General features: G+C 41.2%; 1 protein-coding gene across 3 annotated transcripts; it reads left to right on the top strand.

Moving 5' to 3' along the window:
* The first annotated feature begins 1297 nt into the window (after window positions 1-1297).
* Window positions 1298-46754, top strand: LOC139911436 (zinc finger MYM-type protein 4). Of its 3 annotated transcripts, none has more exons than XM_078289469.1 (29): window positions 1298-1322; window positions 7116-7719; window positions 8006-8058; window positions 8189-8338; window positions 8955-9018; window positions 9212-9414; window positions 9588-9712; window positions 10844-11066; window positions 11499-11711; window positions 12570-12720; window positions 13170-13285; window positions 14440-14802; window positions 15015-15165; window positions 15932-16107; window positions 16702-16879; window positions 17242-17355; window positions 17949-17992; window positions 18313-18451; window positions 26176-26321; window positions 26988-27102; window positions 27683-27988; window positions 40528-40604; window positions 40786-40915; window positions 41022-41164; window positions 41379-41493; window positions 42840-43097; window positions 43221-43332; window positions 43577-43645; window positions 43781-46754. In XM_078289469.1, exons 2-29 carry the CDS (start codon window positions 7155-7157, stop codon window positions 43938-43940), a joined length of 4659 nt encoding a protein of 1552 aa, XP_078145595.1. In that variant the 5' UTR covers window positions 1298-1322; window positions 7116-7154; the 3' UTR covers window positions 43941-46754. The 3 variants fall into 3 exon arrangements, with proteins under 3 accessions (XP_078145595.1, XP_078145594.1, XP_078145596.1); XM_078289468.1 differs by lacking the exon at window positions 1298-1322 and adding an exon at window positions 4140-4250; XM_078289470.1 differs by lacking the exon at window positions 1298-1322 and adding an exon at window positions 4202-4250 and having other exon boundaries at window positions 7100-7719.
* Window positions 46755-60948: the final 14194 nt, after the last annotated feature.

Here is a 60948-nt window from a genome sequence, read left to right as displayed (position 1 = left end):
TTTAGGTTCTTGGGCTGAAGAACACACTTGTGCCAATCATTGTCTTCTTCCACGGTCGACCAACGGTACATTCTCATGCAAAGGTAAGCGGAGCCACAGTTTCTCCACTTAATGTTATTCATTGCAATGAAGAGGTTGCAGACATTAACGGAGAGAGCAGTGGATTCCTGCTGCCGATCGCAACAAAATCGTCATGATAGAAGATACTGAGCAGACCTGTTGTCTGTAGTCTGTCACGGCCACATTGCTGCGACAGTAGATGTACATGTTGATGTTGGGGGGTTCTCAGTGGTGTCAAAGAAATGAGGGTGTCATTAATGGAGATACATCTGTATTGCAGGATCATAATTACGCTGCTTCATCAAATCAAGATTCCAGCTGTGTTGATCACAGTGACGGAGTTGACGAGTCTTTAAGAACACCGGAGCAGGACGCACGTGCAGTACAGGAGAAGCTGGTAAGATGTGGAAGGAAGTCGAGGATGCATCCAGTACAGTACTTATCATTCAAATATACGCTGAGGGTGTAAAATATTAAGGAAATCCCCCATTCTATGACTTACACAGAACCAGTTGAAGCTATCTTATTGATGGTTGCAGTATGTCCATTTCATAATAAAGACGTCCCTCTAATATCTTCAAAACCACTTTACATGTGGAGCATATTCCTCATTGGTGAAAACCCACTGAATTATTAAAAATGAAGAGTAATGTTGGTTAGTCAACAGACAGTTGACTGCTAATTAGCTAATGTTAGCTAGCTGGTGAAAAGTTTCAAGAGAAGTGAATGCATTGAGCTTGTTAAAAATGATGCTACCCTCACTTTCTCCTTTCTTTCGCACCTACTGTGCGATTTTGAAAAATGCACGTGGCATGAGGAGCATGTATGATGACGTGCAAAATCTTGTAAACCACCAAAATGATACCATTCAGTCCAACTTTTCAGCCACTAGTTGGTGACACTAAAGAGCTTGTTGATACAGAGCGTGGAATGGATGCGTATCGGCTGTGTCTAGCCTATTTTCTCTGCATGGATTTCATAGAAAGACACCTGAAAATATACTGTAGATGGTGAGATTGGCATCATATCACCACAGAAGCACACACATATTTGATTTGATGTATTTATTTAGCATATATTAAGAAACAGCATTCAACAGTATTAAGATTAAAAGAACAAGGAAACATGCACATTTTGTATTGCAGGATCATAATTACTCTGCTTCATCAAATCAAGATTCCAGCTGTGTTGATCACAGTGACGGAGTTGACGAGTCTTTAAGAACACCGGAGCAGGAAGCACGTGCAGTACAGGAGAAGCTGGTAAGATGTGGAAGGAAGTCGAGGATGCATGATGAGGTTACCTTTATCGTTGCATGGTGATTTAGTTCATGCCTGCATTGATTTGAAAAGTCTACATGTCTTCTGGTATGTCGGCTGCCAAACAGCACTGCATTTACATGCTAGTTGGTCGGGAAATCAAACATAGAAGACACGATCAGCAAACATGGGTATTGTGAAAAGGATGATGTCGATTTGGCTTATTCTTGCTTTATGATTTTGTTTGGGTGGTTCAATTAAGTTACTGCATTTTCAAAAGTCCATCCTGTTTACAGACAGTTTCACACTAACTCTTGTCAATTAATCACAACTGGACTTGGTCTTGATTCGCTCCCCGCACTAAGCAATTTCTAAACCCTTCCATTCAGCAGGTTTAGCTCATTTGAATTGTTGGAGCTGGTATTGTTGGCCAATCACAGTAGCAGCATTGTTATGCCTGTGAAGACCCAGTCTTCAGATTGATTAAATAAATACCCTTTTAACTAAACTACAATCATTCGCAAAACATCATGAAGATCATTGTTCTTTTAGGTTCTTGGGCTGAAGAACACACTTGTGCCAATCATTGTCTTCTTCCACGGTCGACCAACGGTACATTTTCATGCAAAGGTAAGCGGAGCCACAGTTTCTCCACTTAATGTTATTCATTGCAATGAAGAGGTTGTAGACATTAACGGAGAGAGCAGTGGATTCCTGCTGCCAATCGCAACAATATCGTCATGATAGAAGATACTGAGCAGACCTGTTGTCTGTAGTCTATCACGGCCACATTGCTGCGACAGTAGATGTACATGTTGATGTTGGGGGGTTCTCAGTGGTGTCAAAGAAATGAGGGTGTCATTGATGGAGATACATCTGTATTGCAGGATCATAATTACGCTGCTTCATCAAATCAAGATTCCAGCTGTGTTGATCACAGTGACGGAGTTGACGAGTCTTTAAGAACACCGGAGCAGGACGCACGTGCAGTACAGGAGAAGCTGGTAAGATGTGGAAGGAAGTCGAGGATGCATCCAGTACAGTACTTATCATTCAAATATACGCTGAGGGTGTAAAATATTAAGGAAATCCCCCATTCTATGACTTACACAGAACCAGTTGAAGCTATCTTATTGATGGTTGCAGTATGTCCATTTCATAATAAAGACGTCCCTCTAATATCTTCAAAACCACATGTGGAGCATATTCCTCATTGGTGAAAACCCACTGAATTATTAAAAATGAAGAGTAATGTGGCCACTTCAGTTGTTTCTGAGAAGCCTCACATGGAGCTGCACTAGCTAACTTGCTGTGTCTTATGTGGACATACAAACTTGACCGGTGTTTCAGCTGAAATGAGGGTTTGCTTTGATTTGATTTACACATATATTAAAAAACAGAGTTTAAAAGTGAAGAGTTTCAGAGTGAAGAGATATGTTAGGAGAAAGGCCAAAAACCCTCCAGGGGATTGAGCACTGGTAGGCTCCAAGGCATCATACAGTCATGATAACTACTATACTACAACATATTCAGAGGATACAGAAATATACACATCCTCGAGTAGATAAAAACATATGTAAATACCACATACATTTGACATTGTACAGTACAACTATGTGCAGACACCACCAAGCCATATATACACACACCGACACATACACAGAATACAAGGGCAGTTGTGCACACACACATACCACATACACGCACACTATTGCACACCCACACCAGATGTAATACATAACACAGATACATAACTAGTCCAGATAGTAAGTGGAATCTCGATCACACAGGCAGATTTCGATGTAGCAGCACCCATAGTAGTAATACATCATACAACATGATGTCATTACATTATTCAGGATTGTCACATATAACTCAAGCTGCAATCATACTCGTTCACATACAGCTCTAGAAACCCATGTAGTTGCACACAAGTTTCACTTAAGGCTACAGAATATACTATACATATACTTACACTCAAACTCATACATCCTTAAGTTCATACTTGCACACATGCATGCAAAAAAGGGACAGAGGTATTTTTGGCAGCCCTGTATATGGCGTCTTGCTTATATGCAGTGATGTAGTAGTAAATAACAAGGTTGATAAACCATTACCTTCAGTCGGTGATCATCATAAGATAAACATCCACCAATATAAACAAATCAATCACATTGTCAGGAAAGCATTTATGCTTTTTCCCTTTAAAGATCCTATCCTGATATAACTTACATCACTTTGTTGCTAGTTGTTATTATTTATGCTGTGAATGTATATTATTTTATGAGTGATGTCAGCCTAAAAACGTGGGTATACCACAAATAAAAAGGAGGGTAAACTTAGTTTAGGTGGGTTTACACCCCTAGCTATATTGTTATTCACATTATGTGAAAAGGACATTATGCAAAAAACAACTATTCTATTTTAATGTACTCCAGATTTCTCCTTACTAACATTCATCATTTCCAATGTATGTAAATTGTATTGGTCAGAAAACGTTGAAAGAATTAGTAAGGATTTTACTTTGAAGGCTATGAACGGAAGTCCTGTGTTTAATTCTGCGGTCTGAACCCTGGTCGGACGGAAAAGCGAGAGTTCGGTGTGCATGCATGCATAGACCAAACCACACTAGAGCCATAAAAACAACAAAAAACAATGCACGTCGTTTACCTTCACTTGTGAACGCATTGCTCTGCATTCATAACAAGATTTCCACACTTCCATTCAAGCGGATTAACGAATTTGTCCCTGCATTAGTAGTAGAAGTAGGCTTATAGTTCTTTATTTTTGCAAGGTTAGCTAGTCAACGTTAGCCAGTTAGCTAACTTACATCCACAACCCATAAAGGTGGGTGGGTGTTCCGAAGCGCGGCGTTTGGAACATAATTAAAACATGGCGGAGTCGGAGGAATTTCGACTTAAGCGATCAAAGGTAACACAACTACTGGTGGGTAGATGTTAAAACTATAAACCGGATCGGCACGACAAGTTTATAAGCTGATAACTATCTAAATAATGTCGTTTTTTCTTGTGGTTTGCCGGCTGAGATGTGCACATTCGAGCTAGCTAGCTCACAACCACATAGCTAGCTACCATTTAGCACTGATACATGCTGTTCTCGTATGGCGAAAACAATACGCCAAATTCCATTCAAAAAACTGTCCGTTTAATGTGGTTTTGCTAATCGGCAAACGTACAGTTGCAGAATATGTCTCAAGACCACTTACAGGTAATAAGGAGTCACTCTTCAATTGAGCACACACACAATACATCAAGGAGCACGTATTTTAACAAAATTGGAACTTTTAGAATTGTTTTCCCTGTTATTCCCACAAAGCCCTTCCACCAAAACACATCGTGAAGGGCGGTTTCAATCAATGCGAGGCCGTTCTAAAAGCTGAGATTTTGTTGAAGTAAAGTGCTGCTTGGTGAATCACTTGTATGCCGTACTTACGGCAATATGAAATATATCAAGTTATCGTCTACAATGTATGTAAGTCAGTTTACCGATAAGCAAGAACACGTTCAATTGCCAGATTTCGAATGGGGTTTGGTTGTACGGTCTCTCCAGAACGGACAGCATTGAGGCTTGGTGCCATTGGGATTTATGATTGCAAGATGGTGATAACCTAAAGGCTCGGGATTAGGTACCAGAAAAAAACATCGACATAAAGAGATCATCTTCCAGTGTGGATGTGATGAGAGGATTGAGATATGCTAAGTGTGTGTTAGCACAAACAATATCTCCCATATCTCCTTTGTTGAACGAATTTCCCACTGACTGGACCAGGGGGTGACCCAGGTTGCTATATGATAGGTTTCGGCAGTACTGTGGTGGTACTTGAGGTGAGTACACCGTTACCCCCACCATCCAATTGAATTCATTGCGAAGTAGGCTGATACATTCAGCTATACCCAGTGAGAAATCAACAAACATTCAACATCATTGGATTTAGATGCTCAGACAAAGCCAATGGATTGGCCAAGCTTGATGGGTGTAAAGTTGAGTTCCAAGGAGCTCTGTGTCAGCTGACCAGATAATGGCTTTTGTAGTCTTTGTTGCCTGATGTTGCCTGCTCTTTGTGTATTGTGACAGTTATTCAAGCAGAGGATGTGCTGCACTCTACTGTAGCCTAAAGGCATTTTATTTGCTATAAAGTCAAAGTCAGTTTGCAAGTAAGCACTAAGGTTTTAGGCAAGATGATTGAGACACATCTGTCTTGTTGCTTTCGCACAAGGGCACAACAGATCATTTGGTCAACTGATAACATATTGGCTTTGTACCAATATGGCACTGATCAAACTCCTTAAATACTTATTTAATACTAAAATGGAGTTCTAAATCCTTGTGGCATTTTCAAGATTGCCAATGCACAAATTGTACAGCAGAGAGCACTATTATCTCAAACATGACATGGAGGTGAATGTATTCAGCTTCACTTGAAATATGAGCAAGCATCCTCCGTGCTGGTGTAGAGCGAGTTGCAAGCAAGTGTGTACAGCTTGTCACCATTACAATTAAGCATAGCTTAATGGCATACTTTCCCCATGTAGTTGGAAGTAAGACTAGTGAAACTTATTAACATGCCAGCACATTGGCCTATCCACCAACAAGATAACACTAGTGGCCATTCAGTAGCAGAAGCACTTGGTGGCAAAGACAGGGCAGACAGGTTACAAATGTAATTGCTAAATCTTGAAAATTCACCACCAGAAAGACTTTGTGTATTTTTACAAATAAAAAATAGAATTGTTCTAGCTGCGGTAGTTTATCGTTCTGGAATAATATCTATGGTCATTTTTGGGTGTTTTCACTGTTCTCAACTAATGCAGATGGCACAGAGCAGTGTTTTAAAGGTGGTTGTTTATTTTAAACTTTTTATTCTTTTTGGTTCAGCCATATTCTTCAGATGGATGTGAACACATTAGTGATGTAACCTGAGGTCACTGGGTGTCACGGGTCTTTAAGCATCAGACACCCTGGTTGGCCAGGTCCAGGTTTGTTTCCAAGTAGCATGTGTGTACCATGAGTAGTCATCTTGAGGCCCTCTTTGCAGCCTCTGTGATGTTTTTGATAGCCCTTCCTCTTGTGCAAGCCTGTGACTCTTCATCTGATACGGCTCCAAATAACCATAAAGCTGCCAGTATGTCCTGTAACCACAGTCATCGTATCATTTCACATCCGTGTCAAAACATCATAAGATATCTTGATGTCTGAAAACTTTTGGAACTCACTGAAGATATTGGTAGAATTGTTATGAGAAGTATCAGTTGGTTCTTTACTAAACACATCCCTACTTGATGTGCCCAGTGGAGGATGAAAAACAAACAAGCACAGATTTTGCAGTCACATGGCGCATGTATGGCTTTGCACACTGCAACTTCAGCTTCAAAACACATTGTAAAAGTGCCAACATCAAGTCATGTCACAGGGTTGCCAGTTGTGACCAAAAAGTACCTTTTTATAGATATATATTTCCAAGAATATACATCCAAAAAAATGTAGGACATTTTTATGTTGACATAATAGTAGTCAAAGATACAGTAGTTCTTTCTGAATATGAGAAAAGAATTGTGGAAGCCATGTGAAAAATGTAAAATTGTAGAGTCATAGTTAAGTTTAAGTATTCACAGTAAAACTTTTGTTCCCTTTAAATAGATACTGCTCAGACACCAGGCCTGATTTGTGGAAAATCATTTTCTCAAAGGCTGTAAGCACGGATGAAGTGTAATGGCGCACGGGTTTACAGGATTGCTGACCTGAATTTGCCTTTTAATCAGTCCTTTGTGTCTCCAGCAGCACGAAGAGCGCCTGTCCAGGGTGTTTGATGAGGTGATGGGGCTGGGAGAGTTCGCCGACTCCTCCAGGGGCTCCGCCACCTCCTCCAGGAGCAGCGTCCAGGAGGAGACAAAGGGAGCAGAGGAAAACTCTGGGCAGGAGGAACAGCAGCCGGCGGGCGAGGAGGATAGCAACGGCAGCAGACGAGAAGAAGAAAGGATGGACGAGGGGGCGGGAGAGTCGTCCTTTCCTCGCCTCGCCTCCCCTTCCCCCGATCGACATTCCCCCTTTACCATGGGCACCAGCGGTGGGGGAGGAGGAGGGAGCGGAGGGGCGGCGTTCGACGACGCACTAGACGGCCTGCCTTTGTACGGGGCAGAAGAAGAGGACGAAGACTGGCACTTCGCCCTGCCGATGGGCACCCTGGAAGATGTCGACGTGGACAAGGCCAACAGGAAAAGAAGCCGGCCGAATGACGGGAACACAGAAACTCGGGACGACCCCTTTGCTGGCGAGCCGAGAGAGGAGGAGGAGCGAGACAAAGAGGGAGAGAGAGAAGGGAGCAGTGGGTCTGCAAACACCTCCCACTCCTCCCAGGACCACTCGCCTGAGAACAGCCAAGGTAAGGCTGCACACACATGAGAATTTATATAGAATTATTTTAACAAGAGCAGGTATACAACCACAGGTTGGCTTGATTTCAGTACCTGTTCCTGAAGCAGGTTGGTACACATACTGTGTATGGGAACTGAACAGGTTTCTTTCGTCACAACATGCATCCTAGGACTGGTTTCCCTGTGGAAAAGGATGAAAAGCAGTGTGAAATGCTGTGGAAAATATTTGTTTCAAATGTACCGTAAGATTGTTATTTATAATTGAACACCATTTCTTTTCTCCTCGTCTGTCAGATGGAGGCGTCCTGAACCAGACAGGGGAGACAGAAGACAGTCAGCAGGGAGAGGTGGGGATCTGCTTTGGAAATTAGATGTTAAATGAATGCAAGTTGTGGTTGGATAACTGCATGTTAAGGCATTTTTAAGTCTCTTGCGTCTCATGCCATTCATTAATCAATAATACTTCTATTATTTTAGAGGTCAGAGGCAGCTCCGGTGGAGGACAGCAATCCCCCCATCTCTCCAAGCATCAACATTAAAGACGAGCCTATTGACGAGGGCTATGATGCTGCACTGCTGCCTCAGAGCTCCATCAGGCAGATCAAAGAGGAACTTGAGCATCAGGAGGTAGGCATACCAACACACACATACACACAGTGGAGAATACTGTCTGACAAAAGATGTCAAGACAAACTACAAACAAGAACACAAACAGCTCAGATGTATCAAATTGTCATGACCTACACTCCTGTATCATGAAGAAAATAAGTTTAGAGAGGGAAAAAGGCAGATAAGTTTGACGTGGCACCTGTTACATACAAATTTGCAGTCTGCAATCCTGGTTTACAGTATTGCCTAAATTCTCATCAATTATATGGCAGCAGTCATTGCTGTTTATTATCATTCATTACTGTTATTTTAATGCAGTTTTTGTTCCCCGCCTGCCCTCTAGTGGATTATCAGTCGTACTGCCTAAAGCCCATACACGAGTAGGGAGTTTGTTTATTACTTTAACTCGATCCATCATAAAGTAATCATTAAAGAAACACCAAGAGAAGACAACGATATGGTGAAATGCCTTAGGTCACTGTGCTTTTGGCAGTTTTTTGCAGGTGCAGACAAAATGTCAGCAACTAATGGTTTCTTTAAAACACTAACACACACACAATAATGTTTTAGGCTAATCGTACATGTAGCTTAGCAAACATACATGGAGTTTTTATTGTGTGTGTCCTTGTTCCAGGAGGAGCTGAGGATCAGCTCTGTCTACTCTGTCGGAGGAGGGAACACCTTTTCGTCCCCTACCGGTGAGTTGATACATTTTTCTGTTCATTCATTATAACATGTTTTGCTCTCATCACTTCACATCACAGCAGTCGGTTTTGCAGTGGCCATATTGTGTACCTGACAAAGCACACTTTTCATAAATGTCAAATACTACGGTGATCCAAAAATAGACTATCTTGCACTCATAAGCTCTTCTCATCTTGCCCACTGAAGTGCCACCTCCAGGCCCGGTGCCCCAGCCAGCGGCCATCTTCATCCCAGGTAGAAGTGCTGTCCTGCAGGCTGCCGCTCTGGCTCCCCTTGCTCTCAGACCTCCAGCTCCAATCCCAGGTTCAATTCCAACTCTGACTCCATTGCCACCACCCCCGCCTCAGCCCGCCATCCCCGGCAGTGTCCGCTGCAGTGGCTGCTCTAAGGTACCGTTGTAATTCAGCGCTTCTTGCAGTGCAAAGGTTTTGATATTTTTTATGCAAGACACTGACAGTTTGTTGTATGTATTTTACATGCATAAATTAGCCTTTTTCAGTTAATTAAATTAATTCAACCAGTCAATTAAACATGCAATCCATGACTCTGGAAATGGATCTAGGTTCTGCTGAAAGGCCAGACGGCGTTCCAGAGAAAAGGTTCCACACAGCTCTTCTGTTCCACAGTCTGTCTGACCGGCCACCTGCCTCCAGCCTGCAAGGCTCGATCCTGCTTCCAGTGCAACAAGTATGTCTCCGTGGCCCTCTGTCCACCTGGCATTAACATGCATCTTACCTACATTTACACCTGACATAAAACTGTATTTCTGGCATACACATAGGGCTGAACGATTTTGAAAAAATATCTAATTGCGATTATTTTGACTGTTATTGCAATTGCAGGACATCTCTGCAGCACGACAATATTTAATTTAAAATGGTATTTTGACACACATTTCGCCTTTAACAAATATTGCGCCTCCTGCGATTTGAAAATTGCAGTAGGCCATATTGCGATTTCGATAAAATTTTGATTAATTGTTCAGCCCTACATACACATTAAGATCAGATATGTTTCCCTCGCCACAACACAGATTGGAGCGCACGTCACTTAAAATTGATAGTAAATGCCCCATCTTGCTTGTTTCCCAACAAGCAAGTTGTCAGCCGTGAGTGAGTTACTTCACAGGTCCATGAGTTGCTTTGCATCTAAAAAGTAGCTCATTTAAAATGTACTCAGAGTAAAAGTTCAAACTAGATTCTTTTAATTGGAAAAATTAGAAATTGCACAATAAAGTGCACTAAGTAAAGCTAGATTACTCTTCTCTTCTTTGCTGACTGACCATTTACTGCAAATGGCTCCACAATTGGCCAATTTAAGAGTTTCCAGTTTCAGATGCTTATGGAGAGCCCACAAAATGTGCACTCTGTAATGGGCGTGATTTAAAATGTAGCGAAGTATAATACTTCAGCAAAAACCTACTATTCAAAAAATACTTCCACCCTTCGCTAACAGCAAACTAGCAGGCTTGTTGAAGAGTATCTTGAGAGCGACAGAATGAGAGTCTGTGGAGCCAAGGCATAAGGAGCCTGCATTCAGTTCAATTCTCTGTTGAAAAACTGCTGGTTTTGTCACATTTGACAGGCAGGTTGGAGCTTGAATTTGTTATTGATTGATTCATTTGACGTTTGATTGAAATTCAAATATTGAATATTTTGAGATTGTTAATGCACATACATCCACAAACAATGTTTTCAAAATTTAAATTCTCCCTGTAGCAAATGTATTTGTAATAGAGATTACGGCCCCCTCCCCCCCTGCCCGTTTTGTGTTTTTACAACTGTGTTGTATTTGCTCTTTCTGTCATTCTCTGTGCAGGGAGATTGCGAACCCTAAGGATATGATCATGATTCCAATAGACGCCGCCAACTACATGCACTTCTGTGGCCAGTTCTGTCTGTCCATGTTCAGACACAAAAAGAAACAAACGGAGAAGCAGCCTGAAAAACGGCCGGAGAAACGGGCCGAGAAACGCCCGGAGAAGAAGCCGGACAAACCCCCCGAAAAACCCTACTGCATTGTCTGCAGAATCAGCAGCAAGGTAAGAAACAGAACAGTTTTTGGGTCAGTTTCTGCTAAACCAATTCAGTAGTCTTCTGTCAGAATGCAAAGGGTATTCTCTGTCAATTCTCTGTAAATTTCAGTTATATCATGTGATGTACAGTATATGAATTTATCAATGCGTGTGAATCGAATGGTATTGTGATGTCCTTGCCAAAGCCATGATTTCCCCCCTCTCTCTACTTGCTGTCTAAAGAAATTCCCTCTCCCTTTAGGTCTTACTCTATTTCTTTTCCTAGTACTCAGTCTTGCTTGACAGGAATATTTCCAAAACACTTTGGTTGCTTGTAATTTTTGATGATCTAGGAATTGAAGCTTATTCTACTGTAGCACTAATTGTAAGTTGCTCCGGATAAGCATCTCTGCTGCACGCCTAAAATTGTAAAAATTTAAATATTTCCCTCTCCATCAGATTGAGCACGAGGTCACCCATCAGGGTCGTCTGCACAGACTCTGTAGTGATGGCTGTTTCCTGACATGGCGCAAGACGCGGCAGCTAGCCATGAACTGCTGTGAAGGCTGCGGCCTTTACTGTAATAGCAACTCAGGCTCCTGCCAGACGCTCACCATTGACAGGTCCCAGCTCAACTTCTGTAGTCCTACCTGCATCAGCACTTACAAACAGGTAGGTGTGTGTGTGTGTGTGTGTGTGTGTGTAAGTGATGTATGTTTTGTTTTTTTATAACAGATAAAAGTTTGCACTCAGGCCTTCAGAGCGTCTCCTCCAGGAAATTATCCCTCTAAAACATGTCGCCTTACAAACTTTATTGTCACATCCATGTGGGTGTCTTTTTAGCCCAGACCGCAGTTAATTTCAAGCTAGGTTTTCTACTGAAAAGTTGTATTTTAAAAACAATGAAAATGCACTCTGTAATACAGAATGATTGGCGGAAATGTAAACTACCCGTGGACATTAGTAAATGGGCTATAACTCTAAATGACACCGTCCTGACATTGTCCTTTTTAAGTTTTGATTTGTCACTGCTACTGTCTCTGTGGGCAGAGAAATGTCCATACCTAACATCAGAATTTTATTTGGGCAAATCTACCATTGATATTTGCGGTAATTAATGCAGTAAAATGCGTCATGAAATGTTCCCACAAGAATAGAAAATCCAGATGAAGCGTCATCAACAAAATAATCGATTTTGTGGCCCTTGTTGGAAAAAGTTTTTATTTTTATGTTGGGATTAAATGGAGGTTAGGGTTTTACAGAAGCCTTTTGGATTCATCGTATACATAAAGTCCTCTCAGTCCATCCAAAGAACACTTAGCACGCTGAGCATTTTGGTTGTTGAGATATTGGAGGCGGTTCATGACAAATCAGACGGGCTTTATAAAAACTGACCAATTTAGTGGTTGTGGTTGAAAACTGTGGTCACTGTTGTGAGGCAGCAATCCCAAAGTGGAAAGGTGGTACATTTTCAAAGCATAAACATCTATTCTGTTTATATTCTAATTTATTGCTTGTGTTCTCTTCCAGTCCTGCAGAAAGATGATTGAGTGTGTCAACTGTCATAAGACGGTTACAGTGTCCGGCACTATCATGGAGCGAGACCAAAAGGGCAAAGTTCAGCTCTACTGTTCACTTGTCTGCATCGAACAGAGCCGACCACTCAGACACATGCTCACTGGTAGGGCACGCTCTAGAAACTCATAAACACACAATTGCATACTCACGCATTTGCACATCTACCACTTACTTGTGTTATGCTCTAGTGTTTTCCTTATATTTCTTCAGCAGGGGCGTCCTATCACAGCAAGAAAATTGCCCTAACTGCTGAAAAATGAATACAAAAAAATACACACTTTCCCTCCTCAAACAAAAAAAAAACCATGTTCAAGGTGTTCAGAAAAAAATAGCTGTGTGATTTCCTGATTAGTGAAAGTGTGCGTGATGGCCAAACTGTGTCGTGAAATCAGACCTAATTTGTGTTACACATATGAATGAGACCAAAATCGATTAAGTTTAACTGCACATGCATGCAACACACAGATACACACACACACACAGAAACATAAACATACACCTCACCTTCTCAGGTTTTTGTTTAACCCTTCTCTCCTGCACTCCTCTCCTCAGGTACTCCATTCCCCTGCTGCTTGTGCAAAGTTGCCGCCGTTCCTCAGTACCATCTGGCCATGGTGGACGGCACCATTCGTAACTTCTGCTCCTATGACTGTGTCTCCATATACAGGGTAAAGGAACCAACAGGATGGGAAAATACTGTGAATTCAGGATGTATGGTCTGAAATATAAATTACTCTTTTCTGTCAAAATGGAGTAGGAAATAAAGAAATTTATGTGAAAGTATAAAATTGGAATAACAGAAAAATCGAATTTACAAAAGTACTCGTCCTCCTCACTCACGTGGGTTATATTGTGTCACCCGCAAAAACATTTCATAGATTAGCATACTGTATATTATTCATTCTTCATTTTTAGGTAATAAGCCATTTTGAATATTTTACATTCAAAATTGCATATAGCAGGTCCCTTTTAATATATCTTGGTGATATTTTGGGGAGTAGGGGCGATTCTGCTGCATAATGGAATACAGCATGGAATGCCTGTGTCAGTTGTGGAATAATGCATTTAATTCCAGTTACTGTGGTTTCAAAGAAAAAATCAACGGTCTTCCTTCCATATCTGTGTGAAAGTACAGAGGGTGCACAAAGAAATTGGACAGAAAAAACGACTGAAAACTCAATTGTACAAAAAGTCAAGGGATTGAATACCTGCTGTAGATTAATCAGAACAGAGGCTACAGGACGCAGGCAGTTATGGCCATTATAATGATGTGCAATTTAAAAAAAATTGGAAACAGCTTCCTGAACAGTACATTCCAGGTAGTAGAGTTCCCACTGGTCATGTAATTCCTGGAATATCATGGAATTTTGAGAGGTGTATTCCAGACAGGGAAAGGTAGGGAATTTGATGAATATTCAGTGGAAGTCAGGAAATATCAGGGAATCTTACAAATAGGTCACTATACAGGGATGCACACAAATGTATTTTTCATCTTGTGTCACACATTCATTGTATTAGATGATAGTTTTCAGTATTTTCTTTGCAGACAACTGTAGTGGAAACCAGACTGTTAATCCCTTTTAGGTTTCTTTTTTGAGCTGAAAGCCTATGTTAAACCTGGAAGGAATAACCTTTTCAGGTCATGGAAGTGCGCTGACTTAGTTATGGAAAAGTCATGGAATTTTACATCAGGGCCATGATGGCAATTCTGACAGTTGTACCACATTACCTTTTCTGCACTCGGAGCATGGAGCATCCGTTTGTCTCGACCTTGCCGTCTCTTGCATTAACCATGCTGTAACTTTCCCTGTGTGTCTTCCAGAAAGCGGCACAGACCACTCTACCAGACCTGACCAATGGAACCTCCGCTCTCAGGGAGCCCTCCCTCCGAGACGCCCCCAGACCAGGGCCCTCCGCCGGGGCCAGCTCAGTCCCTCCCGTCCCTCAGGAGTTCTCGTCTCCTGTCCCCTACCACGGCCACCACCCCAGTCACAGCTCAGTGCCCCCCCTGCTGCCTCACTACCCCACCCTGTCCTCTCCTTCAGTCCCAGGCCAAGCCCAGGCCAAAGCCCCTCCTGGGCAACAGCCGAAGCCAGGTGAGGGCGCGCCCGGTGACCCCTCCAAACTGACCTGCCATCAGTGCAGCACACAGTTCAGCACCAAGCCGCTGCTATTCAGCTACCAGGTAAGGAGCAGAGGTCATACACACACACACACAGAGTAAATGCAGCTATTTCTGTGCTACTGTACTTTTGTTTATTCAATGTTAATTCCCTAACTGTAACCCTCCCGCTACCCGCCTAACCCTACTGCAACCCTAAACTAACCCCAAACTTAACTGCTAACCCTAATGATGATAACAATGATCATAATACCAATGATAACTTTCCCCTCCAGGGTCGTATCTCTATGTTCTGCGGCAAGGCGTGCTGTGAGCAGTATAAAACCCAGAGAAATATCCTGGCGCTGTGTGAGTACTGTAAAGTGGAGAAAGTGCTCTGTGACGTAATCCGCTACAATCAACAGGACCTGTTCTTTTGCAGCGAGAGTGAGTAACACCACACTGAACCGAGCTTTTGCACATTATTTTCCTCAGGTATCCCGATAACTCATCCGACAAGACTCACCGTACCTTGATTTTGCTTGTTATTATATCCAAATGAAAGAGAAAAGTCTGATAATTTCATGTCTCAAGCCAATAAAACCTAGAATTTTTTAAAAGGTGTGTAGACTTTAGATATCCACTGTACGTGTTAACCAATGAGCCACCAGCCTGGTACCTTTCTCCAGCCTTGTGTCCCCTTTAGACTTGTGAGAGAAACAAGTGTGTGATTGAAAAGTTGCTGGTTTGAACCCCTAGATCTGTAAGAAAATTTGGGGATTGAGTAAAATTTGGAAACTGGGGATTTGCTTATGTTGCTCTGTAACAATCAGCTCATCTATGGCTATGGGCAAGTAGTTATAATGGTCAAAGTAGGGACGCTTCGGCCTATAAATCCATCAGCACTAGCAGCTGTGGGAGGACTAGCCCAGTCATAACATGGCAGAATTCCACAGGTCATTGGAATAGGGCAGATTTTCAGCACATTTCGTTCTGCTTCTATTCCAACCTTTTAAAAAATGGTTCATTCACATTTTGACAGATGATTTCATGTAGTCTGCAAGCCAGTCTTTTCAGTTGTCCATAATTAAAATTGTAATGACTTTAAACCCCCAAAGTTAATATTTCATAGCGTGGGCTGAATTGTACACTTATCCGATCTTAAACTAAGTACTAATTCTTCCCTCGCCCATCCTGTCCGTCTCTTTCCTAGGCTGTAAGCTACTCTTCAAACACGACCTGACGTCTCGTAACAAGGATCAGCCATGGCGTCACTGTAGCTACTGCTTTGGCATCGGGCAGAAGATGCTGCACAGCCACTACGGTGGCAAGATGGAGGAGTTCTGCACACCCCACTGCATGTCCCAGTACACTGTACTCTACTATGGGGTAGGTAGATACACAACCCAGTACACTTTACTCTACTGTGGGGTAGGTAGATACACAACCCAGTACACTTTACTCTACTGTGGGGTAGGTAGATACACAACCCAGTACACTTTACTATGGAGTGGGTAGACAGACAGCAAAACAAAACGTGTGCTCCTTTGAGTCGTGGTGCGTCTGTGCCGACACAAAGTCAATTGAGAGACAGTTTGAAATGTAGCCTCAATAATAAGTTGGAAGTGTAATAGTCAGCTAATGTTGCAATGCAATTAACCTACACTAGATTGAGAGACTGCAGTACCTGTATATGAGTTGTTTTCGGCTGGCTAAATGAAACATTAATAACTAGTCGTCAATAGCTACCACCCCCTCCCCCCGATCCTACCAATGCATATATGTACAAGCCTGACTGGCTGTTCCACTCGATGCACTGTTCTTTCCGTTGGACACCACACAAGCATCACATACACATACATAAAACTTACATGCGCACACACACTACACATTTATGTTCAACATGGCTGGTTTATCCTCCCTCCCTTTGTGTCTCACTTGTTTATCCCTCCTCTCTCTCCCCTCCTCTCCTCTCCTGTACAGATGGCTCGGTGTGACAGTTGTAGGAAGCAGGGCTACATGGCTGAGAAGCTGCAGTGTTTGGGTTCGATCCGTAACTTCTGCACCCTGCCCTGCCTGCTGCAGTACTGCTACCTGCATTTTCAAACCAGCCAACGGATCAGCAGCAACGGTACTGGACCCGCACCGCTAACACCTTATGGTAAATGCATAGTATAGTATTGTCACATCATCACTGTGATTTTCAATCATATGTATTTCTGCAACTGGAAAAACATCATCCCTGCCAGCCTGGCAATGGACCGACTGCTCCTCCAATCTTCACATCCGTGGATGAATCAGTGGAGATTTATAATAAATTACTGAGCAGAGTCCTTGACGTCTGTCCCTTTTATTAATGTTTTTATCATCAAGAGCTCAGCCAGTCAGTTTGAGAGTGAGAGGTTTTTAATCCATTTAAATGAACATAAATAAGTCAGCCGTGGGCCAGTCTTGGTGCCACAGGTGGAACTCTACTTAAAATCTGGATTGGGTGGTTAAACGGTAATTTTCTCTCCCCCCCAGCTCCGACCCAGCCCCACCACTCCTCAAAGATGAACCCTGTCATCGCTGATGTTGTGTCATTGGCCAGCGGCTCTGCCACTCAGCCCCATGTTACTGCAGACACTGCTCTCACTGGTCAGGTCAAACTCTGAGCCTAGGATGGGTTTTTTGGAAGTTCTGTGTTACTGTATATGGATAATACAGCGTTTCTCGCAGCAAATGTGTTAGTCAAGGTGGCACCAGCTGACTAACCTAAAAAAATAACGCACACATTTTTTTGCCTTTATTGGGTAGTTGAAAGTGGAGAGAGACAGGAAAGACTGGGAGAGAGGGGGATGACATGCGACAATGGTCCTGGGTCAGACTTGAACCCAGGACATCACGGTTACATGGTATGCGCCTCAGACCACTGAGCCACCCGGACGCCCCATAATTAAATATTCTAGGAGGGACCGTAGGACCTTTGCAGCGTGGGTCTAGTTGCCTGCATCACAGTAACTGACCCATGAAATCCTATTAAAATGCTGTTTGGTGAGGGCCGTTTACCCTGTCGCAGACTGAAAACTACTAGCCATAGGCTGAAGTTCCATCTCTGTATATAAATTTCCATCCCTGTATTTTCTCTGTATTATCTATATATAGATAAACCAACCAATATATAAATATTATATGTATTTGTCAGTGGGGTTGAATGCAGTGCTGTAATATTTTTGTCCCTCTTTTTGTAGGTGCGCTTCCAACCTCCAACACCCATGGCAAGAACCTCGACAATGTAAGTGCTGTGTGTGTTTGTGTGTGTGTGAACTGAGATTTGTGTTTATTGAAGTATGATGCAGTAACAGCCTTGTTATTCAAACTCTGGGTCGGGACTCAACATCTTTCACAGGACTATTGATGGTGGGTCCCCACATGACAGGAGTAGTAATTGACCATTATTCTTTAGTGAGCCTGGATCCCAGGATGAGTGACTAAATATCTGATTAGCAATGTGTGTATGTTTCTCCAGACTTTGGAAGAAGATCCTATGAATTCTATTTTAGTATACGTTTTCTTCATTGTAGTACAATACATCATGTTTGTGTGTATGTCCAGGCCAGTACCCAGACTGACGCCATGCGTGCGCCTGTGTCCCGTCGACGTCAAATGAAGAACAAGTCAATTCTGTGTCGCCCCTTCACTGTGGACCAGGAAAGCCTGTGCCAGCTGCCCATACAGGCCGTTGAATCAGCAGGTAACAGCAAAAAATATTTGAACAAGCTCAGGCACTTTAGCCATGTTAGAAGTCCTCTATCCGGCATCTATCTTACATAGCACTACATCAGCCACCGTGAATAGGCATATTGTAACAAAAAATGTCTTTCAAACCACTGTTAGCCTAACTTGCCCTTTTTGCAAGCTGAAAAAAAAAGTCAAATTAAAGCAGCTCTTGAAACAGTGGTCTTTTTCGTGTGAAATATATCCAGGAAAAACTTTATTTGTACAGCTACAGTCTCTCTAAGCTCTTCACATCACCCACATTAAGAAACAATAAATGAAAAACAAAAAACATGGGACTTCCACATTGGCGACATTTATAATTGTTCATTTATAGCATTTATAACTGTTGACAAATCAACTGCATTCACTTTACTTACGCTCACACAGTACATGTTTCTGTCTTTGAGGTTTAAAATATATGTGGTCAGTATATTTTAAGATATTGATGTTTTTTTTGTACTAAATTTAGTTGATAAATGGTCCAAATCACAAACCACAGAACTCTGGAAAGGAAAGGATGATTGTATAGCTGCCATAAAACCTTGGACTGTGTTATCGTGGAAATAAGAATTGGTTTGGTGTATGAGAATCAGAAGGTTGATGTGTTTCCACAGCAAACGCAACATTTCACTGAATGCACCTAACGTTGCCAACTTTCTGATTCCCACTGTCCACACTGGTGTTAAACCGATATATTAGGCTGATATCGACCTTGTTTTAAAGTCAATGTCATCCACTGCTAATATGATGGAGACTCCTCCCTGATCAACCCACAACCAGAGTAATACCAGTTTTGTATTTTACTCAACAGCTTCAGGGTGTCAGTTTTTAAAACCAGCAATGAAACCTGCCTCACCCTGTCTTAAGAAACTGTTAACCTGCCTACAACAATTCTATTAGTATGAGTTTCAATGGCAAGTTTTAGTGTCATATAATGGTCTAAATGCCGTTTCGGACACTTTTGCACTGTGAAAAGGATACATTTCTGTGGGAAAAAACAAATTATTGTAATTTAATAAAACAACAAAAAATCATGACAGTGGTCAAGATTAAAGGTATTGAATTTTGGCACAAAATATCTGACATTGGCCACATAAATGCAAAAAGTTATTGGTATGAGGTTCAAAAATCCATATCTATCTTACCCTAGTCCATGCATCAAGCAACGCTCATTCCCACAACAACATTGTCAGAAATACTATGACAGCCATTTTAGTTACACTGAAGGAGCTAGCCAGTCTCTTCCAGGCAGTGCCCAACCTATCCATTGTAGATCTTTGTCACAACCCTCCCCAACATTTCTCCCTCCATTCATTCATTCGTTGATTCGTTACTCATGACCAGCTGTTTCAACGATTGCCCCAGCTCAGCTAGCTAGCCCCTCGCAGCCTGACCAGCCATCTACTGAAGCTTGCACTTCTGCATCGCCATCACCAAAACCTCAGGGAGACACCCAACCATGTGATGGCGTACCGTCACGCCTAACCGGACGCCATTTCCTGGGCAAGAGGGAGATGGGCAACTCTGACTGCAAGGTCTGCTCGCAATATAAGAGGAAGAGAGTAGAGGAAACGGAGGAGGAGGAGAGGAAGAGGAGGAAGATGGAGGAGGAGGAGGTTGGGGAGAATGAGGAGCAAGAGAAGAAAACGAAAGAGGAGGAGATGATGGGGGTGAACTCAGATGATGAGGAAGATGGGGAGAAGAAAGAGGGGGAGAACTCTGTAACCAAGAAGGATTGTGAGCAGGAGATTGAGACGGCGAGGAGGCAGACGTTTTATTACTGTAAGACGTGTCCAGGAGAACCCAGCCTCTGTCCCGTACCCTGCTTTGAGCTTTACCACACCAGACTGATCTACAGGTCGGCTCCTGAACTGGAAACGCAAGGTGAGCTTTCTAAATAATACTATATAATAGTAATAATTCCATTTATGCTCTAAACTTAGAATAGCAAGATGAAAAACTAAATACCACTGTTCTTAGCACAGCAGTATGTCTGCAGTTTTCTTTGTGTGTACAGTGTGTGCATGAGCATGATTGTGTCTACCACAATATTAATTGCAATCAGAATCTAACTCTGCCATCTACATGATTTATGGAAATTTCTGTGCATTTTCACTTGAATGTGACTCTTGAAGAGGGTCGAGTGTATCACCCGAGTGTTTCTCTCCACAGCCTCCTGATTTCCTGACATGAGAAGTAAACTTCTACCATCACCCTGGAGACAGATAAAGACATCAGGGTTAACTGGTTGTGTGTCCACAACCACACCCCTTTATTGACCTCAACTGCCTTTTTTGTGGTTGTTTACTAAGTTGACTAAGTATAACCCAAACCCCATTCTTGACAAGGGCAGAATTATTAGATCTGCAGAATTGACCAGAATTGGTGGTCGCTTTTTTCCTGTTAGTTACATGAAAATGTGTTTGAAAATTACAATTACAAAAAAATACATGCACATTTTTAATTATACATCTGCAAAACAAACAGGAAACTAGTGTTAACAGTATTTCTGATCCATTCTGCAGATCATATTTTTATGGCTGTCCCTACATCATGTTCCCATGATGGGCATTTATGGGATTATGGATTTATTTTGTGTTTATGTATTACAATAGCTCAATACCCACAACAAGGACTGAAAGACAGAAGGGGCGGACTGATGGACAGAGTGGTCAACTGATAGGATGACAGTCCTAGTCACAGTTGCGAGACGCTTCCTCAGAGGCTGTCTTTGACCTGCACAGAAAGTACTGTAACAGACAATAAGAAAATAAATTGGACCTCATTGATCAATATCTACATGTTGATATACTTGAAGACACTTGGCTAAAGCTGATTCAAAACAGCACATGTTGGTCAAATGTAATTTTCCATTTAATGGTTTTTAGTCAAATATTGTTAGCATTTGTGTATGCTGTCTACATTAATTGACAAATGAGGTTCATTGAATTTATACCACTTCCTTGAACTATTGTTCAGGACCTGGAATGGGTTGCCACCTTATTTCTGGTGGAGCAGATTGAAGAGAGACGAAATATATTGATTTGTAGGACACTTCATCCCCAAATTATAAAGATTACCAGATGGCACTAAATTCATGGTGAGAAATATCCACAACATGAGCTTCAGAGAATGTAAACACTACTACTACTTCTGCTGTTACTTCCTTTTTAACAAAGCACACCACTGCCGTCTTGTGTTTCGGTGGTATACGCGCACAATCACCGGCGCAGAATCATAAATGCTCACACCACCGTAGGCACCTACACCGTTGCTACGGCAGCAATATGATGCAGAAATAAAATTTTCCCGTAACTCACTATTCATCTATTTCACTAGCAATAACAATCCAGATCATCCAATATGCAACTTGATTTTTTCTTTGTATCAAGGTCACTTGTGCCTTGCTGCTTGCCTGGATGCAGCCCACTGAATCATTTTTGCTCTCACCGATATTGGCTTGTAAACCATGCATTTTGAAATTCACATAACTCATTGGTCTGTTTGGGCTTCTGATGAGGAGGCGAACATTGTGATTAGACCCGTTTCCCACTAGTCTATTTCACCCGATACCTATGTGAGTAAAACGTGTCTTTTCTACTGTTACTGGTCAGGAATGGCTGACTGGGTTGATAAATTTCACAAAAAGCAGCTCCAAATACAAACAGGGAAGACCCATGAATTGCTAAATTCAAAATGTGGTTAAAAATCAAATGCAAGTTCATGGGGCTGGATCCCACAATCTTGCTGCTGAATTTGTTTTTATTTGAATGAAGGGCTTAAGTAAAAGTACTGAGTTAGCATTAAATTGTTTCATCGTTTCATTGGAATTCTTTATCAAAACAATGGCCCCATTTATACTGTTACAGATAAAAGATGCAACTTAAATATGTTTAGATAGGGCACCATGCTACATTTAATTCTTTAGTTCAAGATTCTACGTATTCAGACAGGAATTAAAAGTGAGAAGACAATGAAAAGGTAAATGAAAGTGTTTGGGAAGGCAGTTTATGACTGCAGTCATAGTAGCTCCAGTAAGGACAGAGAGCAATATTAATGACTGGGTAACATGAGTGAATTAGTTTCAGATGGGACTGAAGCTATTGAAGTGTCAGGTTGACTGAGGTCTGCAACAAAGTCTCTGAGTGGACGAAAATAATTTTATGGTAAATTGAAAATATGAATTTAAACTGGCTTTGCTTAATTTGATAGAGAATAGGGTGTCACTGATAGGTCTCCAATGCCGAGATGACATAAAGGCGAAAATAGCAAGGTTGGAGTAGTTGCCTTGGAGCAAGGTATAAACCAAAAAAAAACATTCAATAAAATGGAAGTCGGTGTCTTGGGGATGGATGTGAGCTCTCCTGCTCATGTAGATGTTGACAATTTTCCCTTAGAAAAGCATCCAGAGCCAATGGAGGGTTTTGTAAATGTCTGAATAGGTGGAGGTCCTTGGGTTGGTGCGCAAGATCATCCTAGAAGGATGTATTCTCCAAGCAATGGCAGGACAGGGTCAGTTTGCTTTTCAGCTGAAGCACTGAGGTAGTGGTGAGAAACAGTGGGATGACTGACGCAGAATTCGTATAGGGGGAAATTTAATTGGTGAAAGTGAGAGTTGCTATGCTGTGGTAGAGCAAAGGGAGCTGGAATCCCAACAGTAGCAGTAACAGCCAGAGGAAGGGAAAGCCTGGCCTGTTTGCAGGGAATGAGAGCTGTTTGTGGCAGAAGAAGGGGCTGCGACCTGATGAGAGAGAGCTTAGCTGGTTGTAGTCCTCATCCAAGGGAAGAAGTTCTAACAGGGGATCTGCTGAAGCATGCAACTGAGGCCCAAGTGCCCAGTGCAGGAGTTGAGCAAACTGAGATGTAGAGGTGTGCAACTGATAAACTGAACAGAGAGGGCAACATTTAAGAATCAACTAATTTCCAACTAATTATTCTTGGCTTGGTGCCCTATCTAGAAAAACCCTGAGAGATCTTGGAGATGGATCTACCGGGTCTAAATGAGACCATAGTTTGCAATGATTTCCAGTGCTTGAAAATGTGAGCCATAAAACCAAGGCGTTCATCTAAGGCTCTGAGCTAACCCACTGCAGTCATTCATCAGTCATTTGGAGTTAATTTACTTGGACTGTTAACATTTAATTTAATGTTAGTTTATCTTAATATTAATGTTTCATGTTAGAAACAGTTTAAGCTGAGTTTATTTACTGATGGCGATAACCTGTACCTCACTGCTCATGCAGTCATTTTATGAAACAGCTGGTTTCAATTCACTCAATTCCTGAAGTGGATTTTTTTTTTCATTTTTATCTACTGAAAAAAATGGCATGAGGTTGTCATGTCCACCTTACAAACAAATGCCTCAATCTTCCTACATTATCGAGTCTAAGTTGGTTTGCAACTCAAGTTCTCAAGTGTACTTTGTTTTACGACCAAATTTGTAACACTGTTGTAAACAATGTAGTTTTTTGTATTACCTATCTGCAGTAACATTATGGTTGTTGTCTTTATTTGTTTTTTCTACATTTTCTCTGTTTCTGTTATGTTATATGATGAAATTGATATGGATGAATGGTTAAATTGATATGGGTCAGGTTGATGTTTGGTTTCTTTATGAGGATTTGTGTTTGTTTTTGTTTTTTCCAAAGAATATTGTCCCCACCTTATGAAAAGATATGTTCTGGTAAATGCAAAAAGGTGTAAATAAATTTAATTTGTGAATCATTGTCTTGATGGTTGAATGTTTTTATTTAAACATACATTCACATGACTAACTTAATATAACTCAACATAATGTGCATGGGAATAGTGTCATAGTGAATGTGTTTACATGTATCCAGCACTGGAGATGATGGCGCTGAAACCGGTTTCAGCAAAATTTCAGATCAGCTGTTATATATCTTTCATATCCCATGGAAGAATGCTTCTGTATTGGTCTTTATAATTGAATACATTAATAAATGTAATGCCATAGAAAAAGAACATAGATTGCAAAAAGCAACAGTAATCAGGACAAGGTGTTTACATGTCTCAGTATCTTGATTGGTATTGGGTAATATAAAAATTGGTTTCTCATAATTTGAATAAGAGCTTATCCAGGTAATTGTTGATATATATGAGGACAAAGCCTGTGTCCTCAAAAAGCTGACTACTAGACCTTGGCAGCGCAGTTGGCACTTAGAACCGACCACTGTTTTTAATCCAGTGCTCAGTGGGCTGGAAAAGCTTTCACTGGCCACATACTTCCCTTTCCCAGCGACTTGACATCTAGTCCGCAATTTACACAAAGTCAAACAAATCATGTGATTAGAAAATATCATGAGGGTAGCTGTCCTCTGAATGTAAATTTATTAATGGAAGAGGAATATGAGAAACAAACATTCAAGTTCATAATGACTAATGACGCACCTCCTTTCATGCATGCACACATTTTCTGGTAGGTGAAGCTTAGACCCGCTCATATCAATCCCCACAAAACTACTAAAGGATGACAAACTGTCATTTAAATGTTGCAGTATAGTCAAAGTTGCAGTTGTTTACTACTGTAGAAGATTCTTCCATGACATGTATCCATTGCAAATATCAGAAATTTGTGGATTTCTTTGATCTGCACTAATTGTCTTACCTAATTTCAGTATCACAATAAAGATGAGGGAGAACAAGTCTTTCAAATAATCTCTTCAGTGTTAATATTTTGAACCATCACAGACACTGAATACACTGAATTTTGTGGTCCACATAGACATTAGAATCGTTTCCTTGCCCTCCAAAGTATACTTTCATTTGAATTGCCCTTGTGCACCAATTGTGGCCTGTGGGATAGTTACATCCACATTGCCTATGAATCTACATATGTCTCTCAATAAGTTCAAATGTAGACTTATGACTTCTTTGATGAACCAAACTGCTTGAAGTCTTCCCTCAGTAACGCAACACACTCACTCCCTCCTGCTCTCTCTCACTTTGAAAGCCCACTCCTTGTAACTCTCTTCCATACTCTCATTTTCCCTTTGATTTTATTCTCTGCATTAGGTCTATTTCATTTCCCTAACTTGTCATTAATGCACTTTTTATTTTACCATTTCCTCCTTGCCGAGATTGTTGTCATTTAGTTTCTTTCATCCAGTCCAGTTGTTTTTGTCATCTTGATTTTTGTTTTTTGTTTCAACATCATATGCAAATCAACATCATGTGCAATTAAACTAAACATATGTTTACATTCTTCATCTCAAAAGTGGAATACTCCGGCATCCCAAATAATATGATAGTAGATGCTTTTCTTTTAGTTTGCCACTAGTTTTGGGAATCAGTAGATTTATATACACTCTTCACTCAAAAGAGTGGGATTGTTGGTTATGTTAAAGGTGAATATCAAAATTACTGGTATAAATATGGCTGATTATTTGAAAAAAAAACAATTTTTTGGATATAAAGAAATAGTTACATGGATTGTGGTAATTTGAGAAAGGTACTATTGCATCTTTTATAGCATTTCTTTCTGAAATTAAATTATTTCTTCTAATGATCTCTTAAATCCAGAGTTAATTTAAAAACATTTTCTCTATCTTCTCTTCCTCCTGCCTCTTTTTGTCTCCTTGTGTTTCTCCCTCCCTATTCCTCTTCTTGCACTCTGCCTCTCTCTCCATTTCTCGCTTAATCTCCCCTCCTTTCTCCTCTTCTCTTGTTCTTCTCCTCCAGGTCTGCCTCGGATCTCGTTCACCTCCTCGGAAGGAGAGGAGAAGGTGAAGGTGGTGATTGTGCCATTCCCAGTACCAGTCTTCATTCCGGTGCCCATGAACATGTACTCCCAGCACACGCCTGTTCCAGTGGCTATGCCCGTGCCGGTACGTCCCATTAGATCAAATCACCTTATATAGCACTGCATGAATTTTTGATGATTAGATTAAACTTAAATTGGGTTCATTGCAGCAGCACATAACAAGATATAGCAAAGAACAAAGTTGATAGATATATATATATAAGCAAAAAGCAGACACTGGTAACAAACAGACAGGGTATTGCACCTGTGGTGGTGGTAAGAACTCTGGGTTTACTTGGGTGCGTCGGTTGAGGAATTCAGCATACAGGAATCAAAAGTGGAGCAACTCATACACCATCTACCTTGGGCAAAAAAGCCTCAATGAATGAGTACGTATGCTGAGATATAGGCAAAATTATTCTTTTCGTGCCAAAAACAAAAAAGTGCTTGGGTGCATAAACTTGAGACATTTTCAGGAGGCAAAACACTCAGCGGCTGCACTTACCTCAGGCACTGAATAAGTAAATCTCACTCACATCTGGCCGGTTGAGTTTCCCCAGTCTTTTGAAACAGAGTTGTACAAAACAGAAAATGAATGCAGATATGTACAATATGAAAATATATGAAGAATATCAAGATGTATACAATATACAGCATTCCATGACAACCCTCTTTTTGCCACATTTGCCTGATGGTGCATTGCTCAGGATAAAATGAAATCCCACCAATTCTTTCTTATATTCTTCTGCAGGTTCCAGTACCTATGGTGATACCGCCACCGAAGGAAGTGAAAGATGCCGCTGTCCAATCAGAGCCCTTGGCTGAGGAGGAAGAAGTAGAGAAGGATAAGCCGGTTTCCCATGCAGGTGAGGCCTTGAAAAAGTCGTAGACTTAGGTCAAGGTCAAGAAAGAAAAAAAAATTACAAGAGCAGGAAGTATTGAGTCAGATTTGTCTAAAAAAAACACTGGTTGTCGAATCTGCATTCATAAATCACTTCGAAATGTATATGTGAAATTGTTTGACATTTATTCAACTTGGTTGGCATTTGTTTGTGGACAGGAAAATACATCTGTCATCATCCTTGTTTATTTATGAGTTGTGATATACATTTGTAAAACTTGTTTTGTACATTTATTTATTTTTTAGACAAATCTGACCCCATAATGAAGGGTTTCAGACACATCAAACACAACCCTGGAATGTTCTACCTAGCCTTTAAAAGTGCATATTTCAGGGATTCTGTCTACTCTGAGGGTGGCTCTGGTTCTGTATCTGCGCCCAAATTTCACCTCATCCAAGGCATTTGAACCTAATACACTTGCTCAAGCAATTTTCCTCTATCTGGGTTTTTATCCTGTTGGAATGTATTGAAACTTTGGCGTCACTAGTTGCTATACAGAATGCTATAACAGTATTTTCATTCATTTTATGTGTGTTTCTTCCAGACCAGGGCAGTTCTTACAGTGGAGATGTGGAGTCAGAAGCGCTCACCCCTATAAGCTGGGAGTATGAGGAGACTCACAGAGAAGGTTGCACAGGTCAAGCCGACCTGCCAGTTACTGTAGAGGGGAGCATGGAGTCAACTGAACCTTTAACAACGGCCCGGACAGAGGGGAGCACGGAGTCAACTGAACCCCAAATTAGCGCCCAGAAAGAGGGGAACATGGGTACAAGCGACCTACCTAGCACCAGTGCGGAGGATCAACTTCCCTGCTCTCCCATGATGGACTTGGAGACTGACTTCCCGCCAGGTGAGAAACAAAAAATGTATAACCTATACTGCATAAAAGCCCTGGAACCTCAAAATTTGATCAATTTGAATAGTAATGATTGTCTATTTGAAAATAAATTCTAGTCCTATAATTCTAGTTAAAGGTTCTGTTTGTAGCATTTTAAACATCAAGATATCATTGTCAGATTAATTGTGATACCTTGGTATAATTATCATCAACCAGTGGTGGGCAACCATGTGCCATGGAGGGCCAAGAGTATGTAAATTTTCATTCCAATATAAGACTACACCATATAAAACTATACCACAAATGAGACCGTGGTCGAAGTGATTGGTAGCCTCTATCTTCTGCCAGTGGTATTGTTAGTGCCATTGTTGCTCAAAAATTAAGAGCACACTTTACATAAACCTCACTGCTTCCTGTCGCAAAGAGGATGTTGCTACCTTGGCTTCGCTGTCTTTGTTCAAAGGTTTTCTTTTTTGGCTTTACTGAAGAGGGTAAACATGTTGGTCATTTTACCATCTGCCTTTCACTCATTCCACTATCTGGCATTGTGAGAAACCCCGTGGCAAACACAATGTAAAATGCAGTGTAGAAGCCATTAGAGGCTGCCAATCTTCTTGGTGATAGTCTCATTTGTTTATGGTAATGATACTAATTTCTCAAAAATGATGTGGTAATCATTAATTGATGTTAAAGTATTGGCTTACAAGCATGGATGTAGTGGAGGGTAAGCCCACCTGATCTCAGTTTACCCGCCTTTTCATTTGCGGAATAGTTAACCCTTTTTTCCCATGGCGCAGCCGGGGACATTACGCTAAGCTAGTAGCTCGTTGCAATATGGCTAGTAATGCCATTGCTGACAGACCAGAAATAGAAGATCCTCCAATAACCAACAGGTCTGGTGTTTGGAGCCACTTTAGTTTCCCCGTGAGTTATGAGGGCGATGGCAAGAGAGTGGTGGATAGAAAAGCAAGGATATGTCGTATCTGCTACACGAGAGTAGGTTACAGTAGTGGGAATACCTCAAATATGACGATTCATTTACGCTGACATCACCCCACTGTGTCAATAGGTGGAACTAGATGAAAACAAGAAGCAACACACATGCTGCAAACTCTCCCCGCAGCATTTAGGCAGTCATTCCCAGCTGATTCAAACGGGGCAAAAGAAATCACTGTGGCGATTGGTACGTTTATAGCCGCGAATATGAGACCCTAACTACAATAAAAAAATGTATTTTTTTATAAGGCGTTGTTTTTGTTTCATTTGCTGCAAAGAAGCCACCCCAGAAGATGGGTCAGGCATAGCTCCATCATTGTGTTCAAAGTAGAAAAAGATCATACTTTGTTAGTTTTAATACAATAAAATTAAGGCAAATTCTCTGGCATTTCTACTTTTGCTCTATCAAAAACGTACCAAACCGTGACACCACTGTGTTGTATCGAACCGAACCGTGAATTTTGTGAACCGTTACACCCCTAGTGTTTAAGATAACTAACATTAGCTTGCTAGCTTGCTGCATCCAAGTAGCTAGATAGCTAGTACTGAACTTACCCCTGTAACTAGCTTGCTAGCATTAGCTAGCTAGTTACAGAGTTAAACAGAGACATTACATTACATTACTACATTACATTACAGAATGCCAAAGAGAGAAAGAATTAAAAAGAAAGAAGATAAATTGGCAAAATGCAGCCAGAGACAGTTTCTCACTGAGTAGTTGGCTCCAAAGGTGCAAGGCAGGAGATGAAGAAGATAAAGGTATGGTTGCAATTCAGGTCAAAAACCTGTGATGACAAAACCCTGTAATAAATGAACTACTGTAACATACTGTATGTACAGTGTTCATAGAGATCTATTACAATTGCTATCTTGTAATACATTTTGTTTTTGTAATTCAAATTTTTGTTTTTAACTTATTTGGTACATGACAGGTCAACATTTCTAATTGTGACGCATTAATTTATCAGCATACACTTATGCCCTCCCCCCCATCCCCCCAACCCAGGTGGATTAGGGTTGTTGCAGGCGGAAGAGGTGCCCCTTTTTCATTTTTTGCCCCTGCCCCTTAGAGAGTCTGCATGCCACTGCGTTACAGCTTGCATTAAGTTAACTTTCCTAGCTATGATAGCAAGAGCTTGCTAGATCATTTATTATTTCCCCACTGCAACTGACATCATCACTTCATATTATGCGAGACAACATTAATAAATCACATTGGATTTTCCCATAACATTAGCTAGCGTTATCGCCTGAGTTGATTTCATCAGGGTTTTAATAGCCTCTTACTGTTAGCTAGCTACCTACAGTATATGACATGTTACAGTACTAGCTAGCTAGCTACTTGGCTGAAGAAAGCTAGCAAGCTATGATGTTAGTTAACTAAAATGTGTTTGACTGACGTACAATTATTTTAGATAAGATTACTATCGTTATTATTATCTTTATTATCATTATCATATTTACTGATGTTTGTTTGTTCGCTCTCCAAATTTGCTCACTCGCCAAAGACACAACAACGTTGTTTGTTGTGGGGCGCCTAGGCTAGTGTGGGTGGGCAGTGTGATTGGTTTCGAAAGCCCCTCCCATAGTGAATGGTTGACAGTTCAGGCATGCCCATGACAAAAAAAAAAAGAAATAGCATATGGAATGAGATTTCGTATTCAATTTGGTTGTGTTAAAGTGTGACGATGAGGAATGAAATTACAAACATGAACATTGACATTTCTTTTTCTCATTTTCAATTTCATTTTAAATATGACTGGGTTACACCAGGGAGGACATAAAAAAGAAATGTCAAATGGACTTTTAATTTTAATATTGGCCGGAATTATATGTTCTCTAACACAGAAATGAAAATGAAAATTCAATTATTTAATTTTCATTAAAATTTTGACCAGAATGATGCGCGCATATATGGCACACGAAATTGCAAATGTGATATTGCAATTTCATTTTCAAATGTTCTATTTCAATTTAATTATGACTGCTTTTGACTTTCGGGATTTCACATCCTATTTACAAACGGCTGTGAAATCATGATATTTACAACTTTGATATCTGGATTACTTTCCAGGAGTGATAGAAATTCAGTAAACGCACGCCCAGTATGTCATGTTTCCCTGTTGGAGCCCACAGATCCCATTCCCATTGTCTGTTTGCATAATTTGAAGATTTCACTGCTAATTCATATGACCGCCACCGCGAGATTGTGTCAGTAACGGGGATTCCTGATCTCATGGCCAGGGGCGGGTCTAGGTGGTGGCCTGAAATCTGATTGGGCACCCCAAAATGCTGAGTTATGATTGCCTGATGGCCATGTTAGAGGCGGGACCATCAACCCAGTGCATTTTTATTTTTTCAAAGCTACACACCTGTGTTCCAAGAAACACGCCAAGGGGAGCAAAGAGAAAACCAAATTACAGATCTTTTAATGTGAGAAAAAAAAAAAAACTATGTCTGACCAAATTGAATGGCAAAGATAAATGCAGCACGCACCTGAAGATAGAAACAAAGAGGTAATGTTAGTAGCCTACATTTTTTATATGCATACAGTAGACAGTGATGCCTGATAATTCTGATTGTTCTCAACCTGGGCCTTGTACAGAAGAGGATTAGGGCCACGTGAAAAATGTATTTGTGTTCTGAGATTAATCTCAGAATTCTGAGAATAAAGTCAGAATTCTGAGATTAAAGTCAGACTTCTGAGAAAAAATTCTGAGATTAATCTCAGAACTCAAATTTTTCATGTGGTCCTAATCCTCTTCCGTAGACTTGTGTTCAAAATTTCATCACTTCACTGTAGAGCTTTCATACCTCCAGATAGCCGGGACCGCTGCTGTCTAATTGGTAGGCTATAAACACACAAGGCAAACACAGTATCCAACAGTTGAATCCAAAAAGAGATGTGTGCCTGTGCCCCACCTCAGCCACCCCAGTCAAAATGGCATGGACACGCCACTGCTCATGGCTATTTGTAAATAAATGTTACTAGCACGTAACACATGCCCACTAAAAAAAAAAAAAACATGGCTATCACAGGCTTTGCTTTATTTATTTTTCACTTAAATTTATTATTAATCTTTTAAAATGGCCTATACAGTAGGCTATATTGTATATGCTCCACTTTTTCTGTATACCCCAGGATGTACCTGTGGTGATGTTCAGGAATCTTCTAGTCACACTCTAAACATTTAGGCTACATTTTCTATTTAATAGGCTACAACAATACTCAAGTTGAATAGAATTTCCAAATGTAATTGAACACTTTTTATTAGGCTAAATAAAACTTGATCAGCGCTAATATTTTCATTGTCTAAAATGAAAATATATCAATATATAAATATATATCTTGCACCCCAATGCACATTTTCATATTTCATGTTAATTTCTTTTTGCATCCCTATATGTTACCAATATATTTATGATTTAGATTTAGATTGCTAGCTAGCTAGCTAACATTAGCAAACTTAGAATCATACATGTATTAGTAAAATAATTTCCAACAACAGCTAGCTAGCAATCCTCTGTGATAGCTTGCTGCCTGGTTGGTGTGCAGCAGATATGAGGCTAAGTTTGACCTCAGGCACTCCCTTTGGATAACTTTGGATCTTTGCTTTGGATCGATAATACTTTTGGAAAACTGGGTCCATATCAATTAAATCTTGGGTGGAATATGATCAAAGAGAGAGAGAACCTTGGAATTTGTGACATTACTTGGAGGTAAAATCTGGGGCTGCTCCATATAGCCAATGGGGAACTGACGTGTAGCTATAAAATGTTTGTGTGAGATCTTGCGCTCAAAGGAGGTTTATATTCTGGTTCAAACCCGTTATCATTACTAGAACATAAACCTAATTTGTGCATAAAGCACTCCACAAAATAAGTGCCCTTCATTGTCTATAGAGCAGCCCCAGGTTTTACATCCATGTGACATCATAAATTTGAGGGTTCTCTCTCTGTTTTTATAGCTTTAGGACAGAGGGGTGCATACTCACCAATATTGACTGAATTGTCTTGGGGCACAGGAATAATATATGCAATCATATAAATTATCTTTCCTATTTAAATATCCCTAAAATCAATTCTAAAAAAACTTGTGCAGTAGGAGTGTATACAGGTAGGGTTATTTTGATTTATTTTATAATAACTTGTGACACTAAATCACTCAAACTGAAATAACTGTAATCATAGGAAAGCTAGTCATAGGCAGGTTGTAGGCTACAGTAGAGCAGAAAATTTGTCCCAGACTGTAAACAAGCAGATGTCATTTGGGAGTCATTCCAGTAGAATACAGTAGGACAGCTCATGGCCATTGTGCAGTTTAAAAGCTTGATATATTGTGCAATTTTACCAAATGTATCTGTGGTGGGCATGTCTCATACTGTTGTAGACCACTGTTTATGAGAAACGCTAAAGTCTTAACACATCTCTACTCCAGCAGGTGGCAGGTTGTGTTTTCCAGCTAGAGGAAGGGCAGGAGAGAAAGCTGGTTTGGAGAGGCACCAGTGTAACGACTGGAGGAAGATGAGCGCTCAGTCCTCAGACATGTACGAATCGAGGCAGTCAGTCCCCAAGTCACCAGACCAGTCTAATGTGGAGAGGCTGAGAAACTTGGCGAACACTGCGGCTAAGATGAGGAGCATTGCTCAGGAGAATGGAGCAGTCCATGGTATCAAGCTGAAGGATGGAGTTGCCAACAACGGAGCAGGAGACTGCAGCCTAGAGACTGTGCTTGACCAAATTCACTTGCGGCCAGAGTTGTCTTCAGTTCCAACACGAGATCCTGACAGAGACCCCGTCTACTGGAGGCAGCGTCTAGTCTCTGTTTTGGAGCAGACTGAGGTGGCTCAGGAGATGCTGGGCTACACAGAACAGGAGTGGAGGCAAGTGCTTGAACCTCTGCGGCAGTCTGGAGTCTACGCCATAGAAGGAGGAGACCTAATCCTACCAGGCCTGGCACATCTCCATAGGGTCAACATCCTCATCTTCAACACAAGGCCCGGCCTGGGCCATGGACAACCCATCACAGTGCAACCTGCAGATGTTTTTGGTGCTCAGCCCTGCACTCAAGTCCCAGTGGTGCTTGCTTATGATGGAAACCACTATGAAGGCATGATCCCTGTGGGTGAAGATGATGTCAGGAGAACCATTGAGTTGGTGAACGAGTGGAAGAGCCACGCCTACAACCTCACCATCCAGGACATCCCCAGCTTGCACATGCAGTTACAGGAGGCAAATGTAGAGACAATGGGGAAGGGGAATGCAGACACACAAGAAGCCAGCATAGAGACCCAGCAGCACACAGTGAAATCAGCAATAGAACAGGTACAACCATCCACTGTGAATGGTCCTAAAACCTGGACTATAGAGCAGGACCTCCTACACAGCCAGTGCAAGGGATGCAAGAACACATATGCCCGTCTCACAACACACCTCAACTGTAAACCTGCATGCAGACAATATTACTGTGAGGACGAAATTGAAGCCCACAAAGCATCTTTACAAATTTTACGCGAAAATAGGTATTACAGCAAATTAATTAGCTGTCCTGAGAGGAAACACGTAAAAAGAATTAAAGATCTAGCAGCAAGTAGAAAGCGTAGAGCAAATCCAGATTTAAAAGCCAAGATTGCAGCCCAGAATAAAGCAGCAAGTAGAAGGAGAAGAGCAAATCCAGAACTGAAAGCCAGGATTGCAGCCCAAAATAAAGCAGCAAGTAGAAAGAGGAGAGCAAATCCAGAACTGACAGAAAAGATTGCAGCCCAAAATAAAGCAGCAAAGAAAAAGAGGAAAGCAAGTCCAGAAATGCCAGACAACATTGCAACCCAAAATCAAGTAGCATAAAGAATGGCGAGAGCAAATCTCTAAATGAAAGAATGGATTGCTGCCCAAAATCAAGCATCAAAAAAAAAGAGGGAAGCAGATCCATGCATGAAAAAACAAATAGATGAACAAAACATAATTGCAAGCAATACAGAGCACACCACTGTGAAAGCAAAACATAAAGTAACAAATCAGACTATCAAAATGTTACCAATACATTTGGTACAGAGATGCCCAGTGCAAGATGACCAGTGAAAGAAGCTGGGAGACATTGACCCTAACTGTGCGCTCACACCAAAAGCATCATGAGCTACAAAAGCGGCCGGCAGTCATTCATTTTCAATGGGAGCTGGCGACGAGAGGCGTCCGATGCCGTGGCAGCAGCGAGCGGCGCAGTGCCAGCGACCAGAGCGTCGAGTTGAAGTTGAGCTGAGGTGAACTTTATGCAAATTAACAGTGACGCGCTGAAGCAGCAACCAATTGCAGATCGGGATTTGATTTTCTTCCCGCTGTAAACGTCTCCCTATGTACTGAAGTTCCTAGCAAATGTTTGTTCCATACTGACAATGGAGGAGAAACTGATTGTTGCGGTCTCCGGTTTCCCGGAGCTGTATGACCCGTCCTTGTTCATTTATAGAGACATAAACAAAAAACAAATGATGCATGGAAGAAGGTGTCCGAGATAGTAGGGATTTCTGGTAAGCGTGATTAGGCCTACTGTACAGTGTAGAAGTAGTAAAATTAAATTTACTGTGCTACTAGCTTAAATACAAATGCCAGAAGCATGTGGTAGCATTATTTTATGAAATACAGACTAGGTATATTTTGCAGGAAAACATGGAAGTTTGTTTATTTGATCTTGCTTGTCACAGTTCACGGCAGGCCTGCCGAATAGCTCTACTACAAACTTGATATATTGGCCACAACCGAACTTGATGTCTGCAGCGCTGCTTGAACGCCCCGCCCCCTTGCGACGACCGCTGAGGGCTGGCAGCGAGCAGCCAGCGACCAGAGTGCCCAGCGACTCTCATGACGCTTCTGGTGTGAGCGCACAGTAACATGATCTTGGACTCAGTGTTGGAGATTACTTTCCCAAACACCTCCATGTCAGAGGACCACTCGACCACCTTCTCCATCCACCACAGCAATGGGACAAACTACAAGTTCAACACCAATGTAGTGCTGGAGGCCAGCAGGCAGAGGAGTCGGATGGGGCCCAAGTCTGCAGTGCCACATAAAGCCTTGTCTACCATTTCTCAGTTTGTCAGTGCGTGACTATGGAACTAAAGTAGTCCACAAGAGACGTGTGCAACGTGTCTGTCAACAACTAAAACCCACACTGGATGTGGCCTGGGATGCCAATATGGTTATGATGCCAATACAGACTGCTCTATGAAACACAATACATTGAGAAAGTCAAATTCAGCAGGGACCTTGTCATGATGGAGAAGTCAGGAAAGTCCATCACATCTGAACCGTCAGTCTTGATCATCCATGGTGGAGTAGGTACTGGGAAAAGCCGACTTATCCACACTGTCAGCCTCTGGATCCAGAAGCTTCTTAACAGAGCTGGACACAATGTCAACTCCCCTTATCTCATCAGAACAGGTATGGCAGCTAGCAATATAGAAGGCCAGACACTGCACACGGCTTTCAAGCTAACCTGTGTAAATGACTACAAGAATTTGTCTGACAAGAGCAGGGACAACCTCAGAGACATCTACAAGAACGTCAGGTTCATTATCATCAATGAGTTCTCCATGATGAAGAGCAGCCAGCTGTATCAGCTCCATCTTCACCTGTGTGAGCTCTAGGAGTGTGACCAAGTCTTTGGAGGAGTCTCCGTCCTCTTGTTAGGTCAGTTTTAACTTTATTTGTTACCTTATTTAAAAAAACAAACAAAAAACATTTAATAAAAGCTAATGGTTTTAGCTTTGGATATAGCAGTAAGACAGTAAGCGTAATCTAACATAATCTTTATGGAACTGGCCCGTCAAGATGCCTACACCACATACACACCTGCAGCAGCATTCATTTCTATTTTAGCATCGAGCTGGCATTTAGAGATGACTGTCTGTTACTTCCCATGTAGTGTTAAATGTACTATTACTCTATTGGTTTCAAGCACCAGTCACTGTCAGCATACTGTTGGGAGGTCTACTGGCATGTGTAGTGGGCATTTAGGATACAGCCCATTCACTTATATTGTTCACATTAACACATACCGATACATGTCAATACATTGTAAAATCAAAGTGATGAAATGATAAGGAGACAAATATCCTTTGAATCTTTTTGTTTATTTAACAATTCGAAAACTTGCAGACATGTGTGTGTTTATTCTACCTTTATTCTTGCACTTGATCGTACCTCTGTTTACACAGGGAGACTGTTTTCTGACGGGGTTCCTGAGGGAACGTATCAAGTGTGAAAAATATATCATGTAAAATATAGCAAGACTCAGTCCGAGCAAAGTGAGTGGGCTATTCTAAACACATCGGCTAGTACACGATAATTTTTCCCTACACGATGAGATCAGGTTGGCTCAAAGACAGTAAAGACAGACTCAGTAAAGACTGGCTCATTCTCTCCCTGAAAATCTCTCTTCTGAAAATACAGGCCGAGTTCTCCAGATAGTGGTTAGAGGTCAGAACCTGCACCAACAGTTAGCCTATTATTCAGGATATACTGTGCAATTGTTTCAACTGTTAGACAGTGCAAAGGCTGTAACCCGTCCCGTATAATATGGAACCGTCACTTAATGAAGAGAACCGTGATGTGTTCTGCATTATTCTATTTAGGGATGAAAGTGAGAATAACACAATTATGAACAATAATGAAACCAGTTTCATTATATAACATGACCACAGGGTAAATTTGATAGAAAACACTAGAGCCGGTCACCGGCAGGAGCGCTCTCTTTCTCTCTCTCTCTCTCTCTCTCTGTGTGACGGTGTGTGTGTCTGCAGCTGTTGCCAGGTTATGGAGTTGCAAACGTATTGCCTAATATAGTATTTTGTTTCCATTGCTATTTTGATTTATGTATCTTGCAATTATGCAAAAAAAAAACTGGATCCACAACACTGTAGAATGTGAGAAAGTAAAATGCACTGCCTTTTCTGCAGTATTTCTATTGTGTATAACTCTTTCTTTCAGTATAGTACACTTTTTTTTTTATTTTATTTCTCCTTTAACCAGGTGAGCCCCATTGAGATGTTCATCTCTTTTGCAAGGGAGCCCTGGCCAAGAAAGCAGCAAGCAGATATTACAAAAATACAATACAAAATCACAATATACAAATTACACTATGTTTACACATAGTAAACACATAGTAAATATTACATAGTAAAACAAGAGGTCCCATGCTGTTTTACAAGCAAAAGTAAAATAAGAAAATTATCTACAGTATACATATTTTATACTGTCAACCAAAGATCCAAATAACACAAAGGGTCAATGTTTTTGCTGTTTATTATTAAACATTTGAAGGTTCTGAATAAAGTTATGATGATAAAATGTTTATCATGCATGCATTTTCTTGCACAGCTTCTTGGACCATCCAAATGTAAAAGGATGTAATTACATAGATTTTTTACAGGACTATCATTGTATCTATCATGAAAAATGGGCCAAAATTATCGTGCCAAGTGTTGTTTTCCATATCGCCCAACCCTTGTTGAATGGGTGTTCAGTGGGAAATTTAGGGGAATAGATCTATTATATATATATTATATATATATTATAAGGTACCCTGTACATCAAATCTGTATTTTCATATTGATATACTTTTAACTTGAAATAGCATTGATACATGCCTTTTGTCCAAGGGTGTCATGTTGTATTGTGATTGATTACATCTCTTAATTGTTTTGGGGGGGGGTTAAGATTTTTGGGGGTTTTTGTTGCTCTATTGTTCCTTTATTTCTATTTCTCCCCTTCTTTGTAAATACGTTTTCTACCATTCTGCCATCGTTCACTTTTTGTAAAATAAACACCTGGTGTCTTGTTAAGCTGCTCAACCCAACACCCACACACGCAGGGAGGTCTGCTGGACCATGTCTACTTCCATGCTACTCATAATAATGTCTATTGCAGTGTTTACAGGTTGTCTCCTCAGTATTGTTCAGATCATCATGCTGTAAAATGTATTCTGTATTTCAAAAAACCCTCCTCAACCACAGTCCATTTGCCCCCCTGCCATCTGGGAGGCGCTACTCAGGAACAGCTACTGTCCTAGGGCTGTCACCCAGCCGAATACTGTTACTCTACCTCAACTGCAGTCACTTCAACACTGTACCTGTAAATACTGTCTATATGGACATTCAATTTGCCGTCATTTGCACAGCTTTGTTTTTTGTACAATACGTATTTTGATGATATTTAATACTATTTGTCTTTTTTGGTATATTTTCTGGTATTCTGAATGCTTATGTTTTTTTATACCTGTTTGCATTGTACTCTTGGGAGCTTACAAGTCCACGTTTCGTTGTACTTGTGCATTGTACAATGACAATAAAATGTAATTGAATTGAACAGTACAGGATCTTTGCTTGTTTTTTTAAGCTGCTGCAAATCATGAGATAAATTCATACTTTACATCATAGGAAGTTGTATCAAACTGATGTAAATTATATGATGTGATCCTTTTTAAGGAAAAGAACAGCATACATGATGTTTTGTTGGTGGTGGTTTGCCTTATAATGGTCACTGATTGAAGGTCATTGCTTGCCCACCTTTTTATTTACCACTGCATAACTGCTTACAATGTTTTCATCTGATAGCAGTACAATAAACATTATCAGTGTTTTGGTAAGAGGCATTATGCTGTTGTGATATTTAGTGCAAAATATGCACTTTGCTTCACTCGCTTGCTCACTCGTGGGCTAGCTGCGGCTTGGTCTGGTTTGGCTTGCTCCTCCACTGATTAGTGTTAGGATTAGCATTAACATTAAAAACACAAGCACATCTGGAACACAGATTGTTTCAGCTCTAGAGTGAGACACCAGCAAAACAAATTGATAGTTGTCCACCATGAAGAATCCACTGTTCAGATTTTGATGAAACTTGGAGGAGTGATCCATCTCACTGCTGTGTTCCGGCCTCTTGCGCTAAAATTATTGGCTAAAACCACAGACTGTAAAAAAAGATGGACAAGTGTGACGTCAACCATTGGCTTCTGAAGGTCCATTTTGAAGCCTGGAGATTGAGTTTTATATCAGTTATATCTTGTTAATGACAATTATTTTGAAAATTGCCGTAAGGACACACATTAGAAGAAGTGAAATTAGCTACTGAGGCCATAACCTCTTGTGGAAAAAATGTATTGACTTTATATTTTTAGCAGAAGATGGGTTGTGGTCCCACTGACTTGCATGGAGTTGGGCCGGGTTTGGAGTCTTTTTGGAGCCGGCCTCTAGCGGACGTTAGAGGAACTGCTGCTGCCGCCACTTCAAAATTCAGCCATGGTTTTGGGTGCTTGGCTAAAACAAGGTGGACTGTATCATTGGTGGGGGATGACGTGTTCTTTTTTCAAGCTGTTTTTTGTGAAATACTGTAAATCAATGTAATACCGCTTATAATGCTATACAAAGCAAGAGATGGCTGCCCCAGTCATGGTCCATCCAGGTTTGATGTGACAGTGGAGATGCTGATTGTGAACCAGACACACACACACTCAAACAGATAAAGCACACACTTTCTCTCACACCCAGGTGTTGTGTGTGTTGTTGCAGAGCTGCTGGATAAGAAGTCACCTGCTCCACAGCGAGGGGTGAAGAGACCCAGAGAAGGTTTCTCCAGCCGGAAACGGGTATGACTGCCCCGACAGATCAGCAGTCTCATTCCAATAACATCCAATCCACTTTACTCCACTGACTTTGACTCCAGGCAGAGCAGTTTCTACCAAATGCAGATGTTGAAATATCATACAAACTTCTAGATTAATGTGTATGTGCCTGTGTGTGTGTGGATGTGCGTGCGTGTCCATCCAGGGTCGAAGGCGGACTGGTTCGTTGGACCGCAGTGCGGCGGTTTCTCCGGCCCGCTCCAAACTGAACCACCAGTATGGGGTGAAGGCCTGGAGGAGCTGGGTCCAACAACACAAAACACAGCCACAGGACTGTGAGGCTCTATTCTATTCTAGTTTTATTCTCTGGTGTCTCTTCTTCTAGCCCATTCAGTGGTTCTATTCTATTCGATTCTAATTTTATTCTCTGGTCTCATCCAGTGGTCCTGAAGGAAGACGTCCTTCAGTGTGACTCTACTGAGCTGAGCTTTGCTCTGTGTCGCTTCATCAAAGAAGTGCGACGGCCCAACGGAGAGACTTACTCACCGGACAGCATCTTCTACCTCTGTCTGGGGATACAGCAGGTACACACACACACACACACACACTAGACCCCCATCCTCCACCATCTTCTACAGATGGACAGACGTTTCCCAGTTCCCACTCATTGGTTGGTTTTCCACCTTTGCTCTTTTTACTTATTTCTCCTCCTGTCTTCCATTTTGCTTTTCCTTTCTCTTTGCCCCCCACTTTCTTCTTGTCTCATTCTTTCTCCTCTGTCTCCCTCTCTCTGGGCAGTACCTGTTTGAGAAGGGCCGCATAGAGAACATCTTCACTGATGAGCTGTACAGTCCGTTTGCCATGGAGATCACTGGGATGCTGCAGCACTGGAAGCCTAAACTACTACCCAGTGGTATGGTCACTGACATTCATTTATCAGGGTGTCTTCAAGGTTCATCAAGTTTCATTTATAATATTAAGACTTTTAAAGCCCTTTTTAATGCCAATTAGAATGAAATATAGAAACATAAGACCAATTTTGCAGAAAAGTTAAAAAAAAAAAAAAGCCTACTGATGACGGGAATATTTTTATCATAAGCCTCTGTCCCCTGGATTCAATTATTCATTTGGGTTCTACAGTGATAAAGGTTATGAACCCCTCATTACCTCAGTATTTTCACTGACATTTGGGGTCCAATAATGGTTTCAATTCCATTAGTTTTGTTTCAGTTTGGCTCATATCAGTAATGTCATTTGAGTTTCTCTCAGAGGTTAAGTGATGAGAACATAGACACCAAAATCATCCATGTGTCCCCGGTAGATCATTCCATGCTCCATGCTAACTTTAGCATACACTGTGTTGAATGATAGCAGGCCACTGGCATTATCTCAGAAGTAAGAAAATGAGAACTTTTAACAGCTCTAAAACTAAATGGTAAATGATCTTAAATGATATGTAGCTAAATCTGGCAGTTTTCTGTAGAAAATTTACACTAAATATTATACAAAAATATTCTAATTTACAAGGGACTACCTTCCCTGTTTCCATAGGACTGTGTACAGCTAAAAATGTACATATAAATATAAATGTTGATTTATTTTTTTTCTTGAGAATCTGTGCTCGTACATGTCCACACTCACATTGTGGTTCTCATTGGCTAAAAGGGTTCATGAATAATAAGTAGCTGGCTCCTATGTCTGCATGACCCATTTACAACTCTTGCTGCAAGCAACCTTGTCAACAAGGCTCAACCTTGAATTTTGTTTATCAAGTCAAATTGTAAATCCTGAGTCTGATACTTCTACACTCAGCAAAACACCAGAGCCGTAAAAAAGTTAGCTAAAACTGGAAATCACGTCAATGATTGACGTCATCAGATCTATATTAATTATTCATGAGGTAATGGGCAAAAACTTGCTTTTTATCAAAAACAAAACATATGATAAAGCTGTACTACCATAAATGACCACTAAGGGCGCAAAGGTGCGTTTTACAAGTCGCATGTCTGTGTAACCTATAAAAAGTCTGTGCTATAACTCAATATAGTGTACAATATGCTTAAGTGTTCGCATGGAGCACTGGAGTGATGGATAAACCAGGGGACACATGTATGATTTTAGTGTAATGTTCACATCATTTAACAGGTAAGCTGACCAACCCAATCTCCCAAAAACTTGGTGTATTCCATGAATTTGTAATATCATGAATGCTTCGATTTGATTCCGTCTCCATCCCTCCACGCCTCCCTCCTCCTCCAGGTGGCGTCGCTTCCTCCCGTGTTGAGGAGGCCTACCTGTGGGAGTGTAAGCAGCTGGGCGCCTACTCCCCCATAGTGCTGCTCAACACGCTGCTCTTCTTCTGCACCAAGACCTTCGGCCTCACCACGCTCGCGCAGCACCAACGCCTCTCCTTCGCCAACTTCACCCGGCGCTCCAGACCCTGCAGCCGAGCCGGAAAGGCCCTCTACCTCCGGTACCAGAGAGCCGGCGCCGGCCCGTCCGACCGGGAAGAGACAGGTGGGTGTCGGAGGATTAAACCCATATATCAGTTGGATTCCCTGTTTTCCCCCCAAACATCCAAACCAGATGTCGTTGACTGTCAGTCAGTCGTTGACTTTCAGTTCTTACTGTTGTTTCTAGAGCGGCTCAAGAAGAAGCAGGAAGAGGAAGAGGGAGACGTGGAGATGCCAGAAAACACCACCAACCCTCTACACTGTCCTGTCAGACTCTATGAGTTCTACCTCTCTAGATGGTAAGACACACACACACACATAATAACCACACACACAAAAGCAAACGCACATTTAAAGTCACATGCACAGACACACAAAAACACACAACCACACACTCAAACCAAGAATTATGCTCAGACAAACTATCACAGATGAAGAGGAACACATTTACAGTCTCACATACAAACAAGCTTTTATTCTAAATACAAATCATAAAACTGAATATAGATTCATCTTCTTCTTCGTCCTATTGCTCTCCTCCAGCCCAGAGACAGTGAAGAAGAGAACTGATGTGTTTTACCTGCAGCCTGAACAGACTGTCCACACAAACAGGTCAGAGGCAATCGTTTTTCTTTAAGTATATCACTTAAGGATCCACAGCAGGGTTTCCCATAGAATCTTTTTAAAATACCAGAATCTACTGAGATTATAGTAATTGTATTAAATGTCCTTTTCTGACCCGAACAGTCCCCGCTGGTATACTTCCCAGCCACTGGAGGGCAGCACCTTACAGAGCATGCTCACACGCATCCTGGCTGTGCGGGAGGTTCACCAGGAACGGGAAGTGGCCCAGCAGCAGCAGATCTCCACATCCACGGCCTCCACCGACGACGACAGCTTACAGTGACACGGAGCTGCGGTTTTCCACATCCAGCCCCGCTACATCTGTTAAAGAGCGATGGGGAAAAACGGCATATTCCTCCTGAGTCAGTGATTTAAAGCTGTACTCACACCCATCCGGTCATGCGGGATCGGTGCTGTCAGGTCTTTGAAATGGGGAGCGGATGGAAGGACGCCGTCCGCCAGGCTTTCAAAGACAGAACAGAGTGGAGACAGGATGACAGGACACGTTTTTTTTTTTTTACGCAGACTTTCAAAGTGTGGGATTGTTGTCAGCAGTTACCTCAGCAGCCATCCCCTCCGCACAAAGACAGACAATGAGTTTACATTCATCCGACGCTGTCCGATCTGTAAAAGGGAGTGATATAAAAACAGTGATATAAAAAAAAAGCTACAATAACACCCATCCGGTCATCCCAGATGTTTATGCCCGTCAACTGTCGATATCAGACGTGTGTTGGGTTTATTTTCAACCAGCGATGGTCCTCTCCAACCTTGTCAGGTGTCTGCTCCATTACATACACAGACTTCCACAGTATTAGATTGATGTAAGCAGCAAACTCCCCTCATGAGGACAGTTCATGCTGATGTAGATGATCAGAAGTTACACCCATCCAGCACTTTCAGATTTGTTCAAGGAGTAAAGATCGGGCGCTGTTTGCCTGTGATTGTGGATCCTCTTTGCATCAGCGCTCTCTAACTTGCTTCAGAAGTGCTCTACAAATTCAGCTATTGTTATCAGCGGTTCGTAATTAGGTTTCGACCAATACGGGTTTTTGAAAGGCTGATACAGATATTTTTTGAATTGAAGATGCCGATATTTTGTGCCGATATTCAGCATGTTCAAAGTTGACCATTTCCACGTCAAAGTCTTCTAAAAGAATTACATTTTCAGTAAGGGTTCCCTCTGAATTTGATTTTCGGCAGGGTGCCATGCACGATGCATACTTGTGAGGAATCTGATCTAAATGTCACAGTAGAATCAGTTCAGGTTAAGGGCTTCCCACTACAGCCAGTGTAGTATTGATCAATTCTACAATAAATGTGTAATCAAACAAACTGCGTTATAGGATCCATCATATTTGAGGTGGACGACACTGACCGGCTGATATCCGATTTATGACAAGAAGCCAGTATCTGATTCAGTATATTGTCAAACCAATATATAGTCTAACCCTACTTGTAATGATAGAGAAACCTCTGTGACTCTTGTCTATATTATTATATAATTATCTGATATTCTGTTTTTCCCTATTTTATATTCTTGATCCATCATATGTGGCCTTATTCCCTTCCCAACAACATTCCCTGCCTCCCTTCATTCCTCCCTCACTCCTTACTCCCTTCCATGTGCCCTTGATCCCTCATTTTTTCCAGCGTGCCCTCCATTCATTCCTTCAGGAGGTAAAGTGGAAGACTAGCTCGTTACCCACCTCCAGCATATTGCGATGCAAGAATGAATCTTCTTTTTTCAAAACCTTGAGGCTTAGCTTCTTTAACAAACCACCTAGATTGATTTTGGAACCTTTACAAATATGTTACAATCGTGAATAGGAATGGGACAACTGTACTGGATTTGACACTGACCTCCACTCCCTACATGTCCTCCTCCCCTCCGGTCTTATTCCAGTCCTTCATTCCCTCTAATGTCTATTTCCTCCTAACAGTGCCATCATTTGCTCCTTTGGGGCAATATTCCTTCTTATGTGTCTTTTCCCCTTCCATATGCCCTTGTTCCCTAATCTGAAGTCAAATGAGGAAGTGGAAAAGGAACAGTTTGGATTTGCAGCATCCAGTTGCATACTAAGAGGCAATATAGGCCTCATATTTTGCCCCATAATCATCTTTTTTTGTGTGAAATCCATATTCCAATTAAGAAGTATTAGATGAGTCATCAGCAAAAAAGAGTAACCTAAGTTTAAAGGAATACACTAAGTTAAAGTGATGAGAACATGGACACCAAATGTTCTCACTTTTGACATAATGCTAGTGGCCTACTATCACTCTACATATTGTATGCTAAAGTGTAGAGCATCGAAGACAATGATCTACCAGGGACACATGGATGATTCTGGTGTCTATGTTCTCACCACTTAATGGGTAAATTGACCAATTGCCCAATCTCCCAAAAACTTTAAGCTCAGTCCTAGAATTTATGTTTTGGACTGTATATCCTTGACAGATACCACATGGCCACAATGACCATAACATGCTGTCATGGCCATTGGTGCTATTTGAATATTAATGTTACAAATATTATGTATGTTGTCTTAGGATGAAAGATTGTTCAGGAAAAAGTATTCATAGGCCCTAAGACAGTCATGCTTTATGATAATGCACAAAATGCTGTACCACGTATTAACGGTTTATCTGATTTCTTCCTTTCCTTGGTTAGAAGGCAAAGAATATATGATGAAAGCATGATGGAAATGTATCTTTGAAAATGTAATCCAAGTTTGTGTAGTTTTTGAAAAATCACATTCACAAAATGTTGGTGTCCTCTGTGAATTTAAGCTTTTAGTGTGTGTGTGAAGGTATGTGTGTGAGTGCTCCTACTACAGATTTATCAGTGTTATATGTATATATACATATATCAGTGGTTTTCACAGGGCAGGAAATTGACCTTTTCTCATTTTGCCTTCAGCGATGTGATTTCTTCTTTCATGATTTCCCGTCCCTGAGATCCCGTGCCTGAGAGGCCGACTGACTCTAATGTTTCTCATGGGAGTATTTATTTGTTTATGGGGGCAGTCCAATAAATATCACTATTTGTTTCTGCAATTTCCAAAAAAGGTAAAACAATTATATCTTTGCTGAGATACAAAAAGGCTTCCAAATTAAAAGATCAACAGCTATGTTCTGACCCTCATATTTCATTGGCATTTTTTTCTGGAGCAAATGAAACATTTCTTAAGTATTTAATGAGTGACTTGAGCTCAGAAGATTCAAGATGTTGAGAAGATCGTATTAATCACTAACCCAGCTTCTGCTGAAGTCATTCAGAAAGTTTCACACTGGTGTTATTGTCGCTGAGAAACTGGCAGTCTCCACCTCTTAGCAATACTGGTATAAATCAATAGGGAATGAAAGTATTTCTCTCAAAAATGTGTGCAAAACCTTTTAAACTGTTCAGTTACTAGTGCGTACTATTATTACTGATAGGTGGTGTAAGTAAATAGGATGGCCCATGTTCTACATTTTAAATGACCTACTTCTTGCTTTTATTAAGTATTACAGCAATAACTTAACTTCTATTTGAGTAGGATATTTTGGTACTACTACAGATTAATTACAATTAATTAAAATGGTTATATGGAGTTTGGGAGTAAAATCTTTCCACTGTTGTTATGTTGAATGTCATTCAGACGCTAGGTGGCAGCAGCGCCCCGTTATGTCACGTTATACACCAGAGAGTAAAAAGCGGTTGTTTACACTGGCGAGTGAGAGTGTGTGTACATAAAGTTACTACAGATTATTGCCTAAGCATTTTCTTTATTTTCACGTCGGCATTTTGTATTACTCAAAACACAGTTTAAACTGTTTTATATCATTGCTGTCAGAAGCGGGAGTAGATTTGCGATGTTATCTGTAGCTGTGGAAAACCAAAAAACATATTGCGTTCATGTGCCGGTGAGAAGGTCGGACATACGGGATTTCCAAGTCGGCTGCTGCAACGCCGCACTCATGCGCCGTCTTGTTGGAAAATCAAAGTCTGAAGACATACAAAAACACACAGGGACACCAGTGGCGGACTCAGGCTGTTTGAAGGGCAGTGGCGAAAAAATAAAAAGGGCACCTACTGCACGACATGGGGCCCCACCAGCACGCAAAAAGCTTTGATGCATCATGTATGAGGAAAAGTATAACCACACCTCTATGATAAAAACACACAGGGAACTATAAACCTTTAAAATGTTTATTTCAAACACCTCCGAAGTAAAAGAAGGTTACTTTACAACTTGAATATAGTCTATTATCGTGCAAAAAAATATCATGCCACAGAAAAGCATTAATAGCCCACTGTAAGAGATTATAGGCTAAGCCACAAGGTCACTATAAACTCACCGCTGAGTAGGCTATCACAAACACACTGTAAGTGCCAAAAAGAATATAGTGATTTTTCGTTAGGGATGCAAAATGAAATGGTGAATAAAAAGAATATATGAAAATTGCACTCACATAGGCTATAGTCTATCACCACTAACCATTATCACCTTCAAAATATCAAAAAAGCTATCAACTCCATAATCCCAAAATGTAAACAGTTAGACTTATAGGCCTACTGTAGTTTAGGGGCTTTGTTTTACTGTATATAGCCTAGAGATAATGCTTTGCCTTAATGCGTTTTATCACCCGTCAGTTAGCCTAGTGAATCAAGCCTTTCCTTGAAAATCTACTGGAGTTACTTTTGAGTTAATTTTGGTTATTTTGTTGCGTTAGACACTATGGTAAAGTTAGTTTTTAAAATGGCCATTCAGCAATTCAGCGCAAAAACTAAGTTGAAGAGGGGGATGTAAAAAAAATAAAAAATAAAAAATACTACTACTATCATAAGGAGGGTATAGTCAAACCACACACTTTTCAGTTACATGAGGGATTTCATTCTGGAAAACGCTCTCTATTTTGAACAAAAACCTGATGTGAATTGCTCAATTTATTAAAACACAGATGATTGTGTTGCCATTTTGTACGTGAACAGCCTCACATTAGCTAATAACTTCACTAGTATTTGATACTTTTTTGCTAGCAATCATTTCGTCAGTATCAGTAAATGGTGCGTATCTAATTTTGGCATTATAATCTTGCCAAGTATTTTTTAAATAAAAGCCCGTAAGCAAAACTGGGAAAAAGTAGCAGTCCAGAGAGGGAACTATTAACATGTGGGAGCTTAGTAGTCAGGGAAGGGAGATGGTGGGTGGTGGAGTCATAGCTTTTGGCCATGTGTTTATATATGTCAATGACCTCATTATGGTCAACTGGGATATCCCTCTCAATTGACAAAATCTATGCTACGCAAGAGCATCCGGGCATCACCTGCTGCAGGGTCTGGTGGATCACTATCAGCCATGTTCTGAAGCAGCTTCACCACGGCAGAAAGGACTTTCTTCAGTGATCTCAGAGCATCTTCTCTGTACGTCCACCGTGTGTCAGACAGCCTTTTCAATTCACAGACTCTTTGGTCAGGGTACATGGACTGTTGCATTTTCACAAACACAGCGTGGCGTTTTGGAGATCTGGCTACGAAAGTGTATAGACTCTCAACTAAATTGAAAAACCGAACAAAATGCTGGCTTGATTTGGCACTCTCGACCAAGACCAGGTTGAGACAGTGGGCATGGCAGTGCACGTATAAAGCTTTCTCATTATGGCTCTGAATTTGCGACTGTAGACCCTTGTAGCTTCCGCTCATATTTGCGGCTCCATCGTAGCCTTGGCCCCTGACATCTTCCACTTTCAATCCATTCTCCTCAAGGAGTGTCATTACAACATTCTCCAATTCTTTTGCTGTTGTTCCAGCCACATCACAAACTTGTAAAAATCTCTCCTTGATTTCCATCTGATGGACAGAGCAAACAACAAAGGACACTTGTTCGACATGGGAAACATCAGTTGTCTCATCCAAGAGAATGGAGAATATTTTTGACTCATCCATTTCTTTGAGAATGACTCTTCTGACTTAGGTGGCAAGGGCCTTGATTATGTCATTCTGTGTCTTATAGGACAACAGCGACGTCTGTGTTTTTTTCTGTTGAGACTGGATGTGGTTGATGTCATCAAGGTGCATTTTGATGGTGGAGTCATATTTAGCAACTAGCTGAACAAGTTCAAGGAAATGTCCTTTGTTCAAAGATGTACTACTTTCATCATGACCCCTGAACGCCCCATCTTGCCGTGCAAGATACAAGGTGATGTGTACCAGCCTTGTCATTATTTCCCTGTTTCGTTGTCGCTCCTGTTCTTTTTTGGCTCGGCCTTCTATGTCTGCCCTCCTGAAAGCTTCTTCCAGTGGTCTTTGTCTGAAGTTGCTCCATCTTACCATGCTTACCATATGTGCTTCTGTTTGTTTATGTTCCTTAATTTTTTCTGTGCCTTTTTTCCAATTGTTAACTCCCACTGTTCTCCAAGTTATTTTATCCTCATACTTTTCCTCTTTCAAGAAAAGTCAGCAACTAAAACAAAACATAGAATCACTTTCCACAGAATTTTCTAGCCAGGGATTACCTTGATACCACTCCCTGTGGAATGAACGCTCCTCTGTCTTTGGATAACTTACAGCTGGTTGACAAGGTCCAATAGAGCAACAGAACTCAACAGATCTCAGAGTGGTGGTCTATGCTGTGCTTTGAACATGAGCTGGATCAGTGGGAAATTTTAATGAGGACAGAAGAGCAGTATTCATGTTATTTGTTGCTGTGTCCTTTGAATAATTTCTCTCCCTATTATCATTTTCATCCTCGCTTTCCTTAACATCTCCATGACCTCCATCATCTTCATCATTTTCATCACCATCATCATTTCTCTCCCTAGCATCATCTGCATCCTCTCTTTCCTTAACATCTTCATCATTTTCATCATCATCATCATCTCTCTCCCTGATATCATCATCATCATTTCTCTCTCTAATATCTTCATCTTCATTATCCTCCATCTGCCTTGCATCCCTTGGCTCTCTGATATCTCCATCATCACCGTCTGTGCTGTCTTTATCTAAGGTGGAGCAAATAACAATATTTGTATTATAATAATTGAATATAATTGTACTGTATATAATATGTACTGTATGTTATAATTGTATTACAAAAGAGTATGTCATACAGCACTACCACTAGCCCTCTTGCCTTGATTGGAATTGACCCCCCTCAACGTCACGCAAAAAAGGTCTATGGTTTGTCAATTTAAATGTTTAAGTCACATTTTTCCGTCCAAAATAAGCATTCTTAAGCAGATGTTAGGCATTCTTGTCCATGTTACTGATACATATGCACCAGACTCTCAGTGATAACTCACTAACTCACTTCATAACGGCACCCTTTTCCATTGGAAGGGCACCCATAGGGAACGTCAAGTTTAGACCATTGTAAGGGCACCTTATAGGGCACTGCATCACGTTTTCTCCACTAGAAGGGCACTCATTAAGACAAGTTATGCAGGGTTCCATAGGCGGCATTATGTTACATAGGCGGCATTTTAGCCGTTTGAGACAGAGCCATATATGATCATTTCACAGCAATTCAAATTGTGCATCTTTTGAATCTTTGGAATCTTCCCAACTTTCATCAACCAACTGGCTTGCACTGACATCACACTGCCTTTATGACACAATTGGAACTCAATCATAAAACAGCCTGCATCAGTGGGAGAGGCTCATTTCGTGCAAAGACGGCAAGCGATCACCTGGAGAGCAGAGAGCAGAGAGCAGAGAGCAGTAGCAGCAGAGAGCAGAAACAGGATAATTTTAGAGACAGATTATTGCTAGAGGCCTCCTCAAAGAGGAGGTTCTTCTCTAGACATGGAGCGGAAACAACAACTCCACGATGAGGACACCATGGATCCCATCGAGCTAGCCAGGAAGCTGAAGGTGTGTGAGGCAGAGAAGGCGGGCCTTCGGCGGAACTATAAGGAGCTGGCCTCCGAACACGAGGACCAAATCCACGCAAATATGGGTCTGCAGCATCAACTGAAGGCACTCAAGAAAGAGATGGCCAAAAGCAGACGCGGGGAGCCAAAGTCAGACAAGGACTACGAGTTCCTCTGCCGAGAGAACGAAGACCTCCACAGGAACCTGAAGGAGCAAGTCATGAAGCTCTGGGCCTGCGAGAGGGAGAATATGGATCTCCAGAAGGAACGTGAGCAGGCCACTAACCCTCAGAGAGAGAAGGAGGAGTTCCTCTGCAGAGAAAACAACGACCTCCGCAAAGAAATAGAGGAACTCACAGAAAGGCTCCATAACACCGACGAGCTGGCCGGGAAACTCGAGACATTTCAGTTGAAGACGATTGAACAACACCAGGTGATACTGGACAACAGAGGTCTCCTGAGAAAGATGGGCCGCTGCAGAAAGCAGCTTTCCACCCAGCTGATGGCAGAGAAGGAGGAGAAGCAGTTCCTGAGCCAACAGAACGAGGACCTCCGCAAAGAACTGAAATGCCAAGAAAATCTCCAGAGTGGCTATGAGCAGGCCATGAAAAACAGGATCTGTGAGATGAAGCACGAACACTGGCAAGAAGTCGAAAATCTGGAGAATGAGATTGCCACTCAGAAGGAGGAGAAGGATGCCATCCACCTGGAGAAGGAAGCCCTCAAACGAGAAATGGAGGAAATGGTCAAGAAAGACCATGAGCAGACCATGAGGCTCAAGGCGGTGGAGGAGCTGCTGATCAGGCTGAAGCAACAGAATGAGGAGAAGGAGAAGGCAGAGGAGGCCTTGACCAGCAAGAATCTTGCTGGAGAGAAAGATGGAAAAGAGGTGGGAGAAGAACTCCACAAAAAGTCCAGGAAGCCTTCCATGATGAGGAGATTTATCAAACTCTTTACCCCAAAGAGGAAGGAGAAGAAAAAGAACAAAAAGGACAAGATGGAGTCCGCTTGAGTTGCTTCAAGCCAAGAACCTTAGCACACTGACACCTGTGCTCACTCCCTCTCCTCACCCCATCACCCATTTGCAACCCACCACCTGACACCCCCTCCCCCCTTTACCTTGTATTTCCCCTTAATAAACGATATCACCAATGATATCTTTAAAATAATGCACCGCCTGTATCGTTTTAATTCTGTAAGTGGCTCTACAGCCAACATTGTATTTAAGACAGCTGGACATACAATGTTGTAGAGAAAATATCAAAGCTGTGTTGGATCTATAGTTGTTTTTATGTTTTTATCGTATCAATTGTTTGTGTGGTTTTGCAATTTAAATGCTGTTGTCATACTCAGAAATGAAAGTGGAACTGCTGTGGCACATTTACCTCATCCTGATGTCACATCATGACCTTGGAATAATAAGGTCCCATCTGACATTTTAGTCAAAAATAAGTTATTTATATAATGCAGCTCTAAAACATGTCTTAACATATTGCTGAATATAGATAGGATAAGTATGTGATTGAGACAGATCAAGACTTGATTTATACAGAGGATGGTATCGTTCCTACACTACTGTTACTCTTGCTACCCAGGTAAATACAATGAAATGAGCAGTTTATTTCACATCAGCTAAATACTTGGGTAGCGGTATTACTGGGTGTTGTTACAGTCCACGGCCACTAGATGGCAGCCCTGTTCCAGAGATGGCAGGACCAGCTGAAAGAAATGCAGCACTTCCCCACCATGACAAAAAAACACAGTACAGGACTACCCAGGAAGACAAAACCCAATCATTTCCAGACACAACATATTTTATTTGAAGCACTTAGTTTTGACCAATATACATTATCCAACAAGTTAGTTTGTTAGCCCACTTAAATGCCTTGAACAGGAAGCCTTGCATTATTGTACTGTCCATCACAACAGCAGATCCAAAACTACCAGTTCCATATAAAAGTTCACAAAAATATTGATGCCAGCCAGCGAAATACCAACAAGTCAAACCACATCCATGTTGTCTTAGTCACAGTGACTGCTCTGACACACTTCTATAAACATTACCAAAAGCCATTTGTTTTAAGAATAAATCGGAATCAGCTTCCACACTACAGCTCAACAAAACTCCCATTAATGTGTTATTGCAGCAGCCGATAAATAGTGTGACATATCTAAAAAAAACGAATTGGTAGCGTTATTGGTCTTAATGTCCACTAATGCAATAAGAGCATGGCTTATTAGGGTTTGGCATAAATAGAAGACCAGGAGTTCTCGTTTGTGGATGCAGCAAGTGCCATGTAGGGACGATGCTGAAGCAATATAGTATCTGATTTGACCTTTGACCTTTGTATTCCTTCCAGTCAGATTCCCCTTATTGTAACGTTGTAGTGGCACAGCGTTACAGCACACTCACCTGTTTGCTTGTTTCATTTGCATAGACCCTATGTGAAGCATCCTTCTCTGGGTGTACTATAACTGTTTCCATCCTTTTTGTATACAATCATTTTCAACAATTTTCTTATGAAAGCCACCAGCCAACTAGTTAATATGTTCTATAGCACAGAACATATTAACTAGTTGGCTGGTTTCTCATCAAAGCCACCAGCCAACTAGTTAATATATTCTACACAATATCTATTCTAACTAACTGCAATTACAAAAGTGCACCAAACGAAACTGAAAAAGGTTTTCCTTGTAAGGCTTGCCCTGTAGACGCAATAACTTGCCATGCAAATACACACATTCCATTTCAGGCAGGTAAACTGGACACAATGAGATATAAAGCTGACATAGAAATGTGTATATAAGGTCTTCTGCCTATTCCAGGTTTGCTATGAGACACTGTGTTATTCTGGAGCACACCACTATGCAACTTTTTCAGGCTTTTCAGGCAAAGTGAGAACAAAAGGAGACAGAAGGCCTTTGGCCTCCAGGGGCGCCCTCAGCGCACATTCAGGACCAATCCCTCTATAGCTGATAGTTTGGTAACCGGTTGGTGTAATAATTCATCACACCGGCTAAATAATATCTTGTCAGTCGCCAGCTGTTGCTCCACTTTGTCCACTCAGTTTTTTCCAGTCAATCAACCGAGGTGTAAATCATGAGTGCTTTTGTTAAAATGTTCAATCTTTCTTCTCTCAATGGAAACTGACTTGTTGCAATATGTTAAGTTACAAAGACATATTGAAACCAGGGGTCCCCAAACTTTTCCAAGGATCCCTAGATAGACAATGTTACGTTTTAGAGCACAGACCCACATTTGATAAAGGGTTTGTTCCATTTGAGAAGTTGTCTGTCTCTACTTACGTGTTACGACATTTAAATCAGCTGCTACTTATCATTCACTGGTCTGATTTATTACTAAATTAATTATGGACTTCACATATTTACACTCCTTTTGATGAAGCAACCTAACCCTTAGTCCAGTGATTCTCAACCTTTTTCATATCAAACACACCTAATTTAGTCCACATTAGGACCACCGACCCCCATTTGATGAGATTTTGTCTCGGACCCAATCTGAGATGATTTTTTTTTTATATGATTTTGTCTAGAATTCCATGACTATCTGTATTGTAGTTCGAGTCAAAATAGTCATTCTTCTACATTCTCTAAATATGTTAACTTCTTGTAAATGAAATAATGGAAGTTGAACAATTTCACCACTCTTTCCTTTCTTTCTTTTCTCCTCGGATGCCAGATTATGAACTTTTTAAGTATTTCTGCTGAGAAGATCGTATTAATCACTAACCCAGTTTCTGCTGAAGTCATTCAGAAAGTTTCACACTGGTGTTATTGTCGCTGAGAAACTGGCAGTCTCCACCTCTTAGCAATACTGGTAGAGTGAGAGTGTGTGTACATAAAGTTACTACAGATTATTGCCTAAGCATTTTCTTTATTTTCACGTCGACATTTTGTATTACTCAAAACACAGTTTAAACTGTTTTATATCATTGCTGTCAGAAGCGGGAGTAGATTTGCGATGTTATCTGTAGCTGTGGAAAACCAAAAAACATATTGCGTTCATGTGCCGGTGAGAAGGTCGGACATACGGGATTTCCAAGTCGGCTGCTGCAACGCCGCACTCATGCGCCGTCTTGTTGGAAAATCAAAGTCTGAAGACATACAAAAACACACAGGGACACCAGTGGCGGACTCAGGCTGTTTGAAGGGCAGTGGCGAAAAAATAAAAAGGGCACCTACTGCACGACATGGGGCCCCACCAGCACGCAAAAAGCTTTGATGCATCATGTATGAGGAAAAGTATAACCACACCTCTATGATAAAAACACACAGGGAACTATAAACCTTTAAAATGTTTATTTCAAACACCTCCGAAGTAAAAGAAGGTTACTTTACAACTTGAATATAGTCTATTATCGTGCAAAAAAATATCATGCCACAGAAAAGCATTAATAGCCCACTGTAAGAGATTATAGGCTAAGCCACAAGGTCACTATAAACTCACCGCTGAGTAGGCTATCACAAACACACTGTAAGTGCCAAAAAGAATATAGTGATTTTTCGTTAGGGATGCAAAATGAAATGGTGAATAAAAAGAATATATGAAAATTGCACTCACATAGGCTATAGTCTATCACCACTAACCATTATCACCTTCAAAATATCAAAAAAGCTATCAACTCCATAATCCCAAAATGTAAACAGTTAGACTTATAGGCCTACTGTAGTTTAGGGGCTTTGTTTTACTGTATATAGCCTAGAGATAATGCTTTGCCTTAATGCGTTTTATCACCCATCAGTTAGCCTAGTGAATCAAGCCTTTCCTTGAAAATCTACTGGAGTTACTTTTGAGTTAATTTTGGTTATTTTGTTGCGTTAGACACTATGGTAAAGTTAGTTTTTAAAATGGCCATTCAGCAATTCAACGCAAAAACTAAGTTGAAGAGGGGGATGTAAAAAAAATAAAAAATAAAAAAATACTACTACTATCATAAGGAGGGTATAGTCAAACCACACACTTTTCAGTTACATGAGGGGTTTCATTCTGGAAAACGCTCTCTATTTTGAACAAAAAGATTGTAACCTGATGTGAATTGCTCAATTTATTAAAACACAGATGATTGTGTTGCCATTTTGTACGTGAACAGCCTCACATTAACTAATAACTTCACTAGTATTTGATACTTTTTTGCTAGCAATCATTTCATCAGTATCAAATGGTGCATATCTAATTTTGGCATTATAATCTTGCCAAGTATTTTTTAAATAAAAGCCTGTAAGCAAAACTGGGGAAAAAGTAGCAGTCCAGAGAGGGAACTATTAACATGTGGGAGCTTAGTAGTCAGGGAAGGGAGATGGTGGGTGGTGGAGTCATAGCAGAATTCTTCTTTTGGCCATGTGTTTATATATGTCAATGACCTCATCATGGTCAACTGGGATATCCCTCTCAATTGACAGCAGCAGAAGATCGGAGAGCCTTCTTTCCCCACATCGGTTTCTGAGCTGTGTTTTGATCAGCTTCAGTTTAGAGAATGATCGCTCTACTGAAGCAGTTGTCACTGGGATTGTAGCATATGTTTTGAGGAGCAGAGTCAGAATAGGGAAAACTGATTCCACATCATTGTCTTTAAGGCACCTTAGCACAGCTTTGACATTGCTGGATGGGAGAGCATATGATGAGTGGAATATCTTGAGTCCGGTGACAACATTTTCTTCCTCCACATCATAAAACTGGCACACATCTCTGACAGATAGGGCAACTCTGTCATTTGTCATGCCCTTCCAGTGACTTGAGATGGTTAGGCAGTGAAGACCTGATAGGATTGACCCAGTTGGCGTGTCATCCTTTCCCTTGAATCTCCGGTGTAGCTCCTGGGAGAGTATATCAAGAAAGGTAAAGAACACCTTTCCCCGGTAGTGCTCCTCCAAGTCTTGGGCTTGGTAGTCCTCCGTAGCAGATTGGGAGCTATACTTGTACCTTTGAGGTACCTTCCTGCGTCTGGCTTGTCCAGGTATTTCATCTGGAACCTCAATGCCTGCTGCCTCTGCTTGCCCTTTTGCTTTTGAAAAAAGGACCTTGAACTCTTCATCCTTCCTCATTGCTTTCACTCTTTGTATGACTCCCTCCACAATGGTGTATGATGCTGACAAATCAAGGTCTTTTCTCTGAAGTGAAGCAGATGCGATGGCAGTCTCATTGAAGACGGGTGTGGCAATCTCCATGCATAGAATAAATTCAAAATTTATGCTACGCAAGAGCATCCGGGCATCACCTGCTGCAGGGTCTGGTGGATCACTATCAGCCATGTTCTGAAGCAGCTTCACCACAGCAGAAAGGGATCTTCTTCAGGGATCTCAGAGCATCTTCTCTGCACGCCCATCGTGTGTCAGACAGCCTTTTCAATTCACAGACTCTTTGGTCAGAGTACATGGACTGTTGCATTTTCACAAACGCAGCGTGGCGTTTTGGAGATCTGGCTACGAAAGTGTATAGACTCAACTAAATTGAAAAACCAAACAAAATGCTGGCTTGATTTGGCACTCTCGACCAAGACCAGGTTGAGACAGTGGGCATGGCAGTGCACGTATAAAGCATTCTCATTATGGCTCTGAATTTGCGACTGTAGACCCTTGTAGCTTCCGCTCATATTTGCGGCTCCATCGTAGCCTTGGCCCCTGACATCTTCCACTTTCAATCCATTCTCCTCAAGGAGTGTCATTACAACATTCTCCAATTCTTTTGCTGTTGTTCCAGCCACATCACAAACTTGTAAAAATCTCTCCTTGATTTCCATCTGATGGACAAAGCAAACAACAAACAACACTTGTTCGACATGGGAAACATCAGTTGTCTCATCCAAGAGAATGGAGAATATTTTTGACTCATCCATTTCTTTGAGAATGACTCTTCTGACTTAGGTGGCAAGGGCCTTGATTATGTCATTCTGTGTCTTATAGGACAACAGCGACGCCTATGTTTTTTTCTGTTGAGACTGGATGTGGTTGATGTCATCAAGGTGCATTTTGATGGTGGAGTCATATTTAGCAACTAGCTGAACAAGTTCAAGGAAATGTCCTTTGTTCAAAGATGTACTACTTTCATCATGACCCCTGAACGCCCCATCTTGCCGTGCAAGATACAAGGTGATGTGTACCAGCCTTGTCATTATTTCCCTGTTTCGTTGTTGCTCCTGTTCTTTTTTGGCTCGGCCTTCTATGTCTGCCCTCCTGAAAGCTTCTTCCAGTGGTCTTTGTCTGAAGTTGCTCCATCTTACCATGCTTACCATATGTGCTTCTGTTTGTTTATGTTCCTTAATTTTTTCTGTGCCTTGTTTCCAATTGTTAACTCCCACTGTTCTCCAAGTTATTTTATCCTCATACTTTTCCTCTTTCAAGAAAAGTCAGCAACTAAAACAAAACATAGAATCACTTTCCGCAGAATTTTCTAGCCAGGGATTACCTTGATACCACTCCCTGTGGAATGAACGCCCCTCTGTCTTTGGATAACTTACAGCTGGTTGACAAGGTCCAATAGAGCAACAGAACTCAACAGATCTCAGAGTGGTGGTCTATGCTGTGCTTTGAACATGAGCTGGATCAGGGGAGGACAGAAGAGCAGTATTCATGTTATTTGTTGCTGTGTCCTTTGAATAATTTCTCTCCCTATTATCATTTTCATCCTCGCTTTCCTTAACATCTCCATGACCTCCATCATCTTCATCACCGTCATCATTTCTCTCCCTAGCATCATCTGCATCCTCTCTTTCCTTAACATCTCCATGACCTCCATCATCTTCATCACCGTCATCATTTCTCTCCCTAGCATCATCTGCATCCTCTCTTTCCTTAACATCTTCATCATTTTCATCATCATCATCATCTCTCTCCCTGATATCATCATCATCATTTCTCTCTCTAATATCTTCATCTTCATTATCCTCCATCTGCCTTGCATCCCTTGGCTCTCTGATATCTCCATCATCACCGTCTGTGCTGTCTTTATCTAAGGTGGAGCAAATAACAATATTTGTATTATAATAATTGAATATAATTGTACTGTATATAATATGTACTGTATGTTATAATTGTATTACAAAAGAGTATGTCATACAGCACTACCACTAGCCCTCTTGCCTTGATTGGAATTGACCCCCCTCAACGTCACGCAAAAAAGGTCTATGGTTTGTCAATTTAAATGTTTAAGTCACATTTTTCCATCCAAAATGAGCATTCTTAAGCAGATGTTAGGCATTCTTGACCATGTTACTGATACATATGCACCAGACTCTCAGTGATAACTCACTAACTCACTTCATAACGGCACCCTTTTCCATTGGAAGGGCACCCATAGGGAACGTCAAGTTTAGACCATTGTAAGGGCACCTTATAGGGCACTGCATCACGTTTTCTCCACTAGAAGGGCACTCATTAAGACAAGTTATGCAGGGTTCCCCAATTAGTTTTCCCCAAGGGCCAAATTATGTCAAGCATGCTAAGCCAAGGGCCAAAACGTCCAGGTTTTTTTTTTCCATTGCGCCAATAAAAGTTGTTTTATGTGCAGATGTTATTGTTGCTGCTATTACCATTATTATTATTATTATTATCATTAGTAGTAGTAGTAGTAGTAGTAGTGGTGGTGGTGGTGGTCGTGGTAGTAGTAATAATTTAGGCCTGGGATTCTCAAAGCCTGTGTTGAGGGTCACACAAGAAAATGAAGACTTGTATTTTGAGTTTTGATGTTTTAGGATTGAGTTATGACATGGCATTAGTTTGGTAAAATGCCATCTAATCAAGCTATCAAACATGGGTCTGAAAGTATGAATCATGACCTGAAATGACTCTTACCTTTAAATCTGGCAAAAACATATGAAGCTAAATAAATGTTATGATGACAGTTGACCATACGCGGCGCTGTGGGTGGGCTTAGGTGGGCCTGGGCCCACCCACTTGGAACCCAGGCCCACCCAATCACGAGACTTAACACACGTAAAATTTCGTCATGTAAACACTCATTCCGATGACTTTCTTTGGTTGGACTATCTCGCCTCTTTCTGCACATGCTCGCGCCTTTGACATAAGTAACGTCAATTACGTTCTCCGGGAGAATTTGAATGGATGTGCTTGTTATTTACAACATCAAGACATCAAGCGTTTGGGCTTGATGTTGGCGGCGCAGCCCATTTTTATATCAAGTGCTGACTCCGCCTAACCGGGCCAGTTTCGGTGTAGGCTACGGCGGTGAAAATTACAAATGGACCCAGTCAGTGCAGGGGCAAAACAAAACGTATTTTTCTGACACTAATGGAGTCGTATGTTTTGATAAAACTGTTGCTTTATCAGAAAGAACAGCAGTAAATCAACATGTTATGACAGGTGCGTTCACGTAAGTGCCAATGGGTCGGCGCGGGCCAGACATTTGGCTCTCGCGGGCCGGACCTGGCCTATTGGGGATCACTGAGAGGGCACATCATCAT

The sequence above is a fragment of the Centroberyx gerrardi genome, chromosome 17 (genome assembly GCF_048128805.1).
Source record: "Centroberyx gerrardi isolate f3 chromosome 17, fCenGer3.hap1.cur.20231027, whole genome shotgun sequence".
In the NCBI taxonomy this organism is placed as follows: domain Eukaryota; kingdom Metazoa; phylum Chordata; class Actinopteri; order Beryciformes; family Berycidae; genus Centroberyx; species Centroberyx gerrardi.
The sequence above is the reverse complement of the archived record's forward strand: the minus strand, read 5'-3'. Positions and strand labels throughout refer to the sequence as shown.

Coding starts and splice junctions, on each gene's coding strand:
- LOC139911436 (XM_078289468.1), top strand. CDS start 4,212: ATGGCGGAGTCGGAGGAATTTCGACTTAAGCGATCAAAG. Junction 26,322..26,987: donor CAGTGGCTATGCCCGTGCCG/GTACGTCCCATT, acceptor ATTCTTCTGCAG/GTTCCAGTACCTATGGTGAT. Junction 43,646..43,780: donor CAGACTGTCCACACAAACAG/GTCAGAGGCAAT, acceptor TGACCCGAACAG/TCCCCGCTGGTATACTTCCC.